General features: G+C 43.1%; 2 long non-coding RNA genes across 2 annotated transcripts; one reads left to right on the top strand and one right to left on the bottom strand.

Moving 5' to 3' along the window:
• Positions 1-27,224: 27,224 nt before the first annotated feature.
• Positions 27,225-47,089, bottom strand: LOC122460093. Its single transcript, XR_006281167.1, has 3 exons — positions 46,803-47,089; positions 38,760-38,833; positions 27,225-27,727 (listed from the first exon to the last, which is right to left on the bottom strand). It is a non-coding gene; the product is annotated as an uncharacterized LOC122460093 (long non-coding RNA).
• On the top strand, positions 43,993-55,706 carry LOC122460094. The gene is made up of 3 exons (XR_006281168.1): positions 43,993-44,172; positions 50,168-50,174; positions 55,679-55,706. It is a non-coding gene; the product is annotated as an uncharacterized LOC122460094 (long non-coding RNA).
• The last annotated feature ends 16,383 nt before the right edge of the window (positions 55,707-72,089 follow it).

Raw genomic sequence — 72,089 nt, forward strand, 5'->3', positions numbered from 1 at the left:
GGGCAAATAATGGAGGTTATTTTATTTTATTCAGAATTGCCAGCCAACCAAAAAAGTGTTTGTTTCAGATTGAACTGAAAACTAAACTTTTCAGTGAATCAAAAAGTGGGAGGGGGAAATGCAAGTTGGGTCAAAAAAATGTTTCATTTTGATTCAACTGTAAATTCTTCATTTTGATTTGAGGCACTTTTACAAAAACAAAGGATGAGACCTTGCACCTTTATAACTTTTAGCCCATTGGTACTCCAACAGGATGTAGGAAACTGGGGTTCAATTCTCCCCTTTGCCTGATGTGTTAAATGGATTTGAACTAAGAACATAAGAACGGTCAAATTGGGTCAGACCAAAGGTCCATCCCGCCCAGTATCCTGTCTTCTGACAGTGGCCAATGCCAGGTGACCCAGACATAATGAACAGAACCGGTAATTATCAAGTGATCCATACGCTGTCGCCCATTCCCAGCTTTTGGCAAACAGAGGCTAGGGACACCATCCCTGCCCATCCTGGCTAATAGCCATTGATGGACCTATCCTCCATCAATTTATCTAGTTCTTTTTTGAACCCTGTTATAGTCTTGACCTTTACAACATCCCCTGGTAATGACCTCTATAGGGTGATTGTGTGATAAAATACTTCATTTTGTTTGTTTTAAACCTGCTGTCTATTAATTACAAGCTGAAAAGTCCCAGTCTTATTAATCTCTCCTCATATGGCAGCTGTTCCATACTCCTAATCATTTTGTTGCCCTTTTCTGAACCTTTTCCAAGTCTAATATATCTTTTTTTGAGATGGGGTGACAACATCTGCATGCAGTATTCAAGATGTGGGAGTACCATGGATTTATAAAGAGGCAATATGATATTTTTTGTCTTATTGGCTATCCCTTTCTTAATGATTCCCAACATTCTATTAGCTTTTTTCACTGCCACTGCACATTGAGTGGATGTTTTCAGAGAACTGTCCATGACTCCAAGATCTCTTTCTTGAGTGGTAACAGCTAATTTAGACCCCTTCATTTTATCTGTATAGTTGGGATTATGTTTTCCAATGTGCATTACTTTGCATTTATCAACATTGGATTTCATCTGCCATTTTGTTGCCCAGTCACCCAGTTTTGAGAGATCCTTTGTAGCTCTTCGCAGTCTGCCAGGGATTTAGTTTAGTAAAACTATCTTGAGTAGTTTTGTATCATCTGCAAATTTTGCCACCTCACACTTTATCCCTTTTTCCAGATCATTTATGAATATGTTAAATAGGACTGGGCCCAGTACAGACCCCGGGAGGACACCACTATTTACCTCTCTCCATTCTGAAAACTGACCATTTATTCCTACCCTTTGTTTCCTATCTTTTAACCAGTTACCAATCCATGAGAGAACCTTACCTCTTATCCCATGACTGCTTATTTTGCTTAAGAGCCTTTCGTAAGGGACCTTGTCAAAGGCTTTCTGAAAATCTAAATACACTATATCCACTGGATCCCCCTTGTCCTCATGCTTGTTGACCCCCTTAAAGAATTCTAGTAGATTAGAGAGGCATGATTTCCTTTTACAAAAACCACATTGACTGTTCTCCAACAAATTATATTCATCTATGTGTCTGACAGTTTTGTTCTTTACTATAGTTTCAACCAGTTTGCCCAGTACTGAAATCAGGCTTACCAGTCTGTAATTGCCAGGGTCTCCTCTGGAGCTCTTTTTAAAAATTGGCTTCACAATAGCTATCCTCCAGTCATTTGCTACAGAAGCTGATTTAAATGATAGGTTACAGATGACATTTAGTAGTCCTGCAATTTCACATTTGAGTACCTTCAGAACTCTTGGGCGAACTGGGGTATCCTACAATGCAGGAGACACCATAGCCATGAGGGACAGCTTTGGGACCTGATCTGGGTCCTGCTCAGTCTCTTCCATCCCACTCTGTATAAATAAAAGTGCCATTGAACTTGGATCTTTTACTTCCTGGGTGAGTGCCCGAACCACCAATCTACAGAGTCATTAACATTCTTTTTCTTTGGATTACTTACTATTTACTATCACTCATAGTAATTCGGGCTACAGTGGTGTTCGAGAATCTCCCAGATATGAGAGAAACATACAGGAGGTGATTGAAGGACCATTTGGACTCTCTTTTCCTTTATGCTGAATATAACCAACACCAAAGCTTAGTGGTATCAAAGAAGAATGCTGTATTTAACATGACAGCTGTGTATACAGTTCAAGTGTGACTTTAAGCAAGCCCTCAGCAGGGCTGGGAACGCAGGAGCAGTACACATGATGCTACATCCTTTCAAAGCATAGAATCATAGGACTGGAAGGGACCTCAAAAGGTCATCTATTTCAGTCCCCTGCACTCATGTCTGGAGTGAGTATTATCTAGACCATCCCTGACAGGTGTTTGTCTAACCTGCTCTTAAAAATCTCTAATGATGGAGATTCCACAATCTCCCTAGACAATTCACTCCAGTACTTAACCACCCTGACAGGGAGTTTTTCCTAATGTCCAACTTCAACTGCCCTTGCTGCAATTTAAGCCCAAATTGCTTCTTGCCCTCTCCTCAAAGATCAAAGAGGACAATTTTTCTCCCTCCTCCTTGTAACAACCTTTTATGTGACTTGAAAACTGTTATGTCCCCTCTCAGTCTTCTCTTATCCAGACTAAACAAACCTATTTTTTCAATCTTCCCTTATAGGTCATGTTTTCTAGATCTTTAATCATTTGTGTTGCTCTTTTCTGAACTTTCTTCTATTTCTTGACACAATACTCTAGTTGAGGTCTAATCAGTACGGAGTAGAGCGGAAGAATTACTTCTTGTGTCTTGCTTACAACACTCCAGCTAATACATCCCAGAATGATGTTAGCTTTTTTTTTAAAAAAAATTTAACATTCTTACACTGTTGACTCATATTTAGCTTGTGATCCATTGTCACCCACAGATCCCCTTCTGCAGTACTCATTCCTAAGCAGTCATTTCCTATCTTGTAGGTGTGCAACTGATTGTTCCTTCCTAAGTGGAGTACTTTGCATTTATCCAGATTGAATTTCCTCCTATTTACTTCAGACCATTTTTCCAGTTTGTCCAGATCATTTTCAATTTTAATCCTATCCTCCAAAGCACTTGCATCCCCTCCTAGCCAGGTATCATCTGCAAACTTTGTAAGTGTACTCTCTATGCCATTATCTAAATCATTGATGAAGATATTGACCAGAACCAGACCCAGAACTGATCCCTATGGGACCCCACTAGATGTTCCCTTCCAGCTTGATTTATACCACATCTACTGCTTCCCCCCATCCACAAGGCCATTTTGTTACTCTGTAAGAATGTACTTTCCTTCAGAAGAGAGCTGGTAGGGATGGCGGGTGCAAAAAGGCCATAGCTCCACCCTCAGTCCTCTCCCCTGCTCCCTACCCCGTACCCTTTGGAGAGGCTATTGACACTGGAAGTGCTAGCTTGAAGCTGGTTTTGCTTTCCTGATGCACAAGACCCGTAAGTGGATTCATCCACTGCACAGGGCTGGAAGTGAGACTGGCCCTTATGTCTTCTCCCAACCCACAAGGAACCAAGCAAAATCTGACTTTTACTTGTCAAGAAAAGGTTGCAAAAATAATCTGTTTGTTGTCACTAATCAGTAGCTCATCAGCTGCAAAATTCTCAACCCTGTATTTTCTTCTGACTTAATGGAAGTGAAATAGCTTCTCCATTCTCTTTTGTAAAACAAATTCATATTTTTCTTGCACTGAAATATGCAAATCATTCAACAATTTGACTCGATTAGCAAAAGGAGTAAGAAGTTGCTGTAGATTCATTTCTGAATGGAAATAATAAATAGTTGTCTGTAGAGGGCAAAGGGTGTCTGTGTTCTACAGAATCTAATTTGCTAAGCTTTGCAAGTTAGACCAAGGAGACTGAATATATGTGAAGTTTTTACCAGCTTTCTGTTCTCTGCTTTTCCTTAAATGGATACGGGAAAAAGCTATTCAATTAAGATAAGGTATTGTATATTGTTCAGAAATATATTATGTCCTTTTAAAGGTACATTTCTGTATTCTCATCTCCTTTTTGAAGTCTTCTTTGCCTTTCTTTGAGGGGATGGTGGGGGGGTGGGAGGAGGAGAGAAGGCAAGACACTCTGGTTACCAGCTCTCATGTTTTCAGCTCAAAAAGATAATTTGTTATGCTAAATGTGTTTTAAAAACATAATATATTAAAATATTTTGTGTACTTCTACTGGCCCCTGGCTTCAACAATAAGACAAATATATCATTTTTCTACTGACGGTGTTAATCCTCTCCCTTTGCTTTGATAGCTAAATATACCACAACCATTTTGACCGAAGACAGAAAACAGAATACCTAGTACAATATAGTAGCACTACTATATTAAATAATGCATGGTTCATGAATAAAGACAGATCTGTCATTTGAATCACTCCTGTTTCTGATATCCTCACCCCCTCTGTGCAAATAATTCATTAATATATAGAAGAAAATATATTTATGAAAAGTCCCGTATTTTGCCCACCTGCAACTCCCCTGCAAGTAAGATATCACTGTGCGCCCCTGCCCATTATCATAGTATCTGACCACCACATACACATTAGTTACTGTCCTCATAACACCCTTTTGAGGGACAGAAGAATTATCTTCATTTTATGAGCAGAAGTACAGACAGAAGTCACTAGCTCAAGGTGACACATGAAGTCTGCGGTAGAGATGGCAATTAAACCCAGTTCTTGTGTGTTCTAGTCTAGAGCAAGACTCCAACCACAAGAACTGCAAAAGCACAAGAAGTTTGAGCTCTTTGCAATCTACAGTAATTCAGTGGCAATCTACTGATAAACTATAGCTATGATATGCACCAAACTGCACCACCTCTGGTGCTTTCAGCGTTAAGGTCTGTGCAGTGAATAGTGCAGTGATTGCACCCTTGCCATCATAACCGTCTAGTCCCAGGAAAAAAAAAGATATTATTTCTCTGTTCATGCAAAATCCAAGAAGGGGTTTAACAGGTAACATTACAGGTGGGAGTGAAATGAATTGTGTTTGTGGGTTGAAGTGCCTTACTATGACAATATCTCAGGCAGGGCCCAAGCCTGAAAAGCAGTCAGACATAACACAAGATCCACCTTTTTTTTCAAAAAGAAAAGGAGTACTTGTGGCACCTTAGAGACTAACAAATTTATTAGACTAATTATTAGTCTAATAAATTTGTTAGTCTCTAAGATGCCACAAGTACTCCTTTTCTTTTTGCGAATACAGACTAACACGGCTGCTACTCTGACACCTTTTTTTTTGAAAGCTTTCCCTCAAGGATAAGTCAGATAAATGGGGAAAAGAATACCGGGAGATTGTCCATCTCCAGTGCATCCCATCTGAGTCACTACACTAGTTCCATGGAATTCATGGTTTTTAAACACAATCCCTGTAAGTAAGAGAACTAACCTCAGTCAGTGCCACTAAATAGCAGAGTCTAGCTGTCCTATATGGACAACTTATGCTTTCATTTAATTGCCTACTTGCCACCTGGATATCACAGTGATAGCCAAATTAGAAAAATCAGTGTGATTAGCTAAATTCCTTTGCTCTGAACAGTACTTTTATTCTCTCAATGTAATGTCCATTAAGGTCACATAAGGGAGTAAAATACATTCCATAAAAGAAGCTTCAAGGGGAGCTTGATTCTGCAAGGTGCTGTGCCCATTGACTTCAGGAGTTGTACACCACCTTGTAGAATCAAACTCCAAGAAAACTTTAAGGTTTAAGGTTGTGCTGCACAAGTAAGCACTCAGACTCAGGAAATGCAAATGTTATTGTAAGGGGACTGTTGCCCCCTAACTAACATTCAGTGGGGGTGTTTTGGTTGGCTAGCGCCCAGTACTAAAAGGGGAAGGGTCTATGGGAAACCAGGACCCTGAGACTGATACTCCCCAGGAACAATGCGGACAGGCCAATGCTCCAGGTCAGCCCGAATGACAGGGTGCACAGGCTAATCAGAGAGTCAGGAGGCCAGGGAGGGCCCGTCCTCGGTGTGAGCTGGATTTGCCTGGGTCAGACAGAGTGCGGCCGAGCTAAGGAGAAAGCAGGGGCCCAAGCTGAGCTGGGGAGCAGAGCTGTGCCAGATCCCGAGGGACCAGAAAAGCAGCCCAGAGAGAGCAGACCCTGTCCTGGGAGCAGAGCTGCAGCCCCAAAGCCAGAATCACAGCCCAGAGAGAGCAGACTTGCCCTGGGAGAAGAGCTGCAGCAACCAGAGCCAGACGGGCCAGGAAAGCAGCCCAGGAAGCAGGTCAGTGCTGGGAGCAGAGTCACAGAAGCAGCCTGCAGCAACCAGAGCCAGAGGAGCCAAAGAAGCAGCCCAGCGAGCTGGAGGCAGAGCAGCAGCAGTGCAGAGACAGAGGGGTGCAGCTGGGGCTGGAGCAGTCTGGAACTGGGTGTGGTGAGCAGCTGAGGAGACTGAGGGGTTCCCTGGCCAGCGAGCCCAGCACAGGGAGATGCCTCAGCCAAGAGGCTCTGCAGGCCAGGCTTAGATCGTAACCCCAACAGGGCAAGGGCGACACTGGGAAGAAGGGTCCTGCCACTTAGAGCCTGAGAGCGTGTGGCCACCACCAGAGCAAGTGTCCAACCCACAGCATCCCTACTGCACAGCCAGGGCTGAGAAGAAGGCCTGGGACTTACAAGGAACAGTCTGTGAACTGCCCTGACATTCCAGAGACACTGTTTATGATGTTCCCTGCCACAGAGCGGGGTGATGTGTTTCCTTTAACCTTTCCCATTTTCCCTTATTCTTTTTAAAATTAATTGTTGATTAAATAACTTGCATTTGCTTTAATTTGTATGTAATGGTCAGTGGGTCAGAGAAGTGCACAGTGTAGAGAGAGTACCCCGGGGTGGGGACACCCTAGCCCCTGTCCTAGGTGACCACAGCAGGGTTGGGGGTCGAGCCCCCCAGGAATCCTGGGCCCAGCCTTGTTGGGGTTATGAGGACTCTTCCAGACAGGAGAGTGGAAGGGGAGTCCTCAAGGGCAGGGAGGCCACTGGGTAAAGAAAGTGGGAGCGAGGACTCAGATCCTTTCGCTAGCCCACTTCACCGGGGTAGTGCAGAAGCCAGGAAAGTTCCCCACAATAGTGGGACTATTCCCCCACTAATATAATGGTTGCATGCACAAACTTAACTCTGTCCCTTGTGCAGAGGAGAACCAGCCATGGGGGAGGGAATAATCTAAAAGACTTTAGTACTGTTTTTCTCTGGGTCAGGTCTCATTTCTTTTCAGCTTTCCTTTTCTTTGCCTTCCCTACCCATGAGCTGTAGTAAGGCCCAGATCTTCAATATGGAGTCTAAATAGCTGGGCTAAGCCTGGACAGTGCCCTGAGAAGAAATGATAGGGAAAAAATCCTCCCCACTAGTCTATATGGCAGCTGTGTAACCAACCTAAGGCTGGAAAAGCCACTGTGGTCATAACACACTCCCTGTATAGGGAGTGCATCAATGTATTAACTCCTGTTCTGTCCCGTTTACATTAGTAACTTACACAGAGCCCATCACCATGATACCTGAATTGCTGGGCAGCAGTGGATCCTCAAGCCCACATTTTCCATCCCCCACTTCTTTCAACACAGGAAAACAGCTCCAGCAGGGGTTATGCTGCTCCTGTAGAATCCCCAAAATGCTGCTCCCAATTGCACATTGGTAACACACCAGTTCTGCAGCTATGAAGCCCTCTGCACCCAGGGAGGGTTCATCAATAAACAACTCGTACCAAAATGGGAGGCAACGTTTACCCTGCTTACAATCAAAGGAGCAACACTCTCTTATACCAGGAGCTTTGCAAGAGTATTAGCAGATTACAATCCCTCCTTGCAGATAGCATTTGATTATAAGTACTATTACTGGTAAAATGTATTTTGGACAGTAAACATTAAGCCGGAAGTTGATGAAAGATCACCTTATGCAGTGAACAACCAGCACTAATTAAAAATTACCAGGTCCAGGGGCCACAGCCACTAATTATTCAGTTTGTTTATGTGTAGTCTCTAAAGATTCAATGTCATGCAAAAAAAAACCCCACACGCTATTTGAGTAAATTGGCTCAACAGTTCGTGTGGGCACCCTACAGATATATAGTTTACAACTGGTAATTTAAGCAATCTGCGTGGAAGAACTAATGAACAGAAACACATGGAACCTGTATAATTTTTAATCAGGTAGAGTAAGTCATTTTCCATGTTGCACAAACAGAAAAAGGTAATTTAAGAAACAATTAGATGGCACCCTGGGGTGAATAAAGCATGAAACTCAAATGAATAATGGCCAATATAACCTTTTTTAATTCCCATAATTGTGGGTGCATTATACAAAGTTAAGTAAAAGGACACATATAAATTAGGCCTTTCGCTATGATTAGCTGCTACAAGCAAATGTGATCATGACAGAGCAGACATTTGGCTCAGGAAATAAAGGGGCTGCAGATGACTTAATGCATCCAATATTAAACAATATTTTCTCAAGACTGCAGATACACTTTGTAAGTTGCATAACTTTTTAATTTCTACTTTGAGAAAATGTTCCTGCTCTCTGTGTTGTTCATCAGCCTTTCAGCATTCTGTAACAGAATGCTAACACAATAGCTGTCACTTAGGAAATAATCCTAGGCAATTTTCTACCGGATAATTCAACCTACCATGTTATCTTCTCCAGGGGAGTGAAATGGCAACATCACAGAAGCTTAAATGGTGGTTTTACCCAGTGGAAGATTATTTCAGTTGTGAAGCATCCCTCTGTAAAAGGTTAGAAATCCTACAGATACTTTGCATTCTGTCAACATCACAATATGGTGATAAAAGTAAAGTTTAAACAGCCTTTCCAATTATCAGATGGCACAAAAGATACTAGCATAAAGCTACCAAAGTCTGCTAACTTCTCTTCCTCTCAAAAGGAAGCTCAGAGGCTTAGTATTTGCTACTCTGTCTTACATACACTTATGACTATATGATTTTGCCATAAGGTTGAGTAGATTATATTTCATTCTTATCAATTATTCAGAAAAATCTGTACTTCAGAGCCTATTAAAAGCTCACACACACACACACAAAACCTTTTAGACATTTGTATTAAATTTTATTAAATCACTATTGTTCAGACAATTGGTCCTATTTTCAATGAGATAATGTAACACTTAATTAGAGTTTGTGCTTAATGAAAAAGATCCACATCCCTAGATACATGCAGTGACCAGTCAGTTACACATATGATTCAATCAATGACTTCTGTCAAGATAGCAAAGTTTATCAAAGTGAACAAGAGGGGAAAAAATACAGGAAAGTTGAAATGGTCAGGCAAATAAAACCACTAAAATCATCCATGGATTCAAACTCCCATGTTTAAATAAAAAAGTTGTTTATGCTAAAACCTGGCGGAGTTGGATTCTCATCTTGTGAAACAATTAACTTGGTTGACCGCTCTTAAAATAAACAAATATTTACATCGTTAAGTAACCCAGTTCACCATTTTAATTTGCTTCTGTACTGTGTTTTGTACCAGTTTAATTGTGGTTACATTCTGATACACAATGACTAAGCAACACTATGTTGTTGGTTTTTTTCATAGTATTGGAGGGGGCATTTTGTAAACAACACTGTTCATTCTTATTACAGAATTTCAAGTTTGATCTGTGTACTAGGGTTACCACCTTTGAAATGCAAAAAAAAAACCCAGCACGTCCTCCCAGGAGGCAACCCCACAACCCCAAACACAAGGCAACTGCACAATATTCCCCTGCCCATCCCCCACCCCTCCCAAAAAAACAGCCCGCGCACATATACAAGTACATATACTGCCAGCTCTGAAGGCAGAGTGGAAAGAAGTGACTGCCAGATGAGTGCCTAGCTCTGAAGGCAGCACTGTTCCGACAGCAGCCCAGAAGTAAGGGTGGCAATGTGAAAAGTGATAATTATCTGTATCATTTTTCACAGCAGACTTAGCACCCCATTTCCACCCTACTTCTGTGTTGCCACCCTGGGGCTGACAGCCAGGCCCTGACGCCTCCTGGTGCAGGATTGAGGGGGAAAGAGAGCCTGAGCCCGGGTGGCAGGGGTCCAGCTCCCCCTTTTATCCCCACCTCTTTGGTGTGCATGGCACTTTTTCATGAGCCCCAATCACTTGGGGCTGACAAACAAAGCTTTTTTTTTTAAAAAAAAGGCACACAGCTCACCCCTTCCTTGACACTTTCCCACACCTCCATTGGGAGGCCCACTCCCTAGTTTGAGAACTGTTGATCCAGAGAGAGAATGCATATAGATAAGATTGACAACATTGCAAGTCTCCTCATCTCACCTGAATCTCACCTCTCTCGCACACACACATTGGTGGAGAGACAGTTGCTTTATTTTTAACAGTTTTAATCTGTTATCACTTAAACTGTGGAAGTGGGAATACTGCAGCATTTTTAGCTGGACACAGAAACTTTTAACATTAGACACCCGAACATATTATGATAATAATGCAAATCTTTAGACCCACATAAAAAACCACAGAAAATTAAATGATATTTCTGGCAACTGGCAAATCCATTAAAAAATGGCCAAGCTGGTCAAATATCAGCCAGTAGATAACCCCACTGCATCCAAGTGTCTCACAACTTAATTAACTTCACCTTATAACACCTCTGAGAGATAATTATCCCTGTTTTAAGATGGGAGACTGAAGCAGAAAGTAAATGATTTACCCAACATCACAAAGGAAATCAGAAGCAGAACCAGGCAGTAGATACAGATCTCCTGAGTCCAAGTTCAGTACTTTAACCACAGGATGGCCAGGTGTACAGTTTTCGACCGAAAAGTCCAGTAGAAAAGGGGAACCTGATGATGTCCAGTCAGATCTACTGACCAGACACCCAAAGTCCAGTTACTGTGGGCAGGAGAAGTGGGGAGGTGCCAAGTCATCACCTGTGCCAGCCCCTATTCAGCCAAGGCCATCTCCTGCCTGCATTGGACAGTTGCAGCTCCCAGCCCTAGATCTGCAGACAAGTCCCTCCGACCCATGAGGAGAGGAAGAAAAGCAGTGAGCAACGGAGGGAGGAGGAAAGAGGAGTTAATGGGGGGCCTCACGGCAAAGGGGAAGGGCAGGAACGGGGCCTTGGGAGAAGGTGACTCTAGCGTCTATCCCACAGTTTTTAAAGGGGCAAATCAACAATAAGCAGGCTAGTCCTGGCCCAGAATAGTCAAAGTTTTCAGATAGCCTATTGGGAGGGGGTCCCTATAATATAGTATATTGGCTATTTAGCCCACAACTTGAGGGGACTCACTCCTGAATTAGAAGCCACCCTACTGCAAGAGCGCATAGAATGACTTGCCTACCACCACTGGAGCTGCATCTATTTTGCTGCCAAGTAGATTTTCCCTCTTATTAAATAGCCTTTATTGAGGGCTATAGTTGAAGTTAGCATGGAATTTTTCACTCCTAGTCAGGATTTTACAACCTAAATCCAAGCAATTTTAAAACTTACAGAGCCAAACTGATTTACACTGTATAAAAAAATCACTCCTACATCAACAGGAAGGAATTAGGTCAGGGCAGAATTTGGTCTACTATGTTCCTTGGATTGGTCAAGCTTCCATAGACCTACCAGTGTAAAGTGGTTACGCCTCACATCTGGCTGAATGACAGGAGCCATTAAATTAGCTTGAATAAAGATGAGCTAGAGCAGAGATGAGACTAATACAGATGTTTTTTTCTGGCCCTTGCCTGGAGACTGAAGTAGCTCATTTTTCACTGACATGCTCATAAAATGGCTACATTCCAGAATGTTTAAACTGTTGATTATAAATCTGAATAGATTTGTTTTTACAGAGGGGATACCATGATTTAAGAGGCCTGTATGGCTTAGAGAGACAAGGTGAGTGAGGTAATATCTTTTTTGGAGCAACTTCTGTTCGTGAATAAGAAAGGCTTTGGAACTACCCAGAGCTCTTCTTCAGGTCTGAATGTATGGATTGAATTCACACAGTAGTTTATCAATGCCTAGTTCAGAAATTCATCTGAAAAAGATAAACACTGTCACAATTACCTGAAAACATCCATTTTTATTTATTCCTAGCTGTTGGCACTCAAAACTGTAACCCATATTACAGCTCCATAGACCAGCTGGAGGAGTCAGAAACAGATTACAAACAAAGTTAAGGAAATCTTTCCAATCTGATGGCCCCTAACTTGCGTCAGGAGACTAGGCCCTAGGTGACACCCATGCCTAGTGGTCTGACCAGGAGTCAGGCCTAGTGGTCAGAGTCCAAATGCCAGAACCAAAGGTCAAGACAGAGTCAGAGCCAGGAATCAGAGTCAAGTGTCAGAACTGGATGACCTGAAGTCAGGGAAGGCAGGAACAAGGCCAGGAGAGGATGGGACAGGACTGGGGCAAGGGCAGAATCTAGGCTGGAACAAAGTAATCATATGAAGGTGGAGAGTCCACTGACATGCACTGAGCCACTGCTGAACCTCTCAAGCTGTTGGGCTTAAGAGGAGGGTCACCTGACTGCCTTAGCTAATCAGGTGGTTCTGCTGTGGCCCAGCTGAGCCCATTGGCCACCTGATGACTTGGCAGGCACAGCTGCAGGCCGTCATTTCTGACAACTTGTGCTTTTTTAACCATTTTATGATGAGTGCTGTGTAAAGATTACTATAGCCGCTCCCTTGAGGTGTGGCTCAAGCCTCTTCCCTGGTGCTTGCTGCTTAGAGTGGCTTCTCCCCTCCCCTCACCTGGGTTGGATCCTGGGTTCTTTTTTGTAATGCCTAGTCCCTTCACCCACGGTGACTCCCTCCTCACTGTGCTCAAGACCCAAAGGGTGTTGTCCCACGGGAAAATTGAATAATGCTATCACTGCTGACAAGGAATATAAAACCTAGTGCACAAGAAACAATAAAGTAAATCAACACATCGCCAGTAAAGAAATAACGCACCCAAAAATAACAATGTAACACAGGAGTTCTTTACTGGGAGCAGGAAATAGGATTTGGGGAAGGAAACAGATAAGGTTAACTGTTCAGTGCTAAAACATCAACAAATCAACCAATTCCCCACCCTCTCAATGCTCCCTAACCCCCCCCCCCCCCGATTGCCTTCTATGATGAGATAACTGGCTCTGTATATGGGGAAAGCAGTGGATGTAATATATCTTGACTTTAGCAAAGCTTTTGATACGGTTTCCCAAAGTATTCTTGCCAGCAAGTGAAAAAAATATGGATTCGATGAATGGACTATAAGGTGGATAGAAAGCTGGCTAGATCGTCAGGTAGTGATCAACAGCTTGATGTTTAGTTGGCAGCTGGTATCAAGCAGAGTGACCCAGGGGTCAGTCTTGGGGCCGGTTTTATTCACCATCTTCATTAATGATCTGAACGATGGGATGGATTGCACCCTCAGAAAGTTCGCAGATGACACTAAACTGGACAGAGAGGTAGATATGCTGAAGGATAGGAATAGGGTCCAGAGTGACCTAGATAAATTGGAGGATTGGGCCAAAATAAATCTCATGAGGTTCAACAAGGACAAGTGCAGAGTACTGCACTTAGGACAGAAGAATTCCATGTGCTGCTACAGGCTGGGGACCAACTGGCTAAGCCACAGTTCTGCAGAAAAAGACATGGGGTTTACAGTGGACAAGAAGCTGGATATGAGTCAACTGTTGTCAAGAAGGCTAACAGCCTTAGCAGGAGCATTGCCAGCAGATCAAGGGAAGTGATTATTCTCCTCTATTTGACACTGGTGCGGACACATCTGGAGTACTGCGTCCAGTTTTGGGCCCCCCCCCACTACAGAAAAGATGTGGACAAATTGGAGAGAGTCATGAGGAGGGCAACGAAAATGATTAGGGGGCTGGGGCATATGAATTATGAGGAGAGGTTGAGGGAACTGGACTTATTTAGTCTGCAGAAGAGAAGAGTAAGGGGGGATTTTATAGCAGCCTTCAACTACCTGAAGTGGGGGTTCCAAAGAGGTTGGAGCTAGGTGTTCTCAGTGGTGGCAGATGACAGAATAAGCAGCAATAGTCTCAAGTTGCAGTGGGGGAGGTCTAGGTTGGATATTAGGAAAAACTATTTCACTAGGAAGGTGATGAAGCACTAGAAGGGAGGTGGTGGAATCTCCATCTGTGATAAATGAAGTCTAGTGTGATACATGAAGGTTGGGGGGGTAGCTCCCTTTTATGGACACTCAGCCAGCCAGTTAGCTATAAAGTCCCTCTTGGTGGCTGTTCTCTGCTTGCTTTACCTGTAAAGGGTTAAAAAGTCTCCCTGGCTAGGTAAAAGAAAGGGAATGGGCACTTGACAGAAAGAGCCAGTGGGAGAGCTAGAACTTTTTAAAATTGGTGGGGAAAACTTCCCTTTGTCTGTTGTTGTTCTCCGGAGAGAGGGGACAGAAGAGGACAGGGCATATGTACCCAAATCATAATGGGAAGTACGTAACTATCCCCATTTTACAGATTGCTCAGCTCAGGCCCAGAAGTTAAGTGACTTGCCCAGAGTCAGGACTACAACCTAGAAACCCTGATAGCCAGTTGCCTGCTTTAGGCACTAAATGATGCTACCTCCAGAGGAGCGCTCAGTGTGACAGTTTATAAATAGCTCCTATGCATGGATCTGAAGAGATCAATTATTTTTTGTTTGATGTGTACGTGTTTCCACTTTGAAACTATGTCTTCCAAGTTATATCATCTCTTCACCTTCCAGACTTAAATGGGGTAAGGGAGTGGCCCCGGTATCCAACAAATTGTTGCCACAGAAAATAATATCAATGTAAATATTTTTGAAGCTTTCAGATTCTAAGGGACCATTGTGATCATCTAGTCTAAATGTCTGTGCAACACAGGAAGACCTACTGCCTGTGAAAGAACTTGAACCCTCTTCTATGGCCTGGTCTACACTATGAGTTTATTTTGGATTTAGCAGTGTTAAATCCAATTAACTCTGCACCCGTCCACACAACGAAGCCATTTTTTTTTACATAAACGGCTCTTAAAACAGATTTCTGTACTCCTCCCCAACGAGGGGGTTAGTGCTGAAATCGACATAGCCATTTTGAATTAGGGTTAGTGTGGACACAATCCGAAGATATTGGCCTCTGGGAGCTATCCCACAGTGCACCATTGTGACTGCTCTGGACAGCACTCTCAACTCGGATGCGCTGGCCAAATGTACAGGAAAAGCCCCACGAACTTTTGAATCTCATTTCCTGTTTGGCCAGGCGAGCTCATCAGCACAAGTGACCATGCAGTCCCAGAATCGAAAAAGAGCTCCAGCATGGACTGAACGGGAGGTACTGGATCTGATTGCTGTATGGGGAGAGGAATCCATGCTATCAGAACTACGTTCCAAAAGATGAAATGCCAAAATATTTCAAAAAATCTCCGAGGCCATGAGGGATAGAGGCTACAGCCTACAGTATGTGAATAGTGTTGTTCACTGTGAAAGAGTATAGCCATTGTTCTGTAAAATGTATCTTTTAAAATACTTCACTCCCTTTTTTTCCTCCAGCAGCTGCAAATGTTTCAAGCCTCCCTCCTCCGTCTCAAAGGCTATCTAAAATAAGGCAGTGAAAAAAAACACACGTGCGATGACATCATGCAGTCATCCGGCACTGACAGAGCTCAGCAGAATGTGTGGAGGGACACAATAGCAGAGTACATGAAAGTGGCCAACGAACGTGAGGAGAGGTGGCGCAGGAAGATCAGAGGAGGCATGAGGCAATGCTGGGGCTACTGCGGGATGCTCCGGCATCTGGTGGAGGTTCATGAATGGCAGCAGGATCACAGACTGCCCTGCAGCCCCTGTTTAACCTCCCTCCATCCTCCCCAAATTCCATAGCCTCCTCACCCAAATGCCTAAGAACATGGGTGAGGGGAGGCTCCGGGCACCCAACCACTCCACCGCATGGACAGCCCAAGTAACAGAAGGCTGTCATTCAAGAAGTTTTTAAGTGGCCTTTTCCTTCCCTCTTACCCTCCTCCCACACCCCACCCGGGCTACCTTGTGATTTATCTCCCTATGTTTATAATATTTAATAAAGAATACATGTTTTTTAAACGATAGTGACTTTATTTCCTTTGTAAGCAAGCTGTGATCGAAGGGGGGAGGGCAGCTGGCTTACAGGGAATTTAGAGGCAACCAAGGGGGCAGGTTTTCATCAAGGAGAAACAAACAGAAGTGTCACACAGTACCCTGGCCAATCATGAAACTGGTTTTCAAAGCTTCTCTGATGCGCAGCACTTCCTGCTGTGCTCTTCTAACCGCCCTGGTGTCTAGCTGCGCGTATTCAGCGGCCAGGCAATTTGCATTAACCTCCCACCCCGCCATAAACTCTCCCCCTTACTCTCAAAGAGATTGAGGAGCACACAGCAAGCAGCAATAACAATGAGAATATTGATTTCGCTGAGGTCTGAGCGAGTCAATAAGCTGCGCCAGTGACCCTTTAAACATCCAAATGCACACTCTACCACCATTCTGCACTTGCTCAGCCTATAGTTGAGCAGCTCCTTACTACTGTCCAAGGTGCCTGTGTAAGGCTTCATGAGCCAGGGCATTAAGGAGTAGGCTGGGTTCCCAAGGATAACTATAGGCATTTCAACATCCCCAACAGTTATTTTCTGGTCTGGGAAGTAAATCCCTTCCTGCAGCCATTTAAACAGACCAGAGTTCCTGAAGACGCGAGCGTCATGAACCTTTCCCAACCATCCCATGTTGATGTTGGTGAAACGTCCCTTGTGATCCACCTTTGCTTGCAGCACCATTGAAAAGTATCCCTTGCGGTTTATATACTGGCTGCCCTAGTGGTCCGGTCCCAAGATAGGGATATGGGTTCAGTCGATCATCCCACCACCGTTAGGGAATCCCATTGCAGCAAAGCTATCTAGTATGACCTGCACATTTACCAGTAGTTCCCATGAGACAATGTACCATAGTGTATAGAAAGAATTCTAGGATTACTCCCTTCTTTCTCACATATTAATGATAGGGAACCATGCAATAAAAATCCAACATGCATGTTTCAACAGCACTGTCTAATAGCAGATAGTTTATTTGGGATGAAAACTGTGCCTTTAATGGTACAAATATTTCTTATTTAGAAGATTATTTTTTTCTGGGAAAATAAACAAAAGTTCCTGGAAATCCTGCACTGAACAGAATATAACAATACATTGATATATTTGGGATCAATAGAAAAATTTTAAACATTATCCTCTGTAAAATTAAACTCAAACTGCAGCACAAATCAGTGCAACCCTTCTCTCAAGGTACAGCCCTCTGGGCCAATAGCTATCTAATCTATCTATATTGGTTATTTCTAAGGTGCCTATCACATTGGTATTGAAGCATTAAATTTTACTAAGAATCTAAATTCCTAATGCAATGCCTTTCAAACACTCCACAAAACTGATCTGAATATTCACCTATTGTGACCAACACGAGACTGTTTACTCAAAAGGGTACAAGTAAAGAATTTAAATAAAGGTCATATTCAGTATGTGGATATACAGTAGAACTCATACAGTCAAGGAGAGGGAGGAGTTACTTCTTTTTCATTACAGCCAGTAGAAAGATAATCAAAATAAATAAAAGTATAAGTATTTTTTCTTATAATGGCATCAAGATCTTATTCTGCTTGTGCGTCCTCAGGGTGGAATACATCCAGGTTTCTGCCCACCTGTTGTCAATTTATCATAAGCAAAATCTTTGTTCCATCAGGGATCTAAAAGTGAAAATCTGCCCTCTAAATTTCACTCTTACAGAGTACACAAAACACATATTTTGTGCCCAGTCCTTATCATTGAACTTTTAAACTCTGAAGAAGTATCTTTTTTTAAAAAAATCAGGACTGGAGAATAGTCTAGGAAATATGCTTTCAAAAAGGAACTGTTTTTCAGGATAACCAAGAGCTTTTAACCAAGAGCTTCCCCAAAGTGATGAGAACTGTAACCTCCAAGCTGCTACAATGCAAAATGTCTTTGATAGTATCACAGAGCCCATCTCTAAATTATGCCTGGCTACAAAATAATCTAGGGTTGCCAATCTCTATCTGATCCAAAATTCCCATGAGCCAAAAATTTTGGATTTGGGGAGTTTGTAGTCAGCCATGCACCAAAGCTGCTGTATGATGGGCCACAGAACAAACTGGCCTCCAGCCAGTCCCAGGGAAAAATAGCAAAACAAGCATGGTGGGCACCATAGGAAGTGTACAAATATATAGGAAGTCAATACAGATTAACAAGAGTTTTGCTCACTCTTTCTCAAGAATCCACAGATAATTTCTACAACACTGAGACATGATAAAACAATTTAGAATGGTCAATACTTGAAAAGAAAAATAAATGTTTACGTCAAACTGAGCACTATCATTACTCAACATTAGGGGCTAACCTCAGCCTTCTAACAAACACACATCAAAATTATAGCTATTCCACAGCTCAAGCATAGCAATGTGGATGCATTTTCCAGGCAGTAGTAATAGTTCACAAGTGGTTTTATAAAACAGACACAATATATTAATTAATACAGAGAAGTCAGCTACTTATATGCACCAAGCATTATAGCTTTAATAGTAGTTTGATAGTATTTCTCAATTACTCAGAGCTGTGTTCTGTTTGAGGAAATTAGAATGACTCCAGTGATATGCTTCAGTGACAAGATGTATGGTCAGCAAAAAAACCTTTTAAAAAGAAATAAAAATGTGTATAATAGGCATAGAAATGAAAATCCATCCATTATCCACTGATTCTATCTCCAAAAGGGACTATAAATAGCATCTAATAGAAGTCCAAGAACAGTGCCCTCTGGCACAGCATTTCTGAATCAGTGAAAACAGCTGAGTTAGGACCAGAAACCAGCTGAACTCTATATGTGAGATTAGAATCAAACTAACTTAATACTTAAACAGAATGTCTGGCACCAGGTCTTAAGTGAAAGAACAGGATAGAATGATAAATGATATCATAGAGATGACAAATAAGTTTAAAACAAATAGAAAAGTAAGACAGTCATTGCATTAGCTGCTTTTAGTAGTATATCACTGGCAGACCTTCTAAAGGTTCAGACCATACTGTAGCAGTGATTTGGTTTGAATCGTGACTACTATTTCCTAAAAGAAAAGGAGTACTTGTGCCACCTTAGAGACTAACAAATTTATTTGAGCATAAGCTTTCGTGAGCTACAGCTCACTTCATTGGATGCATTTTGATGAAGTGAGCTGTAGCTCACGAAAGCTTATGCTCAAATAAATTTGTTAGCCTCTAAGGTGCCACAAGTACGCCTTTTCATTTTGCGAATACAGACTAACACGACTGCTACTCTGAAATCTACTATTTCCTAGTTACACGATGATCTGTAAGAACTATATGCTATGAAGGAACCACATTTCCCAAAACTTTTGGCAAATAACAGCAGCTTGCTTATTATGTGAGCCTGAAATTTAATTGGCTACATTTCAGGTAAAATTAAAGTTTTTTTAGAAGACTAAATGTTTTTACTGTTTCTTATTTTTCAGAAATAAAGTGATTAACAAAATTCAGTCAGACAATAATTTACACATCCTGTTATAAAATATGCATTTTGAAATATTATTATAGTAGTAGTAGTAGAGCCACACATACATGACTCTGCTGAAATTAGGGCTTTGCTGTACTAAGCACTGTAAAAATCATATAGCATCTGACCCTAAGAGCTAACAAAATAAGGGAGAATTGTAAGAGACTCCATGAAGTCCACTCAGGACTTTACTATTGCTGTTGATTTTACATGGAAGGTATTCTGATAATAAGGTGATGGGTAGCAGTATAAATAAGTAAGCTAGACAAAGGCTAGAAGGGGAAACAGGTGTACAAAGGTAAAGTGACTTGCCCAACATCACACAGCAAGTTAACGATCAATTCAGTAAGAGAACCAGCATCTCCCAATTTCCAGTGCAATTCCCTAGTCACTAGACTAGTCTGCTCAGGATCACTGATAGCTACTAGAATGGGAATGACTATGCAAATGAGATTAAGTAAGGTTATTATGAAAGTGACTAAATCAAAGCCTGCGTTAGGCCTCTAGATGTTTTCAGAAGCTCGTGCAGACTCAGAGTAAACTGAGTGCTCAGACAATTAATAAACACTGTTGTGCCATCTCTCATGATAAACCTGATTCCTGTATAAGCACACGAAAGCTTATGCTCAAATAAATTTGTTAGTCTCTAAGGTGCCACAAGTACTCAATTACTCCTGTTCTTTTTGCGGATACAGACTAACACGGCTGCTACTCTGAAACCTGATTTCTGTGTGATTATTAAACCATTCCTTCCCTACTTTGGTTGATGGCTACTTAGAATTTGAGCCTGCAATGGTTACTCAAATATACATAAACCCATGGAAGTTTGGACTTATTAAGGATTGCAGGACTATCTCTTATGGAAATGTCCTATAGGATTTAACATGAAATCATAACCTTTCTATTGGGTTTGGATCCTCCTATAGAATTAAATAGAAAATTATAGTTCTGCCAGCGAATTACTACTGGGTGGTTTTAAAAAAAAACTCTACAGAATGCATCTAGTCCTCCATTAAAATCTACAGGTTTGTAGAGTAACTTTATAGAACTTTATTGGTTCATCCTTATTAAATTTATAGGACTTTTCTAAGTTGTTAAAAAAAACCTTGGAGCCCTTAGGTTCTGCTCTTGGCAACTCTCCAAACTCCATCTGTTTTAGGGCTACATTCTGGCTTTTCTTGTGCAAGAATGCTTGGAGTAAAGGGGATTCAGTAGCTTCTTTCTCTCCCCCCTCCCCTTATGGAAAAGTTCTATAGAATTTAAGAGAGATGAAGCCAAAAAGACTCTTTAGAAAAAATTATGGAATGATATATAATTATATAATGATATATAATATAATAGCTTTTTTGATCCATTCTGTAGAAATCTGTAGTGGCGATATAATTATCTGTTCAAATCTATAGGAAGTTTCCAAAAAACCTGTAAGGAAGGTTATCACTTTCCATTAAATACTATAGGATATTCTGTAAGGGATCCCCCAGAGCACCCACACAAGAACATGGCAAAGTGTTGGCACTAGGATTCTCTGAGCGAAGAGGAGAGATGGTTAGCGCATTCCACAGCAGGTACTAGCCTCTTCTCCCCCAACCTGTCTGCTATCATCTGGAAGCAGGCATTAGAGGAGTCTTTACCTCAGCAGGTAACTAGGACTCTATAAACTCGACACTGGAATTGAAGGGGTTAGGGAGTAACTCTGGGCCCAGGCGACCCCACCCAGCTGCACCTGCACAGCATGCTCCAGATGGAGGTGGAGCTTCAGAGGGATCCAGGCAGCTCAGAAGGGGCCTGACAAGGCAAGAAGAAGGATCTGCCCTGAAAGCTGCTGAAGAAGGTGTTTCAGAAACCTTCGCCTGGAGAGGAAGAGCCTGCCTGCTGAGCCCAGAGGGGCTGAAGGGGCAGTTGGTACCTTTTCTCTTTACTACTTCATGACAGACTGGAAAACTTTGACAAGACAGTGAGTGGTAGGAAGCGGCCCCAGGAGGCAGCCTTAAGGAACTTCTGGGTGCTGGACACTTAGTAGCCCTTACAGCACCCTGGGCCAGAGTCCAGTGGAGTAGGAGGGCTCAGGCTCCTGTACCAATCCCTCTCATTAGGGAGGACACAAAAACCTTCACCTTCTGGACTCTTCCCTGGAGGGAAGGAAGGGAAGGATAAATATCTTTTGAAGACCCTGCTGGGATCAGCTGAACCCCATATCTTTTTAGAAACCCCATCACACCAGTGAGAGATAAACTGAGTGGTATCCTGATGAGAGAGTCAAGTCAACCCCCCAATAAAAGACAGACTGGAACTAGGCATGAAGGTGGCCCAGGGGAAAGCATAGAGACACTACCAACAAGGGACTAACCACCTACCCACTGGGTAATACCAGCAGCAAACGTGGCCATTCACATGGACATCATGTAGTGCTCTCTCTCCTCCCGCACTTCTGAAAGCAATGTGCCCTTCATAGTCAGCATGCCTCATAGCACCTCTGCTTGGCTGTTACAGCTCTAAAATGCTTCTAGAGGAGCAAGAGGAAGATTTGACCTGTGGGCTTCAGTGTGTCCATGCAACTGCTAGTCTCTTTCAAATTACCCAAATACTAACAAACGCAGTTTCTTTTCTCTCTCCTTCAAGCTAAGGCTTTGATTCCTGTGCACTGCTTGAGACCAGTTTCTCATAGGAGACACAGTTTGGCACAGCAGTGCAGTACAAAAGGCATCATGATAGATTCTCCATGACGTAAATTAGAGTGTTGCAGTCCAATCACATCCCCATCAAGGTCCTCAAATGAAACCTCCTACTGAGATAGGAACTATTGGATTTCCATCTGTGTGTATCTTGTTGTCAGTGGCTATTGTTTAAGTAACATTGGTTTGTGTTACTTTTTTTTATTCAATACATGCTGGTGCCTGGTTAAAAGGAAAGAAAATTGTAGTATTAAAAGAGTAGTTTTTTCACAGAGTCATGTGATGTAAACTGCTAATTCAAAACCCAAAATATTGTTAAAGTGTCTTTATTTAATAGCAGGCGATTGAAAGCTGTAATTTTCAAGCTGTAGTTGCAGATGGCAATGTTTTTCTCTTTTCAGCAGTATAGTACAGTATTTACTGCAGAGATCTGCAGACAATGAAATACCAACTGTGAAAGAAATGCTCATGAGTAATACAAACTATTAGGTTCCCACAGACGTCCAGCTTGCGAGCTACCTGCCAGTAATTCACAGAATGTAAATACTCAGTGAGATATTAAAAACAGGTATCCAGTCACAGAGAATGGCTCTCTTAGACATTTTTAGCACTTTTGATTACCAAGTATACTCCCAGTCCAAAACAACAGCATTTGTTTTCTTTCTTTATTTTTAAACCTTTTGGATTCATTTCCCAATTCACATCTGGAAGCCCTGGTCTGCATTTTAAAATTGACAGGCACATTAACTGGAAAAATTGTGTATGATCGGTCACATCTAGCATGCTACTTTTCATACATGACTAAATGCCAAGTCTGTAGATTATCTTCAGTTTGTTAAACTGAATTTCTCTCTGGCTTTTATTTCATCTTGTTAAACAACTCATTAATGTTTATTTTGCAGAAAAAAAACAATTAGTTAACATTGTTTATTTAACAGCATTATATAAAACATTTAAATACTGTATTCTGTAGTGCCATCTAGGGGATTTAAAACAGAGAGTAAAGAGCTGATCGGATAAAGAAACAATAAACATAAAGAAATCAGTTATGAGTCCCAGGGCAATTTCTTATACATGTCCTATAGTGTTTGGGATAATATTTTGTATTACAGTAGGGATATTTGAACAAGGTCACAGATGGTGGTGTATCTGTAGAATGCATAAATAGGAAAAGATGTATTGTGCTATGCTCATGCTTTATGGTGCAATACTTCACAAATGCAACCTTGAAAAAATAGTTTTCCCAGTAAAATCAATATCAGGCACTAAAACTGGATTTAGAAAAAAATTTCCAACTTCAGTTCAGTTACCATGAAATGTACAGGATGTGTGTATACTAAAGGCATGATTAGACAGTTCTTTGATAAAATTACAGCAAATTGGAAATAATCCCAAAGAGATACTGACACTTATTGCAAATCTCAGCACTATTCAAATTTTTTAGTTAAAGCTTCCTGAACTAGATGCCATTACACAGTAATTTCCAATGCATCATTGAGTAAATCAGCAGAATGAATGTATTTCATATCGTGTTGAGAGTTAACATGATTTATAATCTTTTTAATCATATTTGTATTGTGTTCTTAAACAAGCCAATTATAACATTTTCTTTCCTATAGGCTCTCTGTGCCAGATACACAAGTTCACACATTAGCTGTGTCATTCTTCAAAAGGAGTACAGTGAATCTAGAGCCAAAGCACTGTCATGTGCAGGTGTATGCACACACCCAGAACACACAACAATATACTTCCAAAACTCTGGAATCTTTCCATATAGTGCATAGTAAAAACTAGTTCATAAACATCACATATAAAGAGAGAGAGAGGGCAAGTCTGTGCCAGGTCCCCAGCTGGTGTCAATCACTAGAGCTATGATAATTTACACCAGCTGAGGACCTGGCACATACTGACATCATCATTCAACAGCAGATTACTCTCTGTGAGTTACAAAGAGGCACGGGGCCCAGTTTCTTAGTGGGATGTCAAAATGGCACTTGGGTAGATCAAACAGTTACTTGGGTTCTTTTAAAAAAAAATTTCTTTTCAGAAATGCCTAAGTGATTTAAGAACACAAACCCAATTGATTTCGGTGATCTCACCCTAGATTTGCCTAGGGGTTTCTGCTTTTCATGCTTTTGTTCGAACTTTGGAAACCTTGTCAGACACTAACCTGGTTTGTAACCTTTCTCAATCTCCATGACAGCTCTTTTATGGTGAGGTAACCAAAATGATATAGTACTCCATGGGCCTGATCCCGAGTCCCTTTTTCAGGCATAACTTTCATTGACACCACCGCAGGATCAGCTGCATCTGAACTCCCATCTGAAGTTACATCTTTGTCTCATGTAATATAATTACAAAGTCCTCTCTATCATACAACTAAATATTACCCTTATACTGTATAAATCCCACCAACTGCACTGTGATGTGGCTGCCAGTCCTAAGCCCAGATAAATTGAGAGCAAGGCTAACTACCTAGCCTTGTTAAACAACCCACTGGTTAAAGCAAGGGTAGCCAACCTGTGGCTCCGGAGCCACATGCAGCTCTTCAGAAGTTAATATGAGGCTCCTTGTATAAGCACCGACTCCGGGGCTGGAGCTACAGGCACCAACTTTCCAATGTGTCGGGGGGTGCTCACTGCTCAACCCCTGGCTCTGCCACAGGTCCTACCCCCCTCCACCTCTTCCCACCCCTCCCAAGCTTTCCGTGCCGTCACTCCTCCCCACTCTCTCCCAGAGCCTCCTGCATGCCTCGAAACAGCTTATTGGGAGGTGAGGGGAGGGAGGGAGAGGTGCTGATCGGCGGGGCTGCCAGTGGGTGGGAGCTGATGGGGGGCTGCTGACGCATTACAGTGGCTCTTTGACAATGTATATTGGTAAATTCTGGCTCCTTCTCAGGCTCAGGTTGGCCACCCCTGGGTTAAATTAACAGAAGCAGGCTACTGTTCAGAGAGAACTGCTGAGTCCTCTCACTGCATGAAGGCTCTTGGTGAAAGCCAGTCTCTGGAAAGCAGGACCCCAAAAAGTGTGATTCTGGCAACAAGAAAACATTTCAAAGGTGGTTATTGGAACATGAGAACAATTTCAAATAGATCATGAGGGAAATGGAAAATTATAGACTCAAAATCTTGGGCATCAGGGAGAGCAGACTGTCAGGTGCACATAAGAAGCATTTCAAGCAGGAGAGGAAACATCTCCTTTGTTCAGATCACAGTGACAAAATATACTCCGAGGGAGTAGCACTCATTATGACAGATTCTTAGGAAAAATCATTCATCAACTGGAAATTAATCAGTCAACGAATCATACACCCCAGATTCCAAACCAGATTCTTAAAGAAGTCAATGATACAGTGTATGCTCTGACAGGAATATAGCGATGAGAATAAAAATGAATTCTACAATTATCTCCAGAGTGTGGTTGACAGCATACCAGAACATGACTTACTCCTTGTGATGGGCAAAATTAACACTAAAGTAGGATATGACAACCAAGGAATGGAAAGAGCAATGGAGAAACATAGGTTCAAAATCATCCACCAAAATGGTGAAAGACTCATTGAATTGTATGAGGGGGTGTCTGATCTAGTTCTTGCAAACACTGTGTTCCCTCACAAAGGCACAAAGACAAAGAAACATGGGATTTTCCAGATGGCAAAATGAAAAAACAGATTGATTAGATCTGGATTAGCTCAAGATTCAGGTCATCCTCCCCAGATGTAAAGGCATATCAAGCAACAGACGTCAGCTGTGCCCACAATCTTTGCATTGCCAAACTGAAATTAAAACTGAGAAAGATCAATTTTAATCAGAAAATGGTAAAGAAAATCAGCGATACAAAACTGAAATCCAAAGAGTACTGTGAGAAATCCCACCTTCAATTAAAGAACAATTTTGAAGTACTGCCAGAGGCAGGGGAAGGTGAGACACAGACTAGACCTGAGGAAAAATGGGCAATGCTCAGAGACAATGTAATTCAGGCTGCAGCAGTCAGAGTTGGATATCAGCATAGACAGAGCAATAAATGGAAAAGCCAAGAGACAAGGCATCTCACTGAGGAAAGAAAAGTACTGAAAGGAAAAAACTCCTGAAAGCTAAGACCAAGGATTGGAAAAAAGCAAAGGATGAGTACAAGAAATCAGACAAAGCAGTGGAAAGCAATGCAAGGAAAGATAAATGGAGATCTGCTGAAGGCCTAGCAGCTGATGCTGCTTGTGTGGTAGGAAATCACAGGGCCATTTACCAAGTGACCGTGTGAAAATTTCAAAACACGAAATGGGCCGATAAAAAGCAAAGATGGGAAAATGCTTACAACAGAAAAACAGATGGGCAGAGCATTTCAAAGACATCCTCAACAGCTCCAGCCCCACTTCAGAGCCAGATTTTGATTAAACAGGCAAACCTGATCAGTTTTATATTAACATAGGTCCAATAGAGATGTCAGAAATAGCAGCTGCAATCAAGAAGCTGAAAAATAACAAAGCTGCAGGATATGATCAACATACAGCTGAAATGCTAAAAGCGCTCGATACCATCACCCTAAGGAAACTGACAGTGCTGTTCAATGAAGTTTAGAAAAAAGAGACACCCCTCCCCACTCCCCACCAATGGAGGGTCCCCCGAAGAGAGGCAAGCTGGGAAATGCCGAGTTTGTGAGTTCCACCAGAGAATAGGAATGAGAAAGGCACTGAGCTGCTGGATGATGTCAGGAGAGCAGTAGCTTTGCACATGCCCAGGAGCAGACATTTAGGCACCTTTAAGTCTTTACCAGTGGAAACTTTGGCACCTAGGGACTTCATGTGCCTACAGGGTTAGGTAGCAGCTGTGAGGTGGTTTTGTGAATGGCAGTAGTGCCTATATGTTGGACTTGGGCACTAAAGCCACCTAAATCCTCCTTGAGAATCTGGCCCCCGTGTATTTAACACTCTTCCCACCCCTCATATGTTATGTTTCATGGCATACCAACAGAGAAGTTTGATAACAAATACAAAATACTCTGCTGGAAGGTGGCAATGTAAAACTACTTTATTTCTTCAAATTCAGAACAATAGCATACAAGTACAGAAACAGAGAGAGAGAAAAAGCAGGTTGCTCCCCCAGGCACAACTCACACCACTTTACTCTAGACTGGCTGGCTGGCTGCAAACTGACTACTGCCCACTTCCCTGCAGAGCCCCATAGCTTGAAACCAGGACCAGGGGAAAAAATATTAAAATTTAAAGTGACAGCTTACAATTGTAACACAGTTTTAAATACACCACAGTACACAATGCATACAATAATCAGATGTATCAGAACTCTTGGTAAAGTGTGAAAAGGACTCTTCTCTTGTCCTTGCTGGCAACATCATGCCTCAGTCTCCGCAGGAAGATGTGATGTAGGCTCCTACTTCTGCTTGAAGTCTCCCTGAGTCAGGAGCAGGAGCGTCAGCATCACCTTTTGTAACCTTCTACAGGTCTTGCTGGGAGCTCCGGCTGCTCTCCCCCAGGATTCCTGTAAATCAGGGAACATAAGGGCAGCAGTTTAGTTAGAACAAAGGGATGACAATCAGGAGTCCTGAGTGCTAGTCCCAATTCTGTCACTTTTAGTGTGGGATATTAGATGAGACATTTAACTACTCTACATCTCAGTTTCCCCATCTGCAAAAGGAGGATACCAACACCCACCTTTGTGAAGTGCACTGAGCATCCCACATGGTTATAATAATATAACCGCCCAAAAGAAACAAAAGTTTGAAGCAAAGCATGAAAACCCGACTCAGTCATGGTCACTTTTATCTCCTATTGTTTACTTTCTCAAAGAACACTAACAGGCTGGGGAAGTGTGGCTTTCCCTCATGAAAGTTCTGCTGGTTTGACCCTGTCAGGCTTTACTGTAACTGTCGTACCAATTCCATCCTTAATTAGGCTCTTAATTAGTTTCCCTGGAACCAAGGTGAGTCTCACTGCTCTGTAATTCCCCTGATCTCACATGACTTATTTTAAAATATAGATGGCATGTTATATGAACACATTATCTTTAAGGATAATTGCTGTTTTAAAGAATATATTGCACTTCCTTGTCAATGTCAATACTGTTTCAAACTTTATTTAACTCAAAGTTTTCAAAACTATCCAGGCCTGGTGCACTTAGGAAATCTCAAACATACTGGACATGGAAATGAGTCTAGAGATCCTGCACTGGAATACAGACTCTGGCAAGAACCCAAGAGGGATGAAATAGTCACAGGGAGCAGAGGAAGTTCTAGTGGTAACCCAGATGGGACCCAGCATTTGAGAAGAAAGGAGCACAAGGAAACAAGAGGATCTGGGATTGCTTAGGCTGTGGTTGCTACTCATAGGGTTCCTGGACTGGAACCCAGAGTAGTGGGCAGTCCTGAGTTCCCCTACTGACCACTGGGTCAGAAGACTGCCTGAAACAGTTGGTCCAGTGGATTTTGTTACCCCAGAACAGGATCGCTAAAGTGACATTGCCAGAAGGCTAAGTCACAAAGAGGGAGTAAAACTGAGTCCACAGACATGGTAAAAGAGAGACACTATGGATCACGCAACCAAAGGAGGGGATGAATTAGGCCAGACAAGAGGCAATCTCCAGATAAGCCATGGGGAGGCACCCCAGTAGCAAGTAGAAAACCCTGTGACTAGGGTAGAACTACTTTCTACTTGCACAAAACTGAACATCTTTGCCCCACCCCCGCCCTGCCCCTCCTCTAAGGCCCCACCCCTGCCCCCACTCACTCCATCCCCCTTTCCTCTGTCACTCACTCTCTCCACCCTCACTCACTTGCTCTTTTTCACCGGGCTGGGACAGGGGTCCTAGATGGGTGAGGGATCTGGCAGGGGATGCGGGCTCTGGGGTGGGGCCAGAAATGAGGAGTTCATGGAGCAGGCTCTCAAGGAAACCATTTTGAAGCACTTGGAGGAGAGGAAGGTGATTAGAAACAGTCAACGTGGATTCACCAAGGGCAAGTCATGCCTGACCAACCTAGTTGCCTTCTATGATGAGATAACTGGCTCTGTGGATATGGGGAACACAGTGGACGTGATATATCGTGACTTTAGCAAAGCTTTTGATACGGTCTTCCGCAGTATTCTTCCCAGCAAGTTAAAAAAGTATGGACTGGATGAATGGACTATAAGGTGGATAGAAAGCTGGCTAGATTGTTGGGCTCAATGGGTAGTGATCAACAGCTCAATGTCTAGTAGGCAGCTGGTATCAAGCAGAGTGACCCAAGGGTCAGTCCTGCGGCCGGTTTTGTTCAACATCTTTATTAATCATCTGGATGATGGGATGGATTGCACCCTCAGCAAGTTCGCAGATGACATTAAGCTAGGGGGAAGAGGTAGATAAGCTGGAGGGTAGCAATAGGGTCCAGAGTGACCTAGACTAATTGGAGAATTGGGCCAAAAGAAATCTAATGAGGTTCAACAAGGACAAGTGCAGAGTCCTGCACTTAGGACGCAAGAATCCCATGCATTGCTACAGACTGGGGACCGAATGGGTAAGCAGCAGTTCTGCAGAAAAGGACCTGGGGATTATAGTGGATGAGAAGATGGATATGAATGAGCAGTGTGCCAACGGCATATTGGACTGGGTTAGTAGGAGCACTTCCAGCAGATCGAGGGACGTGATTCTTCCCCTCTATTCAGCACTGGTGAGGCCACATCTGGACTACTCTATCCAGTTTTGGGCTCCCCACTACAGAAAGGATGTGGAAAAATTGGAGGGAATCCAGCGGAGGGCAATGAAAATGATCAGGGAGCTGGGGCACATGACATATAAGGAGAGGCTGAGGAAACTGGGCATATATATTCTGCAGAAGAGAAAAGTAAGGGGGAATTTGATAGAGCCTTCAACTACCTGAAGGGGGGTTCCAAAGAGGATGGAGCTAGGCTGTTCTCAGTGATGGCAAATGACAGAACAAGGAGTAATGTTGCAGTTGCAGTGGGGGGGCCCTAGTTTGGATATTAGGAAACACTATTTCACTAGGAGGGTGGTGAAGCACTGGAATGGGTTACCTAAGGAGGTGGTGGAATCTCCATCCTTAGAGGTTTTTAAAGCCCGGCTTGACAAAGCCCTGGCTGGGATGATTTAGTTGGGGTTGGTCCTGCTTTAAACAGGCGGTTGGACTAGATGACCTTGATGACTAGATGAGGTCTCTTCCAACCCTAATCTTCTATGATTATATATGGGAAGGGGGTCCGGGATGAGGCAGTGGGTTGGGATGCGGGAAGGGGTGAGGGCTCTGGCTGGGGCAAGGGATGAGGGATTTAGGGTGCAGAAGGGGGATCCAGGCTGGGGAGTGGAGCCGAGGGGTTCAGAGTATGGGAGGGAGCTCCAGAACAAGGCAGGGGATTGGGGTGTGGGAGGGGGCATGGGATCGGGCTGGGGTTGTGGGTTCTGGGGTGGGGCCAGAAATGAAGAGTTCAGGATGAGAGAGGGGGCTCCGGGCTGGGGGTTGGGTGCAGAAGGAATGAGGGCTTTGGTGTGGGTCAGGGATAAAGGATTTGGGGTGCAGCAAGGGCTCTGGGCTGGGGCTGAGGGATTCAGAGTGTGGGAGGGGGCTCTGGGGGTTCTGTGAGGGCTCTGGTTGGGGGTGCAGACTCTGGGATGGGGGTTTCCTGCTTGGTGTGCGGGCTCTGGGGTGGGGCTGTGGATGACAGTTTCAGGGTGCAGGAGGGTGCTCCAGGCTGGGATTGAGGGGTTCAGCGGGCAGGAGAGGATTCAGGGCTGGGGCAAGAGGTTGGGGCACAGGCTCTGGGCAGTACTTACCTCAGGCAGCTCTCGGAAGCAGCAGCAGTCCCCCCTCTGGCTCCTATGTGGAGGTTCAGCTAGGTGGCTCTATGCGCTGCCCCGTGCACAAGTGCCACCCCTGTATCTACCATTGGCCGCAGTTCACAGCCAACAGGAGCTGCAGAGCCAGCGCTTGGGGTGGGTGCAGCATGCGGAGCCCCCTGGCTGCCCCTACATGTAGAAGTCAGAGGGAGGACATGCTGCTGCTTCCAGGAGCCGCAGGGAGCCTGCCTTAGCCCCACTGCACCACTGACTAGGCATTTCAGTAAAAAAACGGACACCTGGCAATCCTACCTGTGACACTAGCCCATATCCTAGCAGCCAAACCTATCTCTTTCTCCTACTCACACTCAAAACCTCTGTTATGTTTTCCCTGTTTCCATGTGCCCCCTGATGTCCTGTGTGGGAGCTGTACTGCGCCCCCACTCACCTATCAGTGGCCTGCATCCACTCTTCCTGCCATGGGGTCTGAGTCATCTGACAGGTGTCTGGTCTTAGATGGATCCAGCTCTATGGGTGAGGTAGACGTTCTCCTAGAATCCCACTTCAGGGCTGGTAGGGCTCCAAACTGCTTGTTAGCTGTGTTTGCCTGGGATTTTCTAAGAAGCAAAAGGGAATCAGCCACCAAGTGGTTTTGGTTTTAAGTTAGCACTGGATGTGGTCTTGTCTATCATTGTGAAGGATGCCATTTTGCAGAGCACACTGCTCCACCCTGCCACTGTGACTTTGCACGCACCATGCATGTGAGATCACACTGGCAGGGACAGGCACTGGAAATACCAGAATGTCTGTTGTTCGTGGCCACCTCAACCTAGTGAGATTTTCAAAAATGCCTAGAGGTTAGATCCACAAAGGGATTTATGCACTTAACTGCCACTTTTAGGTACCTAAATACAAAATTTAGATCCCCAAAACCTCTGCTTAGCTGCCACCTAACCTGTAGGTGTCTAAAATCCCCTGTTGTTTATTTTTCCACTGATAAGGTCCCTCAAGCACCTAAAACTCTGCAAGTGGGCATGAATACAGAGGGGTCAGTGCCAATGCTGAGGCACCTAAGTCCCCGCAGATTCCCCCTTTCTCCCCCGTACCTGATCAGATAGGCAAGCTCAGAGGCCACCTGATAGATCAGGCCCTGTACAAAAAAGCAGGAGTGGCACCTACACGCCTTATAATGTTTAAAGTTGGGAACTCTCATCTTCCCTCAGCCTGATTCAGAAAGTAATTCAAACCAATGCCTCCTACCTCCTAGGAGAGTGCTCTAACCACAGGCCTCTGCAGTATTCTGCTGTGGGGCTCTGTCTCTCCTGTTGAAGCTGTTCCTCTTTGTATAAAATACGTAGTCATTGGAGCAGGCACTGGAACTTGAGTCCCTGGTGATTCCCGTGACTACTGGGCTATAAAGTCAATCCGTTGGACACAATGAATATTTAATTATTTACAGAGAGTGGAAGGACTTCAACTGGAAAGAGAGATAAATTCCTTGAGGGGCAGGGTGTAGGACCCACTCTTCTCCTCAGCATTCCCTACAGGCTAGCTGAGACAGCTCCCTGCTCAGCATGAGAGTCAGTGCTTTTGAAAAATCTCACTAGGCACCTATCTGCATCTTTAGGTACCTAAACACTGTTAGAAATCTGGCCCAAACTGCCTTAGGCTCATTTGAAAATCCCGCTTGGATTTAGTTATGAATGAAAAGAACGAACTATGTGAATTTTAAGCTGAGGAAAAAAAATAAGCCATGTGAAGTATCAGCAAATTAACTACAAATATGGGCTTAACATTCTTTAAGAGATAGGACACATCAGGAAGCTTATAAACCAAGATAACAATTATTGTCAATATAATTCTTCCAACCTGATTTTTACGGCTTTATTTTAAATCATTTAATGTTTTTGATCAGACCACAGTATTTTTCCTCATGCCTTTCACCAACTAACATAAGAAATATAATTGTTCCTCAATTTTATAAGGTTTGCATTTCATCCTAACATTAGAGAATTAATCATGCGGGAAACTAAAGTGCAGTGATTAGAATGGATCACATTAAATAAGAAATAACTGAAAATATATATATATATATATGTATATACATATGTATATATATATTTTAAACAAAGATAAGCAATCAAGACTTCATGTGAAGCTGTTACTAGCCAACTAATTTATTTCTATCAAACTGAATGAATAACCCCTTTAATAATATTCATAAATCCCTAACTGAGAAGCATGCAGTGAAAATGTAATAATAATATTTTGTAGTTACACAGCATTTTTCATCAAAGGCTCTCAAAGTACTTTCACAAACATTTAATTGCATAAAACCTCAGAACCCCTCTGTGATATTTATTATAAATATTCAATGACAGGTAAAGAGAGGTTAAAATTTTTTTTTAAGCCAAGAAAGATGATGGCAGATTTGTGTAATACACTTTGTTTTCTCTGCTCCATAAGTAGGCAAACAGCCAATTTACACAAATAACAACCAGCATATGTATATGTTGATTTGAGGTGCAATCCAGATGGTGATTATCACTGTGTGTCCTGTTACCCTGGGTGCCTTAAAATACTCTGTGTCTGGACACTCCCAGACAGCATACAAGCATGCACGGAATGTCTGTGAAACACAGCCCTGGTTCAATACCTCTGATTCCAGCAACCTGCTTGTTACACCACAGCTACAGTCTGGTCTCCACCAGGCTTGGATACAACTAGCCAAGTGACCCCACTGCAACCCAAGTCCTGAATTTCCCCAGGACCATCTGCCCTGAAGTGTCTGGTCCTTTCCTGGAACACTCAGATATAATAAGGTTTGTTTGCTCCTTTAAAGAGACAATACCCAGGAGCTAGCCACATTAACTGGACTTAACGCTTACTTCAATTAAAACATTACTGGTTTGGTTCAGGTGAAAATAAAACAAGTTTATTGACAAGAAGACATAGATTAAGTGATGACAAGTAAAAAAATAGAGATAGAGATGACTACAAGCAAATAAAAGTGAAAACATAAGTCGAAGTCTACATTTTAATCTAGCAAGGCACAGTCTTTGTTTAAGATGGTTTTGATCACCAATTATTCTTAGTTCAGCATGGCTGATTGTCTCTGTCAGGACCTTCCACAGAAGTATGAGATCCTGGTTTTCCTTGTTGTCTTAGGTGAAAGATAACTTTGGCATTCACTGCCCTTCTCTTTAAAGTGCAGTAAACCCTTAAAAAGCCTCTCTCTTAAAGTACACTGACCCTACTGAAAGAAGCAGGCTTCCTAGGACTGCAGTCTCCACTCCTCGTTGATAGTTGACTCATTATTTCCTCCCCTTGTTAGCTTGATGGTTTTGTTTACCTTTTTCGTAGATGTACCTTCATTATCTCTGTCAGACAACCAGGCTGGTTAGACAAGCAAATGCACAATTCTTTATGACCCAGATATGCTGACTCCCCAACCACATTGAGAGCTTTGATAGTTCCGTTTACCACATATGAAAATTACAATTACATTGTCACTGATCACCCTGTTTCATTTGTATTCAAGACCTGGGCAGACCCATTTCTACTTTGTTCATATACAGACTTGAAAACATAATATCAGAAGACATCCATAACTCCACATGTAGCATTGTCACCTATACTCCACAATGATATTATTGACCAATGTGTTGGTTTTCAAATGATATCTCACAAGGTACAGTTTCATACAAATACCATTGCAATAGTGTGTAGATACAGGGGTGCTTACACGCAGCACATTTACCTCCAACCTACCTTAGAAATATGCATCCCCAAACTCATGTCTACAGTCCTAAAATTCCATACCACTGTTAATAATCTTTTGCAATCAGAAATCATTCTGGTGACACTCATCATATAAGCCTCTCTCCAATTTACAGTAGCATCAGCTAGGCAGAATTAAGACAAAAGCTGCATTTCTCTAAAGATATCTCTACAGAATTGACTGACTTATTTCTTACCTTCAGTTCATATATTTTTCTGTTGCAGCAAGAAACTACTTACAAATTTATGGTACAGCAACAGCCTCAGCTAATGTTTTCATCTCTTAATACACTGCATAGCAACACTAATGAGACAATTTGAAACACAGCTGTAAAAGTGCTACTGTGGATGAAACATATTGAATGAGAAATGGTGCAAAGAATCTTGTGTTGAGCAGATAGTTTGGGACACTTGGAGCTAGATCCACAAAGGAATTTAGGTGCCCAACTGCCACTTTAGACACATAAATCTAAAATTTGAGTCTTCAAAACCCCCACTTAGCGGCTGCCTAAACCTGTAGATGTCTAAGTTTCCATGAGTAAGGTCAACTACGTGCCTGAATTTTTGACAGAGGTCATGTGTAAAGCTACTTAAGTCCTGATACGGCCTCGCAGCTTGGCACTTAAGCCCCAACAGGATCCTCAAACTGGGCATTCCCCTGCCCATTCTTGCCTGCTGGTCCTGATCTGATAGGCATTCGCAGAGGCTGTTTACCAGATCAGGCCACACAAAACAAAGCAGAAGAGGAAGAACCCTCCCTTATACCAGTGCTTGGAGCATTCTCAATGGATGTAGGAGATCCCAGTTTAAATCCCCAGTCTGCCTGTTTTGGCACAGGGATGTGAATGCAGATTTTCTGTCACCCCGGTTCTTGTTCTCTTTCTGCCCCAATGGATATTTAAATATTTCAGATGAGTGTCAGGCACTTTCAACACAAGACCTGGGTTCCCCAGGCAGGGTTGGGATTTGAACTCAGGTTTCCCAGGACCCCAGTGAGTGATCTAACCCCTGAACTATTACCAGTATGGCAGTTACTGCCTCCATTTTTTGTGATAAAGGGCTGACCTGACTTAGGCACCTAACTCCAGGAAAGGGTTGAAGTCTGTGGATCCCAAGGAGAGGTAGGCACCTCCCTCTAGCCCATGTTTAGATGCTTAACATACTGGCTTGCTTAGGCAACTGCCTGTTCTACTGGATTTTGTGAATCCCATTCGTAGGTATCTAGCTGTCCCCATGTGTTGGAAAGGAAGCCTGGGTGCCTAACTTGGAATTGTGGATTCCAGAAGGCGGCAGAGTGCCTAAAGGTGAGGTGTTGCGCTGCTAAGCCTTTGTCCTATTTGTGGATCTAGCCCATGCTTTTCTCATTACAATGTAAGTCAGATAGGCAGAGTGGCCATTATTACTATAGGTCAAGGGACTAGAGAAACTATCAATGAATTAAAGAGACCAGGCATGTGGTATGCAGAAAAGTTGTTTGCTTAGCTGACCAGTGCTTAAATGGAACAATGCTTATGTTTTCTTCCCACAAGAATAGGTATATCTGGACTCCCTTTCTCATCAGCTAATCAAGCTACACATTTAACTCTGTATATCTCCTTATAGGTCAGTCCCTGTAGTGCCCAATCAATTTTGTTCTTCTTCTCCACAGTTCCTTCACTTACTCAATATCTCTGGTATATGGCATGCAACTGAACTCAATGGACTGACCCATGGATCCAGCCAAGTCACTCTTGGCACAGGAGGGAAACATGACTGTAAGCTTTGGGGCAAATGGGAGCTGGTTACACTGGCCATAACTTAGAGCAGCCTAAAAGATGTTCTAACTCACAATGGTCCTAGTGCCCCATAGGAACTGTTCCACTGGAGTAGGCTGTCTGGAACACAGAACACCTTTCCACCTCTAGCCTGTCCCCTACGCTAAGATGTACTCTGTGTACCAAAATGGCAAATCTTATTGTGTTATTTGTTTATTCTAACACTTTATTAAACAAAATAAATTAATTGGGTTAAAGTCTCTAGTCCCATAATTGTAGAGAATGCTCTAGTGAACTGTAGTCAGAGAATTTTGCCCACTGAGCGGTGGTCTTCACTATGGGGAGGTCAACGCTGCTGCAATCAATGCAGTAGGGATCAATTTAGCGGGTCTAGTGAAGGCCCGAGAAAAGTAAGGGAAGTTGACTGGAGAACGTCTCCCATCAATGCAACGCAGTGAAGACACCGGGGTAAATCGACCTAAGCTAAGTCAACTCCAGCTATGTTATTCAAGTAACTGGAATAGCATAACATAGGTTGATTTACCCCACTAGTGAAGACAAGTCCTGAGCCTCCCATGTTTGTCACTAGAGCTGGAGGAGAGTTTTTTGGCCCAAACTTTTTTTTAAAAAAGTGTTTTGTTGACTTGTTTCAGTAAAACTAAATTTTGTTTTGAAATTTTTGAAATGAAATGTTTTTTGTTTTTTTGACACTTCATCAAAAATTTAGAAAAAAAAACTGGTTTTAGTTCAAGCTGAAAAGTGAACTAAAAATATCTTTTGTTCATATACCTCTACTTGTGCATTTTTGTCTTTTCTGTTGTTTCAATTTTTTTATTCTCTGTGATATTTTTCCCCTGCAGCCCTATGTCTTTTTCCATATCTATTTGCCCTGAGTCAAATTTCCCCTTCTCTCTCAATTTTCATTATTCTTTTTGCCCTTCCTCCCTTTCTTTGCCTGTGTTGGTCACTCTCATTTCTCCAAATTCTTTCATTCACTTCTTCCTTATCTTAGTCATCCTCCATTTCTCTCTCATTCTCTTGTCTCCTCAATGTGCTTCTTTAACTCCATTCTTTTCCCTTTTTCCCCTCTATTGTGTCCTTCGTATTCAATTCACGCACTTCACCCTCTGCCATACTCTCTCAAGGGTTGTGGGCAGCCAGACGTAGTGGTCAGAGCCAGAGTTCAGACTCAGGAGTTGAGAGTCAGCTGGGTCAGGATACTGCGAGATCAGAAGCAGGAGGCAAACTGGAGATCCGAACCTCAAATCAGATGTGAGAACCTCAAATCAGACGCCAGTAACTCAAGCCAGGGAAGCAGGAAGTACAAGGCACACAGTCCAGAACAGGGAGCCCAGTTGTTCAGTCAGCTTCCTATTCCTGTTGCTGGATTTAGTAGGGACTGTAGGCCTATTGGCTTCTCTGGGACTTCACCAATAGGACGTCAGGGGCGGAACCTCAAACTGAGGCTGGGCTTCCTTGGTCAGCGGATGTCAGCAGGCTGCCACGTTGAGGATTGAAGTATTGCTGCTGCGGACCTGGATTCAAGGCCCATGGGTCATGACATCCTCACTGGTCACTCATTCATTTTTCACCCTCTGCCCTGCCATCTTTTGTCCTCAGTCACCATATCCCAATGCCCTGGTGACTTTCTGCAGTGAATGAAGGCAGAATAGGTGGGTCCCTCATGGAGCAAGAGAACCTCTATAAGTGTGCTTCTTTGCCCTGTCCCAACTTAGGGCCAAGATGTACACAGATCCATGGATCTAGCTTAATTCTGCCCCTGCTTGTGACACACAAACACTGTCTCTGTAAGTCTTATTGTAGATGCTCAGATATTACAGTGAAGGGTGGCAGATAAATTATACATTCAGGTTTCAAATCTGTTTGACTAGTTTGGTCCAGAATCATGCATCATGTTAATTGCCAGACCTCATGGAATGAGATGATGTGGCTTTGTTTTCATAGGAAATAAGATTCCCCTTTGCTCTTGTCTGCAAAGGTAACAATGCTCTTAACAAGGGCGCAACACAGGTGGCATGAAAAAGTATCACACAGCTCATTATGTTCACCTTGAAGTTAAGGCATATCAATAGTATCCCAAAATAGGTGGGTCCTGTTTCTAGGGTCACTTTTCCAGTCAAATAATAGGAGCTAAGGAGTGAATTAATCAACTTAGGAAGTTCACTGCGTGTCTGACACCCGTGAAGATTACTTACCTAATGCTTCATCTAGGATAGGTAAATTCCATTATGATTATTTTGCACCACTGAGGAAAGCTGCAGCAATGGCCCTTAGGGAAGGTAAAAAATAAAAAGCAGAAGTGTAATACATATTCTAGAGAAGCCATTAGTTTAGATGTCTAAAAACTGAACAACTTTTAAGTACATTGATTGTATTATTGATGTTTCTATAAACCTGAAAGGGAAACTAATTATGGGGTCAATTCTGCAAAGTGCTCAACACTTCACAGGATCAGACCCTGAATATATAGTGGTAAAATATATAATGCTAGAGGTACTACATAGAGTTTATGAACTGAATGAGTTAAGGGTCTGTGTGTTCCATGAAATATCTGCACATACGCCAAAAAATCTTTTAGCAGTTCACAGCTCTAGTGGGTTCATCAATTTGCACACGTTGTAGGCATACTGCAGACTAATTACAGCTATTTAATTATTTGTTTTATAATGCTGTAGATATACATGGCTCTATAAGGAAAGCTATGGCAAAAAGTTTCAAAGATCTTACCATCTAAAGGCATAAATCAATACAGTACAGAACATTATAAAGCAGACCACAGAGAAGAGTGTGATCTGTGCAGCATACTGCATACAATGAGCTGGAGGATACAGACAGGCAGGAGAGAAGAAAACAAATGTGAGGAAAATTGTAGAAGTAAAGAAAAACTGAAAGGGGAAAAGAAAAAAATTGGAGAGGTATGACAGGTTTCAGCTGGTCCACCGAGCCGCTGGGGGGGCAGTGGGGAGCTACCGCCTCACTGGCAGGCCTTGATCGCACCTTTTTGTCACTAGGGAATTAGCAGAGGGAGGTGTGCCGGCAAGAGTCCGTGGCACGCCCCTCAGGCAGGGGGAGCGCCGGCAAGAGTCAGTGGCGTTGTCGGGATTCTGCTACCCGTGGCGGGTTGGCTGGGGTAGGGGAACGCAGGCCCACCCAACTCCACTGTGTTCCAGCCCAGGGCCCTGACAGCGGTGGGAGGAGAGGGTCCCGCCACTGGGTCAGCGGGGAGCCATCCGCAACACGCTGACCAAATAGACCCACCGCACTGTGCAGTTCTGCTCGCCCCTGGGCTACTTCCTACCCGGTCTCTTGAGTGGGTCCTTCTGGTCCCTCCAACTCATCAGAGTATTGAGGTGCTGGCAGCTCCAGCTCCCCCTCCGCGTCAGGCTCACATTGGCCTGAGTTACTGCCTGGCTCCTCCAGTTCCTCCGGGTACTCTGCAGCTGGCAGTCCTGGTAGCCCCAGTCCTTCCTCCAGGTCAGGTTTCTCCTGGTCCAGGGCCTCCCCGGCTCGGCAGCAGGGTCTGAAGGGAACAACCAGCAGCCTGTGTCTGTCTCCCCTCCCCGGTGCTGCTCTGACTAGGCTAAGGGTCCCGCCCTTTGTGCTTCCCGTTCCACCCTTCCCCTTCCAGGGGTTGGAGTAAGCTTGGTCTGCTCCCCCCCACCCCCACACACACTCAGGCTGAGAGAGTGGCTCTTTATCCTCTGGTTCAGAGGGAAGCCACCCTGGCTCCCTACAAGGGGGTAAAAAACGAATGTGTGTTTACTATATGAGTGGAGTTATGCATAATTAGATCCCGAAGCAAAGTGTCCGTGACTAGTGTACTTCATTATATTTCTGCTTCTTCCTCCTATTATGTAATAATCCAGTTGTCACAAAAAAACAACAGACACACACCTAGAGTTAGCCCATGTATGTTACCAAGTTTTAGAGAAAATAGTTATAGACTAATAAGATAATTTGCTTTCATACACTGTCTCAGGTCAAATGTGGATCTTAAAATCCTTATCTGAAAACTGTTATGTGGTGAAGAATGTGCTCTGGACTCCTAAGGCCAAATTCTGCATTCTGTTACTCATTGTTTCTGAGATACAAAGGTATGAGGGGGAACCAACTACAACAATTTATATGATTATTTATTTTGCATTGCCAAATCAAAAGCCAGCAAACACTGGACAACCAATTAATTGTTAGAGCCACCTGAATAATCCCCAGTGGCTAAACAACCCTGCAACTGTAGCACTTTCTTCTGTGTGTGAGCTATCTGCAAATGCTTTGATTTTCATCCTTGATATTTTTAATTGTGCAATATCTAGTGCTTCAAATTTCATTCTATTTGTAGTGTGTGATTAGTCATCTAGGTCACATTGTGTTGTTTCTGTTCTCTGACTGGAGCTTTTCAACCAGGAGACAATTGAACTTTGAACAATGAATAACAAATACATTGTTCCTATATGAATGCTGCTGTTCTACTCCAAATACAAATATTCATACAAAAAATAGCCGTTCCCCAAATATTTGTGCAACCAAAAACCTGTTAGTGGAAATGTTCATCAATAACTATTTAAGAGGGACATGGATATGGTCAAACCAACCAGTGCTTGAAATTCAAACACTTGGAGTTCATGAACACCTTCTTGGGAGTATTTGAAGCACTCTCAATATGTTCTATTTTCAGAGATTGCATCACATAATGCATAGCAATAGTTCACAAAGGAAGGGAGGTCCTAACCCTGTAACACTGAAATCAACTGGAGTTTGCTATTGTCTTCAATGGGAGGAGGGTCAGATTCCAAATGAAGTAAGCCATGTTGGCGTGTGATTAATCTTGGTGACAGCACTGACAAATATATTTGTCCTCAGTCAGGATATACCACATCTGCTGCTTCCCCCTATCCACAAGGCTTGTTACCCTGTCAAAGAAAGCTATCAGGTTGATTTGATATGATTTGTTTTTGACAAATCCATGCTGACTGTTACTTATCACCTTATTATCTTCTAAATGGAGCAAATAATTAAGCAATCGATTTGCAAACATTATCTTTCCAGGTATAGAAGTTAAACTGACTGGTCTATAATTCCCTGGGTTGTCCTTATTTCCCTTTTTATAGATGGGCACTATATTTGCTCTTTTCTGGTCTTCTGGAATCTCTCCCATCTTCCATGACTTCTCAAAGATAATCACTAATGACTCAGATATCTCCTCAGTCAGCTCCTTGAGTATTCTGGGTTGCATTTCATCAGCTCCTGGTGACTCGAGGACATCTAATTTGTCCAAGTAATTTTTAACTTGTTCTTTCCCTATTTTAGCCTCTTCTGTTCCTACCTCATTTTCACTGGCATTCACCATGTTTGACATCCAATCACCACCAATCTTCTTGGTGAAAACCGAAACAAAGAAGTCTGCCATTTCCACATTTTCTGTTATTATTTCCCCTCCCCCTCATTGAGTAATGGGCCTGCCCTGTCCTTGGTCTTCCTCTTGCTTCTAATGTATTTGTAGAATGTTTTCTTGTTACCCTTTATTTCTCTGGCTAGTATGATCTCATTTTGTGCCTTGGCCTTTCTAATTTTGTCCCCACATACTTGTGTTATATGTTTATATTCATCCTTTGTAATTTGACCTAGTTTCCACCTTTTCTAGGACTCTTTTTTGATTTTTAGATCATTGAAGATCTCCTGATTAAGCCAAGTGGTCTCTTGCCATACTTCCTCTCTTTCCTATGCCGTGGGATAGTTTCCTTTTGTGTCCTTAATAACGTCTCTTTGAAAAACTGCCAGCTATCTTCTATTGTTTTTCCCCTTAGACTTGCTTCCCATAGGATCTTACTTACCAGCTCCCTGAGTTTGTTAAAGTCTGCCTTCTTGAAATCCATTGTCTTTATTTTGCTGTTCTCCCTCCTACCATTCCCTAGAATCATGAACACTATCATTTTATTATCACTTTCACCCAAGCTGCCTTCCACTTTCAAATTCTCAACCAGTTCCTCCCTATTTGTCAAAATCAAATTTAGAACAGCCTCTCCCCTGGTAGCTTTCTCCACCTTCTGAAATAAAAAATTGTCTCCAATACATTACAAGGACTTATTAGATAATCTGTGCCCTGCTGTGTTATTTTCCCAACAGACGTTTGGGTAGTTGAAGTGCCCCATCACCACCAAGTTCTGTGCTTTGGATGATTTTGTTAGTTGTTTAAAACAAGCCTCGTCTACCTCTTCTTCCTGGTTAGGTGGTCTGTAGTAGACCCCTACCATGACATCACCCTTGTATTTTTACCCCTTTTATCCTTACCAAGAGACTTTCAACAAGTCTGTCTCCTATTTCCATCTCAATCTCAGTCCAAGTGTATACATTTTTAAAATATAAAGCAACACCTCCTCCCTTTTTTCCCCCGACTGTCCTTCCTGAGCATGATCACAGATTGCCTTAACACATTTTGGCTTCTCTTCAATCAGCTTCCTGGATTGTTCCTAGCTGTACCTGCCCCTCCCTTTCCTTCCATACATCAAACGTGTCTCCCAAGTCATCTCCCTAACTCTTTCTACAATTCTTTCCCCTGCAGAGAGCTTCTGTGCAACAGCTCTCTCCAAACCCCTGTCATCGTGTTCTGACTCACTCTAGCTTCAGACAAGTTTCATGCTTGACCCCCCATAGCAATGCACTCCTTGCGAACCCACCCACTCCTTCTGGTTCTCAGCGTAAGTCAGATCAAGAGGCAGTGGAACATAGACAAAGCATGAAGGGACCCCATGCCAGCAACCAGTAAGGGTGTCCAGCAGAACAAAGGCAGAGGTAGATCAAGACTCATTCCAGGCAAGTATCAATCTACATTGTGTGACAAAGTTCCTCCTCTGCCTTGGTGGGTACTGCACTTTTTGCTCACCTCAGAGGTTCATGGCAGCCCTTAGTTTGGCCGCTTCTGCTAGATGCTCAAACCTGCCATTCACTCAGCTAACCTCATCACTGGGCAGCACGGGGGAAATGGAGAACAATCTCCGCAGTCTCTGTTGTCCCACTTAGTGGGTCAGGGACAGGCCAGATCCCTTTCCAATTTAGACCTTCCATTCTGGTGTTTCTCACAGACCAGGTCAACTCCTCCTGTATCCGATCATGAGTTGGGGGGATGCGGGGAACCCGGGCCCACCCTCTACACCAAGTTCCAGCCCAGGGCCCTGTGGGTAGCAGCTGTCTACAATGTTCCCTGTATCAGCTGTGTGATAGCTACAACTCCCTGGGCTACTGCCCCATGGGCTTCCCCCAGCACCTTCTTTATTCTCACTGCAGGATCTTCCTCCTAAAGCCTGATCACGCTTGAATTCTTCAGTAGCATGCCTTCTCACTCTCTGTTCCTTGCACACACTCCTACTAACTGATGGAAGGTCCTTTTTAAACCAGGTGTTCAGATTAGCCTGCCTGCCATAATTGATTCTAGAAAGTTCTTAATTGGCTCCAGGTGTCTTGATTAGCTTGCCTGTCTTAATTGGTTCTAGCAGGTTCCTGATTGCTCTAGGGCAGCCCCTGCTCTGGTCACCCAGGGAACAGACAACTGTTTATCCAGTGGACAGTATATTTGCCTTCTACCAGACTCCTGTACCCCACTGGTCTGGGTCTGTCACAATTGCTACCCAACAGCTAACCCCCCTTCTCTGATCCCTTAGATCATGCCCCTAACCTGTCCTTTAAAAATAATTTAAAAAAAAAAAAAAAGCTGGTTTCTTGGGTTGAGCATCTGGAAAGCAGACAGTCTCTGAGCAAAGATTTGCCAGTGCAAAACTAACAAAGGTAATAAGAAAATGCAAAGTAATGCACATTGAAAAACTTAATCCCAACTATACATATAAAATGATGGGGCCTAAATTAGCAGTTATCACTCAAGTAAGACATCTTGGAGTCATCGTGTATAGTTCTCTGACAACATCAACTCAACGTGCAGCAGCAGTCAAAAAAGCTAACAGAATGTTGGGGATCATTAGGGAAAGCTTAGATAATAAGATGAAAATATCATATTGCCTCTATATAAATCTATGGTCTCCCCACATCTTGAATACTGCACATAGATCTGGTCTCCCCATCTCAAAAAAAGATATATTTGAATTGGAAAAGGTACAGAAAAGGGCAACAAAAATGATTAGGGGTATGGAACAGCTTCTGTGTGAGAAGAGATTAATAAGACTGGGACTTTTCATCTTGGAAAAGGGATGACTAAGGGGGGAACATGATAGAGGCCTATAAAATCATGACTGGTGTAGGGAAAGTAAATAAGGAAGTGTTATTTACTCCTCATAACACAAGAACTAGGGGTCACCAAATGAAATTAATAGGCAGCAGCAAACAAAAGGAAGTATTTCTTCACACAACATACAGTCAACCTGTGGAACTCTTTGCCAGAGAATGTTGTGAAGGCAAAGACTATAACAGAGTTCAAAATAGAACTAGATAAGTTCATGGAGGATAGGTCTATCAATGGCTATTAGCCAGGATAGGCAGGGATGCAAAACCATGCTCTGAAGTGTCCATAGCCTCTGTTTGCCAGAAGCTGGGAATGGGCAACAGGGGGTAGATCACTTGATGATTCTGCTCATTCCCTCTGAAGTACCTGGCATTGGTCACTGTCAGAAGACAGGATAAATGGACCATTGGTCTGACCTAGTATGACCATTCTTTTGTTCTTATGTAAGAAAGGGATTGCATTTTTAACCTTCCTAACAATGGAGAGTAATAAATTCAAATTAAAAAATTACATTAACTGATAAGGCATCTCCTTTTAAAACCTACAGATTAGCATACACAAAACCAACCGAAAAAAACACTTCCCAATATTCCCCTAGGATGGAGAAATGTTAGAAATATGATTTTTGGATTTGTCCAAAATAGTCTTTTTTTTTTAGTTTTACTCAGAAATAGTAGAGAAAAAGCACACAAAACAAAAAAAGGAAAGCAATATGTCTTTATTTTATAGTCCCCAAGCAGAGACTGCAATATGCTTGGATTGGAAACCGCAGTAAGTGTAGTTAAAAGATGTATGTCTTAGTTTTTAATAAGGTCCACTTTATTTGTCAATGCACACATTCCTGCAGGATGTGAGAGAGAAACACCATAATTTGCTCTCTGGAAACTGCAAACATGGCTCTAGGTGAATATTAATACAGTTCAGTCCTGTGAATGAGGTAATTATTTGCTCCCCAAAGAACTCATCTCCCAGCCCTTCGGAGTTTTTCATTCATGTGGTGCAAAGTAAGAATTCTAGTCCACAGGCATACTGTGCTAACAGAGTCTCACAAAACAGACATTGGTCCTTCTTCTTATAGGCCCCTATTCAGCAAAGTACCTAATCATGCATGTAACACTAAGCATTTTACAGGTTTGATTGAAATTATTCAGTTCATTCCCCCTGTGCAAACTCATGGACTACAAAAGGGCTGCCCAGGTCAGTAAAAGGAGAATCTGGGCCTAGAGTTTAGGTCAAGTGGAGAGGAAGGATATATGGATTCTCTTGCTGTATCTTACTCACTGTGGGCCTGATCCAGCTGCCATAAAGGTCCGTGGCAAGGTTCTCATTGACTATGTTACTGGTTTAAAACTCTGGGCTGATAATATGGTGCTGTAACATTGAGCACTTGCTGTTGCATCTCATCTTGTTGTGTACATACAATTAAATGGAACTTCAACTATTACTCTATAATACTCTATTATATTATTACTAAATTATTATAAATTATTATTATTACTCTATAATACTCTATTATATTATTACTAAATAATTACTATTATTATTAAATATTACTCTATGCTTTTATACTACTACAAGATCAAATCAGGCCCTTAATATAATTTGTAATGGTTTAAATCCTTGGTTGTTTAGGAAAGTGTGCATTATATTTTCCATACAAAGCTGATTTAAGTTTTAATTAAAGGAATTTGGGCCAGTGATTATTAGTTGTACTATAACAGTGCCTACCTACAGGGCCCCATTGAGACCTGGGCCCTATTGTACTTACACATAGTAAGAAACTATTCCTATCCTGAAGTGCTTGCAATCTAAATAAACAAGAAAACAGTTGGGAAAAGAAAGTATTATCAATTTTACATATGTGAGGCACAGAGATTGTGGCTTGCTCAATTTTACACAAGGTGGCTGTATCCCAACCAGAAACTAAAACAGATCGCCAGAGTCCTAAGCTAGTGCTTAAAAAAAGTAGTTTACAAATACATGTAAAAACCACAAGACCATCTTTCCTTACCCTCAAACCTTCTTCTTCCTCCTCCTGGGCCTCACATTCCTGTTCTCACAGCTAGCCAGTAGTATCCATAGCTGGAGACCTGGATGTCATGTGGGTTTAACTGAAAAAAAGGACTTGATTAGAATAAGGAGAAGCATCCTTTCTCTAACATTATTCTGTCTTTTCCTTGCTACTTCGCCGCATAGAATTTATGCCTAGAACCTTCCCCAGCCTTTCCTATCTGGCTTCCTGTTATCAATTTCAAGATATAATACACACATCCTCATCTCTTCCTTCCTTTTTCCTGAGTAAACAATCTCTCACAAAGAGAAAAGGAGTACTTATGGCACCTTAGAGACTAACAAATTTATTTGAGCATAAGCTTTCGTGAGCTACAGCTCACTTCATCGGATGCAAGCAAGTAGCTCACAAAAGCTTATGCTCAAATAAATTTGTTAGTCTCTAGGGTGCCACAAGTACTCCTTTTCTTTTTGCAAATACAGACTAACACAGCTGCTATTCTGAAATCTCTCACAGGAATTAAAATTTAGTAACCATTGTATGCCATGTTGTTGTAGCTGTGTTGGACCCAGGATACTAGAGATACAAGATGGGTGAGCTAATATCTTTTATTGGTCCAACTTCTGTTGTCTCACCTACAGAAGTTGGTCCAATAAAAGATACTACCTCACCCACTTTCTCTCTCTATTTAACAACCCAATATTTATTTGGACAACTCACTAGCTTCACTGTCCCTCTGCCTTGAGGTTAATTCACTTGGATTATTAGGACTTTTCCCAACATGATCCTCTCTGTTCATTAGCTGTGATGTGATTCCTACTAAAGCCATGCAGAAATTCAGTATATTGTTGATCAGTGGCAACCATGGAGGAGAACAGTCATGTCAAGTGACAGCAATTGGTGTTGTCCAATATTTTTCTTCCCTGAGTTTCCTAAAGACTGGTCGCCAATTTTAAGCTTGGGTAAATTTCAAGCTTTTACAGTTTGAGGGTTAAAGAATAAAGTCACATGTACACTTATTTCAGTCACAGGTTTCTGCTTGCTTATGGAGAGATGGTACAGGTGAGCAGTCACCTTGAATATGAATATCCAAACAAACAACTTCACAAGAGTACTTTCCCTGCATGAGAAAAATGCTGCATCTGCGGTCTCACAATTCTCCACAGTTTCATGCCAATTAAAAGTGAAATAGTTATTAAACAAGGCTTGGGTTAGAGGGGTTTTCAACTTACTGAAGTGTTATTCACCACCTACATTATTAAAATGAGAAGGAAATAGTATGTATTAATAAACACCTCTTCGGAGGCTTTTAATATCTCATAAATATGTTACATTCTTGTCACTTGGAAGGTTTAATCATCTACTCTCACTTTCTATTCCACAACTGTAACTTTTTTGTGCTGGCTTTTCCTCTTCTAGGCAGAGGCTGCAGCAGTAGTTATGGAAATTAGCTCTGAGTCCCCACCAGTACACATTTTAAAATAGCATTATCACTGCAGCTTTGTGGCGTATCAGTTACTGTCAGTGTTTGAATATGTTCCTGTAAACAATCTCTTGTTAATCTTCTGAATGCAGAATCTATAAAATCCTGTAGCAAAAAGGGAATATGAAAAAATTTCTGTGATCACAATTCCCTGAAGATATATATTTCTGGAGGACTTTAAACAATACCCTATACCTATTGAAGCTAACTGTGCTGGGTCTCCGGGAATACAACTTTTCATGTTTATTATTGCTATATATGTACTTTACCTAGTTACCATTTTTTTTATCAGTTTCTATTTTCTAGTCTCACATATCAGTGTGTGGCAATTTAGAAGTAACTAGCTACATAAACAGCTCCTGTGCAGAATGGCTTCTGAACAAAAAGATGAACCTGTTTTCCTCACATGCTATGTAAATTTAGAACTGTTGCGTGTTTGTCTCCATTAGCAAACCTAGAAGAATGCCCAAAGAACATTTGCTGCCTGAATGATAGAAGGCAAAACTCTGCCATTGACAGGGACTTCAGTGATGAAGGATCAAGCCCTTAGTAACCGACTGAGAAATCCCTTTTCCAGGTAACCCATTTGAAATATTATTGTAAATATTTCTCAGATGTATTCCAATTGTTCTATTGATGGTAGAATAAAACATAGTAATTAGTGATATTTGCAGAGCACCATAAAATACCGTATTTCTCAGAAAAAGAAACAAAGGGCTTGTCTACATAAAAAATTAGATAGTGGTAAGCTGGGTTGTGAATCTACCCACAAGCCTGATGAGGTCTAAGGCCATGTCTACACTGCAAATTTATGTTGACGCAACTTACATCAGCATAAGCTTCCGCAGTTAGTACATTGCTTGTGCATGTACATACTTGGCTCCTTGTGAGCAATGCCCGTACTCACCAGGCATGCTTGTATTGATGCACAGAGTAGGGCACCATGTCTAGGTATTCCCTTGTACAACTTGCCACCACTCAGCATGCTGTCTTTTGGGAAGTTTTGACAATTCATGATGGAGCCGAAATGAATCACGTGGGGTGACTGGGAATATGGGTCAACTTTCCAGTTTGCAACTTCTCCATCCCTTCATGTTATCTGTATCCCATTAATTTTCACAACTTATTTTCAAAATCCCAACAAACCCATGCCACCTTCCTCGCTGTCCACCATCTCTGGCAGAAGCATGGAGTCTGCACATCTCTGCACTATTGTCATGATCACTGAAAGCAGAGGGTGCCCTATTCTGTAGTATTTGCAGAGCCATAAGAAGCAGCAAACCAGTGGGGAACATGATGATTTCTTGGAGAACAGATTGCTGTGGGACATAGCCAGAACCAATTCAAGGTTGTTGGTGGAGTTCATGGAGCAGCTGCAGAGGGTGGAGCACTGCTTCTAGGCCCAAGAACTGAACACTGACAGCTGGGATCACATTGTAATGCAGGTTTGGGATGATGAGCAGGGGCTGCAGAACTTTCAGATGTGCAAGGCCACATTCCTGAGTCAATGTGCAGAGCTCCCCCCAGCCCTCCAACACAGGGATATCAAAATGAGAGGTGCACTGACAGTGAAGAAGCGAGTGGCAACTGCACTGCGGAAATTTGCAATGCCAGATTGCTACCTGTTAGTCAGAAATAAATTTGGAGTTGGGAAATCCACCATGGGGGCCATTAATTGCTATGCAGACAGGGCTGGATTTCCAATTAGGCACAATAGGCATGTGCATAGGGTGCCAGCATCCTGGGGGCACTTGACCTCTCTAAAACTCTGTGCAACACAAAGGTCAGTTGTAGGCAAGGTGGGGCGCAAGGTATAAATCCGGCCCTGTTTGCAGGACTGTGACTCTCGACAATGTGCAGGACATAGTGGAAGGATTTGCAGCAATAGGGTTCCCAAACTGTAGTGAAGCAATAGATGGCACACATATCCTTATTTTGGCATCAGACCACCTTGCCACAGAGTACGTTAACAGAAGCTCTACTTTTCTATGGTTATACAAGCACTGATGGATTGCACTGGGGATGCTTCACTGACATCAAAGTGGGTGGTTAGGGAAGGTGCATGACGCTCACATCTTTAAAAACACAGGACTTTTCAGAAAGCTGCAAGCAGGGACTTTCTTTCCCTCTTGATGGATTACCATTGGGAATGTTAAAATGCCAGTAGTGATCCTGGACAACCCAGCCTTCTTGTTGCTCCCCTGGCCATACACCAATCATCTCGATAGCCCCAAGGAATGGATTCAACTCCTGGCTCAGCAGGTACAGAATGACAGTTGAATGTGCTTTTGGTAGATCGAAGGGTCACTGGCATTGTTTACTCACAAGATTGGATCTCAGTGAAAAAAAATCCCAATGATTACAGCTGTCTGCTGTGTCTTGCATAATATCTGTAATGCAAAGGGAAAAAGTGGAGCAGCTGTCTAAACTATCAGACACAAGGGCTATTAGAAAAGCTCAAAGCAAAGCTATATAGCTTGGGGAGGCTTTGAAAGACCATTTTAACAGGAAGTCACAGTAAAGTGTTTGTTGTAATGTGCTCTTCCTTCCCTTCCTTTTCTGTGGCCTCTGAGGAATGGTGTGGTGATTGCTGTGCATAGTGTCAACACATCTATTTGTGTCTTAGCCTATCAGTTGTGTCACATTGTCAGCAACAAGAAATAGGTCACTTTCAGACCTGTTAAGCACTTGGTAGCAGATGTTGCAAACTAATAAAGCTGAATTATGTTTTAAATGATAGAAATTTATTTTGCAAAAGAACTTGGTTGGGGGAAAAGAAGCCATAATATTTAAAAATAAATATATTTAAAACTTTAATAAATTAAGAGAACCAAACTTATGAAAAGGAAAGAACATTCATGTCCATTTCAGCTCCACATAGACCAGCTGTGGCTTTCATGTGAAGCTGTGATTGTCTAATATCCTCCTGGGTTGGAATGTAAAAATAGTTCAGCAACCCCTGATGCCATGTGGAATGCTAGGGGGTGGGGGAGAAGGGGTCCGATATTGAAGGGGCTGCAGAGGGAGGCAAGCCTAGAATTGTTGAACCTGTAGGTCCACCAGAATCTGCAGCATCTGTTTGCTGCCTGAGAAGACCCATTATGTCCTGGTGCATCTCCCTTCCCTTTACCTGCTGGGACTCCTGGACCTTACTCCTCTCCACTCTTTCTTCTCTAGGAGGTTTGCAATTTGCTGTCTGCTCTCACAATCTGATACAGCATTGGCTTGTCATCCCGAGTCCTCTTCTTTCTCCTCCTCATCTGACTCAGGTGTTCTGCAGGTGTGGAGCAGGATGGTAGCCGCAATTTTAGCAGCTACAGACAAAATACACAGAAATCTATTCACTATGGAAAGTGAAACTTAAGTTGCAGCACTCACTCCCCTTGCTCCCCTAAAGATTTTAGGACTACATTATCACATCTGCTTGGGATTGCTTGGGCACGGCCCTAGTCATGGTGAGTACAGCCTGCAGGGCATTAGGGAAATGAGGAGGGAATTGCTCAGTTGCTTGAATCTAGTTGTATAGGGCAATGGCACTGAATATTGGCACTGTTTTCCATGGATGGTGGTGATTTTAGCTGAAATCTCACTCCTGAGGGCAACAAAGGCAGAGAGAGCACAGTTGCTGCTGGCATCCTGAAGCTGCTCAGGTCCACATGCTGCTAGCCTGAGTACTGCAATGGTGCCTGCTGAAGTTATCGCTGAGTGCCATAGCAGTGTCCTACCACAGAGGAAGAAATAAGGCAGTCCTCCCTAGAAACTTTCAGCAGAAGATTGCAGAGTACCTCTATAAAACTTTCATTGAGATCTCTCAGGAGGAGACAAGGGACATCCCTGTGTACATAAACTACTCCACATGCCCCTCCCAACTTTACAGGGGAGTGCAAAGCAGATAGGAATTCAACCTGTCGGTTGTAGCACTACCTCTTCTAGCATGAGTAAATTAATGAAGAGTCAGAAGCTGTGCCCTGCTATTTTGGGGGTGCCATCCCTGTAATGGCAAATGCATTGCACAACTTACCCAAGGTTCCTTCCCCTTCATCGGGCTCACCCATGCTCAACGGCAGGAACTGGCTGGACTGTGGTGGAGTCAAAAATAGCCCTGGCTCCCTGCAGCTGGATCCCCAGTTGTCTGTTCCCCATCCTCCTCCTCTTCACTATTCATGGCAGGTGTTTGTGACTCAGGCTCCTCAAAGGTATACACGGTGGGGTGGGGGTGGCAGTCGGGTCTCTGCCAAGTACAGCATACAGCTCATTGTAAAAGTGGCAAGTCTGTGGTTCAGCACCCAATTGATTGTTTGCCTCCCTGCCCTTCTGCTATGCCTGCTACAACTCCTTGGCTTTCATGATGCTGGTCCCTGTAGTACCTCTTCTCCTGCATCCCTTGAGCAATCTGCTCGTCAATGCTGATGTGTCTACAGCTGGCTCAGAGCTATACCTGCACAGCCTCTTCTCCCCACAGGCCCAGGAGATCCAATATCTCCTGTCTGCTCCAGACAGGAACGCATCTGGAGAGTGTAGCCAGCATGGTCAGCTGGCCAGTTGCACTCAACAATGGAGAGCTGCTAGGTGTACTCGCCAAGCTGGGCAACTAGGAAAAGGCATTTCAAAAATTTGTGGGCTTTAAAGGGGAAGTGGGGCTTCTGGTTAACATGATCCTGGGGCAGTGGAGGTCATAATGGTGACCAGAGTAGTCAGCTAGGGCATTGTGAGACAGCTGCTGAAGGACTGTTAAAGTTGGCATAAGTAACGCAGTGTCTAAACTCATGCTGCATCAATCTCAGTACATCAACAATACTGCTTGGGGAGGTGATGTTACAATGTCGGTGTACTTACATCAGCAGGAGACAAATTTAAGTGTAGACACATGCATGACTAGGTCAGTGCAAGGGGGCATATGTCAACATAGTGTTGTAGCATAGACCAGTCCTAACTGCCCGTGTGCACCCTTCTATCATGCGTTAACAGTCTGTTAGAGCACTTTGCTCGAGTCCACTTTGAAACAGTCTTTGGCTAGCTCAAAGTGCATTAACAGTTCATTAATGTCAGCAGGATGCACACACACACACATAATGACAGGTTACAGAGTAGCAGCCATGTTAGTCTGTATTCGCAAAAAGAAAAGGAGTACTTGTGGCACCTTAGAGACTAACAAATTTATTAGAGCATAAGCTTTCGTGAGCTATAGCTCACTTCATCGGATGCATTTGGTGGAAAAAACAGAGGGGAGATTGATATACACACACAGAGAACATGAAACAATGGGTTTATCATACACACTGTAAGGAGAGTGATCACTTAAGATAAGCCATCACCAGCAGCGGGGGGGGGGGGGGGGGAAGGAGGAAAACCTTTCATGGTGACAAGCAAGGTAGGCTATTTCCAGCAGTTAACAAGAATATCTGAAGAACAGTGGGGGGTGGGGTGGGGTGGGGTGGGGTGGGGGGGGAGAAATACCATAGGGAAATAGTTTTACTTTGTGTAATGACTCATCCATTCCCAGTCTCTATTCAAGCCTAAGTTAATTGTATCCAGTTTGCAAATTAATTCCAATTCAGCAGTCTCTCGTTGGAGTCTGTTTCTGAAGCTTTTTTGTTGAAGGATAGCCATTCTTAGGTCTGTAATCGAGTGACCAGAGAGATTGAAGAGTTCTCCAACTGGTTTTTGAATGTTATAATTCTTGACGTCTGATTTGTGTCCATTCATTCTTTTACGTAGAGACTGTCCAGTTTGACCAATGTACATGGCAGAGGGGCATTGCTGGCACATGATGGCATATATCACATTGGTAGGTGCGCAGGTGAACGAGCCTCTGATAGTGTGGCTGATGTGATTAGGCCCTATGATGGTGTCCCCTGAATAGATATGTGGACAGAGTTGGCAACGGGCTTTGTTGCAAGGATAGGTTCCTGGGTTGGTGGTTCTGTTGTGTGGTGTGTGGTTGCTGGTGAGTATTTGCTTCAAATTGGGGGGCTGTCTGTAAGCAAGGATTGGCCTGTCTCCCAAGATCTGTGAGAGTGATGGGTCGTCCTTCAGGATAGGTTGTAGATCCTTGATGATGCGTTGGAGAGGTTTTAGTTGGGGACTGAAGGTGATGGCTAGTGGCGTTCTGTTATTTTCTTTGTTGGGCCTGTCCTGTACTAGGTGACTTCTGGGTACTCTTCTGGCTCTGTCAATCTGTTTCTTCACTTCAGCAGGTGGGTATTGTAGTTGTAGGAATGTATGATAGAGATCTTGTAGGTGTTTGTCTCTGTCTGAGGGGTTGGAGCAAATGCGGTTATATCGTAGAGCTTGGCTGTAGATAATAGATTGTGTGGTATGATCTGGATGAAAGCTAGAGGCATGTAGGTAGGAATAGCGGTCAGTAGGTTTCCGATATAGGGTGGTGTTTATGGTGACCATCGCTTATTAGCACCGTAGTGTCCAGGAAGTGGATCTCTTGTGTGGACTGGTCCAGGCTGAGGTTGATGGTGGGATGGAAATTGTTGAAATCCTGGTGGAATTCCTCAAGGGCTTCTTTTCCATGGGTCCAGATGATGAAGATGTCATCAATGTAGTGCAAGTAGAGTAGGGGCATTGGTGACGAGAGCTGAGGAAGCGTTGTTCTAAGTCAGCCATAAAAATGTTGGCATACTGTGGGGCCATGCGGGTACCCATGGCAATGCTGCTGATTTGAAGGTATACATTGTCCCCAAATGTGAAATAGTTATGGGTGAGGACAAAGTCACAAAGTTCAGCTACTAGGTTAGCCGTGACATTATCGGGGATACTGTTCCTGACAGCTTGTAGCCCATGTTTGTGTGGAATGTTGGTGTAGAGGGCTTCTACATCCATAGTGGCTAGGATGGTGTTTTTAAGAAGATCACCAATGGACTGTAGTTTCCTCAGGAAGTCAGTGGTGTCTCAAAGATAGCTGGAAGTGCTGGTAACGTAGGGCCTGAGGAGGGAGTCTACATAGCCAGACAATCCTGCTGTCAGGGTGCCAATGCCTGAGATGATGGGGCGTCCAGGATTTCCAGTTTTATGGATCTTGGGTAGCAGATAGAATACTCCAGGTCGGGGTTCTAGGGGTGTGTCTGTGCGGATTTGTTCTTGTGCTTTTTCAGGGAGTTTCTTGAGCAAATGCTATAGTTTCTTTTGGTAACTCTCAGTGGGATCAGAGGGCTTGTAGAAAGTGGTGTTGGAGAGCTGCCTAGTAGCCTCTTGTTCATACTCCGACCTATTCATGATGACGACAGCACCTCCTTTGTCAGCCTTTTTGATTATGATGTCAGAGTTGTTTCTGAGACTGTGGATGGCATTGTGTTCTGCATGGCTGAGGTTATGGGGCAAGCGATGCTGCTTTTCCACAATTTCAGCTCATGCACGTCGGCGGAAGCACTCTATGTAGAAGTCCAGACTGCTGTTTCAACCTTCAGGAGGAGTCAGGTGCTGTCGTCATCATGAATAGGTCGGAGTATGAACAAGAGGCTACTAGGCAGCTCTCCAACACCACTTTCTACCCTCTGATCCCACTGAGAGTTACCAAAAGAAACTACAGCATTTGCTCAAGAAACTCCCTGAAAAGGCACAAGAACAAATCCGCACAGACACACCCCTAGAACCCCGACCTGGGGTATTCTATCTGCTACCCAAGATCCATAAAACTGGAAATCCTGGACGCCCCATCATCTCAGGCATTGGCACCCTGACAGCAGGATTGTCTGGCTATGTAGACTCCCTCCTCAGGCCCTACGTTACCAGCACTCCCAGCTATCTTCGAGACACCACTGACTTCCTGAGGAAACTACAGTCCATTGGTGATCTTCTTAAAAACACCATCCTAGCCACTATGGATGTAGAAGTCCTCTACACCAACATTCCACACAAACATGGGCTTCAAGCCGTCAGGAACAGTATCCCCGATAATGTCACGGCTAACCTAGTAGCTGAACTTTGTGACTTTGTCCTCACCCATAACTATTTCACATTTGGGGACAATGTATACCTTCAAGTCAGCGGCACTGCGATGGGTACCCGCATGGCCCCACAGTATGCCAACATTTTTATTGCTGACTTAGAACAACGCTTCCTCAGCTCTCGTCTCCTAATGCCCCTACTCTACTTGCGCTACATTGATGACATCTTCATCATCTGAACCCATGGAAAAGAAGCCCTTGAGGAATTCCACCAGGATTTCAACAATTTCCATCCCACCATCAACCTCAGCCTGGACCAGTCCACACAAGAGATCCACTTCCTGGACACTACGGTGCTAATAAGCGATGGTCACATAAACACCACCCTATATCGGAAACCTACTGACCGCTATTCCTACCTACATGCCTCTAGCTTTCATCCAGATCATACCACACGATCTATTGTCTACAGCCAAGCTCTACGATATAACCGCATTTGCTCCAACCCCTCAGACAGAGACAAACACCTACAAGATCTCTATCATGCATTTCTACAACTACAATACCCACCTGCTGAAGTGAAGAAACAGATTGACAGAGCCAGAAGAGTACCCAGAAGTCACCTACTACAGGACAGGCTCAACCAAGAAAATAACAGAACGCCACTAGCCATCACCTTCAGCCCCCCACTAAAACCTCTCCAACGCATCATCAAGGATCTACAACCTATCCTGAAGGATGACCCATCACTCTCAAAGATCTTGGGAGACAGGCCAGTCCTTGCTTACAGACAGCCCCCCAATCTGAAGCAAATACTCACCAGCAAACACACACCACACAACAGAACCACCAACCCAGGAACCTATCCTTGCAACAAAGCCCGTTGCCAACTCTGTCCACATATCTATTCAGGGGACACCATCATAGGGCCTAATCACATCAGCCACACTATCAGAGGCTCGTTCACCTGCGCATCTACCAATGTGATATATGCCATCATGTGCCAGCAATGCCCCTCTGCCATGTACATTGGCCAAACTGGACAGTCTCTACGTAAAAGAATGAATGGACACAAATCAGACGTCAAGAATTATAACATTCAAAAACCTGTTGGAGAACACTTCAATCTCTCTGGTCACTCGATTACAGACCTAAGAGTGGCTATCCTTCAAAAAAAAGCTTCAAAAACAGACTCCAACGAGAGACTGCTGAATTGGAATTAATTTGCAAACTGGATACAATTAACTTAGGCTTGAATAGAGACTGGGAATGGATGAGTCATTACACAAAGTAAAACTGTTTCCCCGTGTTATTTCTCCACCCCACCCCACCCCACCCCCCACTGTTCCTCAGATATTCTTGTTAACTGCTGGAATTAGCCTACCTTGCTTGTCACCAAGAAAGGTTTTCCTCCTCCCCCCCACCTCCCCGCTGCTGGTGATGGCTTATCTTAAGTGATCACTCTCCTTACAGTGTGTATGATAAACCCATTGTTTCATGTTCTCTGTGTGTGTATATCAATCTCCCCTCTGTTTTTTCCACCAAATGCATCCGATGAAGTGAGCTGTAGCTCACGAAAGCTTATGCTCTAATAAATTTGTTAGTCTCTAAGGTGCCACAAGTACTCCTTTTCTTTTTGTGAATACAGACTAACACGGCTGCTACTCTGAAACCTATACTAGCTGGCGTTTCCTAGCTGCAGAAGATTTCATGTCCAGATATATCACATTGCTGTAGTCCTGCCAAGAGTGACAAAGGCATGAATAACTAAGATCATTCCATCACCCACCAAGATGGGCCAGAGTCTTGTTGTGAAATGGAGATGGCAGAAAGCATTATTCATAAATGCTGCTATGTGAACACGTTACATCAGTGAGTAATCTAGCTCCTGCCACAAAACAATGGCCAGCAGAGGGTAGATGCATAGTTATCTTTTCAACCCTCATCCAAAGAAGGCTTCACCATCTGAAAGGAAGGTGCAGCACATGTACTCTCCTTGAGATGCAATCTGTTCCCCAGCTTCCCCTGGGGCCATATGGTTTGTCCCAGCAAAGGACTGTGTGCCTAAATAGCAGTTAGTTAAACAGCTAAATAAAATATTACTATAGGCTAAAAAAAAAAATCAAGTCAAGGCTGAGCCATTTTCCCCTCACACTCAAAGTTCAAATGTTCCTGTGCAAATGTATTCTTTTTGTTAAATAATATCAGCATATTTCATTCTGTAGACTTTTTGGAGTGTGGCCTCTTATAGTTAGCTCATTAGTGAACAGCTCATGTAATCAATAAGTTGCCAACTGTGAGACTAAGAGTTTCTTATCCACAGCTTTGCATGTTCCACTGTTCTCAGAAATATTGATGAAACAGCATCCTGCTTTACTTAAAACAGTATCTCTCTTTTTGCTCTGTTTTAGCTTGTGTATCACAATAATTGGAATTTTCTTGACATTGCAACTACCCCCATCTATGCCTAAAGTATTTTTTCCACTCAGCCGGTGTATTACAGCTTTACCTATCAGCTACATATAGTTATTCAAGAGACATTCTTCTTTTTTTTCCCCAAAAACGTACCAAGTTTTGAGGTGTTTTGCACTTCCATAGGATTCATTATGAGATATCCTATAGTATGTATAAAGTATTACTATGGACCAAATCCCCTCACAGGTGCTTTTAGACACATTTGCACCTTCCAGATTCTGAGTAGCCCAGGAGCCACTCTGGCTCCAGCACAGTGCTGGGGCTGTTCTAACTCATGGCAGCTTTAAAGAGCTGTCAATAAGCTGCTCTGCTCTCCATCACTGACTAAACCACCAACAGCAACTGAGATGGGGGAGGCACAGCCACTTGCATGCCAATCTTACCCTGTCCCCTGTTCCTCAGGGGTCATTTCTGCAAGAGTAAAGAGGCTATAACTGGACGTTGGGTCTGGTTCTATACATTTCTGTATGCGTTTGATGAGTGTCTGAATTTTGCATACCTAGAAGATGGCATTAAACCAAATTTTAATGTAGGTTTATTTTGAATAAAATGTATGCTGCTTTAAATTCCTTACTTTTACCCCCAACCCCCCCCCCCCCCCCCCCCCACACACACACACAGTCTTCTTTTTTTTGGTAAGCCGGTAACCAGTTTTTTTTAATTGCTTCCTTTATACATTTGAACTTCAAGATTTCTAAATTACACTCCCACTCTTTCCAAACAATCTGAACATAGGTAGTGCGTAATGGAGGCTGGTGGGAAGCTAGGCCTCCCCAAACCTCGTGCCACTGGGGAGGAAGCAATGGTGGATTTGGGGGCCCCATAAAAATCTCCCCCCACCACAATCCCAGGGCACAGAGCTTTTCCGGTCTCAGGGCTGCAGCAGGGGGAGGAGGGATAAGGAGCGAGTGAGGGGAGGCAGGGCCTCAGTGGGGAAGAGGCAGAGTGGGGGTGGAACGGAGGTGGGGCCGTTGGCAAAACGAGGGTGGGGCTGTGGGGGAAGAGGTGGAATGGGATGGGGCCATGAGTGGGGCCACGGGCGGAAGGGGAGGAATGGGGGAGCTCTGGTAAGGGCTGAGAGCTCTGCTGCAGTCCCAGCTGACACTGAGAGCTTGACCCCAGCCAGGGATGAGCTCTCAGTTCCCCTCTCCGCCCAGTGGCCCAGACCAAGCTCCCAGCCTTCCCCCTGCCCCAGCCAAGGCCATGGCGGGGCTGAGAGCAGTGAGTCGGGGCATGGCCTCAGCCGGAAGAGGTGGGGCCTTGGCCAGAAGAGGCGGGGCAAGGGGCTAGCCTCCCCCAGGGGAAGCTTCACCCGGTGCCCATGATCTCAAATCATTTCTATAAACCACAGATACATGAATCAATAGTGCACCTGGTTAAAGATTCCAAAGACTCAAGGTTTAAACTATACGAGTGTATAAGAGGGATTTGGCCTGTTGAAATAATTTAGATGTAATAAATGGGTCCAAAGAGCCAAAGGTGTTAATGTGATCCAGTCACTGTCTAAACAAGCTCTAAACAAGTTCCAGGGTTTGATATAGAGAGACCTGTCAGCCTGCTTAATACCATGGCAAACACTGCATTCAAAATCCTTTTAGCCTTTTATTAAAGATATACCAAAGAAGGAAAAACAGCTAAAGCATTTGAAATGTTAAGTACTAAATAAAGCTTTCATATTAACAACATCCTTTGTTTTCTTTCCCTTTAGCTGGAGAGAGTTTTTTAGAAGGAAAAATCCCTTTGTTTGACGGTCTTTTATGTGGTATTAAAAATGATAATAACTGTCCTTCTGGGAGAAAGAGAAGACATTAGTGGAGATGGGCTGGAGCTGTCATTGCCGTAGCTGTTGCACTTTTGTCTCTGGTATTGACTTTCACTTTCAATCTCACTGCTAAAAACCATAGACACAGCACAACTGAGATGCATCAGGCTGTTTAGGGTATTGCTTTTAGCTGCCCCTTTCTGGTCACAGCTTTACAGCAGTGTTGCAAAATATATAATCTTGGACACCTAAATCAGACTCTTATAAGACAGCAGTAAAAAGAAGAGGCATAGAAAAGAAATAAGGTGGGGAAGGAAAAAGACACATAGCAGGAAATTGCCATGTTTGTCACAATGGTGTCACTCAATTGTATGAAGTATTTAAGGTTGCATGTAGGTTTCCACTCAAACCTCCTGTTTCAGTCACTCATAATTTTCCAGTTTTCACCTATGGGATTTTCCAGCCTTGGGGTGAAATTCTGACTCCACTGAAGACAATAGATGCTTTTTCCATTACCTTCAGCTGAACCAGGATTCTTGGTCTCTTCCTGAAGCTGAATTGATTTGGAAATCTTAAGCAAATTCAGTTCAGTGGCTTTTGAGTAGGACGACAGTGGAAAACAAAGCACACATTCCCCATTATAAAATAAATTCTTGAGATATGTATTTGAACAGGTTTATGACTAAAACAGCTGGTAGAGGAAAGTTGAAATTTCACAGCTAAAATAGTCTTAACTATAATAGTCTTTCAGTATTCTGGTGAAATTTGTTTTGATCAGATAGTTATACCCTTTGAAAATCACATGTACAGCACAGTTTATACACAGTTTTCTTGGGAAAAGAATATAGCTATGGAAGATTGGGCTGTTCATGCAAATGAAGCTAACTTAGCTGCACACTTTGCTCACTATGCAACCTTAGCCAGAACAAGTAGAAAATCTAGTTCCTCTCTTAAAGACCCAACACAGGAGAGGAGCTCCACAGGATCCACAGGAAAGGAGCTTTGCTATTGTTTAATTCCCTAAGGTCTGCAATAGGGGCAGAAGAACATACAGAGGAGTATGAGAGAGAAGACAACAGGAATATGGAAGTGGAGGAAGTCAAAGAAAGGGATATGTGGGGGAATGAGAGCTAGGGAGCCATTGACAGCTAATTCAGGTTGCATGGAAAACTTTGTGCCCTCCTACACATTCACATGTCTTAAAGGAAAGTTGCAACGCACCCAGCATGAACTGTTGTTAAAGACTTTGTGTGTGCTGCAATTAGAGGATAGCCTTGCACCATTTATACCTCTCTACCAAAAGCTGATGCTCTGCAGCACCTAAGCTTTCACTGCTTAAGGTGAACAACTTTCTGGTGCTGTCTAGCTGAAAAGTTCTATATTATGGAAACTCAGTTCTATCTTTATCTTTCAAAACACTCTTGGAAACTCCCCTTTAAGAAAGTACATTAGGAGAATGCTAGAGATGCATATATATTCATTCCAAGGCCAAGAAATAACAGCGTTAAATTTGCATGCATAACCTTAACTCCGGCCCCTTCCCATATGTATTATAACATGGTTTTACATGATTACTTACTACTTACCAAATACAATATAACACCATACAAATTTTGTTACAACCTTAGATACAAATGCATAGCATTTTCATCTATGAAAGTCACTTATATGAAAAAATGTACATAATACACGGTCTACAACTAGTGCCGATAGAAACAACAAGGAGTCCGGTGGCACCTTAAAGACTAACAGATTTATTTGGGCATAAGCTTTCGTGGGTAAAAAACCACTTCTTCAGATGCATGGAGTGAAAATTACAGATACAGGCATAAATATACTGGCACATGAAGAGAAATATGTGCCAGTATATTTATGCCAGTAGGTGATACGGTAATACAAAACAATAATAATCATATTAAAAGTATTACAGACTAGATAGACCTATGGTTTGATTCAGTATGGCAATGTCATGTTGCTAGTTTAGTGAAACTTGCATGAACCTGACAGATGCACAAAGTACAACACAGTGGGTTGTATTTACTTCTCTGTAAGTGCAGTGCAGTTATACCAAGAATGATTTTGGCCCAGAATATCCAACAGTTCTGATTCAGTGACTGCCATGAAAAAAGCTGGACACTCTAAAAGGTGCCAGGGAGATTGTTTTCTAAGAGTGAAATCCTGGCCGCATTGAAGTCAATGATTATTTTGCTATTGTTATCAATGGAGTCAGGATTTCACTGCAAGTGTTTAAAATTATAAAGAAAGAAAAGACATATATATAAGAAAAGAGTGAGGTGAACTTTCAGAGTTTTGTAAAAGATTTTTTTTTCTCTACCTAGATGTCTTGGTGATGCAAATCACTGCTGTTGCACCTTTTCTCTTGGGTGATTAATTAAGTCATCCTGATACTCTTCTGACATGCACACATTGAAAACCTCCAAGAAAATGCAGAGAGGTTTTTAAAATGTCATTTTGCATCCAGATTGAGGGATTGTGCAGGATTTTTGAGAAGGAGGCTTGGCAGATCCATCATTCTTTAATTCATAGTTTTCACTACTAAGAAAGTGCTGTGAAGGATAGAGGGAAAATCACTCTATAAACTGTGAATCAGGGTGGCATCTTTATGAGTGAAAACCTGCTATTTTCCCTTTTACACACAAAAGAAAAGACCAGTTGAAGTTATCCCTGTATACTCCCTTTGCTACTTGCAAAGACATTAAACGATTATAAGATAGCAGTGAGGTCAGCAGTCTGGTATTTTCAAGTTCTTTCCTGCCTGTGCTCAAATACTTACCCTAGTCAATAAACCAAAATGTAAAGAACAAACTGCAGCTTGAATGGTTTTCGATGTCAGAGCTGATTAAAACTCAGTATGAGCTCATAGGACATGAACATTTCTTACTGGTAGAATAGGTGTCCATCTTCATGTTTTAATACAAAAGCCAATGGGAAGAGACAAATGGGTTACAACAGATCACTGCATGAATTAGAAAGAATCAGTAGGAGTTCTGAAGTCATCACATAGGACATGAGTAATGTCCTTTACCAAAAAGTTAGAAACTAGTTCCACAAAACTGAGCCAAACTGTGGCATTTACAGCATGTAGATTTATTTTAATTCTTCAGCTGTATATGCACCTTTCTGATGTTTTCTAACATTTCTTTAGATTTTTTCCCCAGTGATTTTTTTTTCCTACTCAAGTCTCTTTTTTAAATTTGTTTGGGCTCCCAGGTTTGCTATTTTGAGACTTCCCTTCAAACCTGAACACTGTAAATATTTGTTTTGCTCTTTTTCCTAATATAATCACAGATAAGAGCTCTTCCCCCTTCTCCCCCCCCCCCCCACACTTCCCTCATAACACAAACCCTTTTCCCTGCACCAACAGCTTGTGTGATCCTGGAGCAGCTTGTTCCTTTAAAAAATAGGTTACTAAAGACTAGAATGCTTAATGTAAAGTGACTCACCTGTTGTACCAAAAGTACATTAAGATGTTCAAATTGTGAAGAAAATATCTATCTATATCATTTAAAATACATTTGGAGGAGTCCTCATTGGGAGGTATTGTGTGCTGCAGTAATACTCTATGTAATAATAATGTGATCATTTTTCCCGCATTTTAGGAAGCGCATTTCTCACACCTTTCATTAAGCAAATTACTACAACATGATACTTACCACTCCAGAATATAATCCTTCTTCCCTTCCTTTGTGTTCTCAATTGTCTTCTCTTTATCATTTCAGGCCCTGTATTCAACTTTTTTGTTCCTTTTCCTCTTAAGAATTGCCCTACTGAGTCAGAACAATGGTCCATCTAGCTCAGTATCCTGTCTCCAACAGTGGCCAGTAGCAGATCTTCAGGGGAAGTGTACAGAATAGGGCAGTAGGAGTGATCCACTCCTTTCTTCCCCTCCTGGCTTCTAGCAGTCAGAAGTTTATGGTTGCCTGAAGCAAGGTGTTGGATCCCTGGCCATCTTGGCTAATAGCCATTGATGGACCTATCCTCCATGCACTTTTCTAGTTCTTTTTTCAAGCCATTTATATTCTTGGCCATCACAACATCCCATAGCAATGAGTTCCACAGGTTAATTGTGCCTACCCTCCCCCCTCTCTCTTCCTAGTGTGTTTTTACATTTACTTTCCCTGCTCTTCTTTTTGCATCCACAGATCCTTTCTTTGACTTTGTTTGCAAATTGCTCTTTTGTAGCATTAGCTGTCCTTAATTCACAGTAAGTCACTAGAAAGAATGAGGGAGTTACTTCCTGACAGGCAGATCACAGTAAAGGAGTGGAGGATGCATCACTAAATGCAGTGGGGTGCCATTTAAGAATATATAATAAAATACCTATCAATCCATCATATAGCTCAATGCTAGAAATTTCTCTCTGTAAGTCTGGAATAAAGCAATTCTCTTTTCTTGTTCCTCAGATTCATTTTGGACATATTAGGTCATATTCTACTGACAGTTACCAACTCCATTAACTTCAGTGGAGTTACTCTGCATTAATTACGCTGTAACAGAACAGAATCTGGCCAGCTGGATTTGTGCAGTCACCTATCATTGTGAGAAGGGGCCCCGCACAAATAGTTTGAAGATGTGAGCTATTTGCAGTCAAGACCACAGTAGAACCTGTAAACAACACTGCAGAAAAATGAAGAAGAATGAAGGGGTGGCTGGATCACCAGTATAGTCATATTTTTGTCTTTTCCAGAGTAGTTATGGCATCTTAGATTTATTCTGAAGGTACAATTGGGCCTAAGTCTTTCTCTCATATCACATCCAGCAGCTCCTGAAGAAGTCAGTGGAGACTATAGAGAGACTTGACAACAGAGGAGGAATACTGAGAATTGATACTATGAGATTATTTAGGTAATGAAAAGGAGCAAATTTGAAGAGGTACTGGAGAAAGGGAGAGATGGAATTACTGTATGGCCAATTAAGTCAGGAAGGGAATAGGAATGATTACATATATTATGCAAATCATGATATCAAGTGGAAACCTTGTTAATAATGAGTGAAGACTGGAGTATATAGAGTACCGGGAAGGGATTATTTCAGTGTATTATTAGACATTGTTAGAAGGTTCTTGTCTGATTCTGGGGCATCGCAGTAAATGCATAAATTGATAAGAAGCCATTTTCTTCAAGTATTTTATTGCATTTAAAAATATGTCTTTAAATTCAATGTTATCAGGAGATGGAAGTTGAATAACTACAGGGAATTTACTTGAAATTTGCATAAATATACACATTTCGTGCCTATAATCAAGATAATTGAGCAGAAATGTTCAACTAACCCACTGTAATTCTGTACAGCATTCCAGTAACTATTCAGAAAGTCAATCTTAGAAAACTAGTCTAGATATATTTTATTCAAGCACTTGAATGGAATACAAAAATTACTACCTGAGCCTGCAATATATTTCGTATTAACTGAGCGTGAATGGCTTGACTCAGATAAAAAGTAAACCAAGCTTTAGTCCAAAAAGTGAGAACACACATACTTGCAATAGTGTTATGGGAACAGAAATTTATTTTTCAGTATTGCATGCCTGTTCACTCTTTGCTTCAAGCCAGAGAAGTCTAGTAGCAAGTCTAGAAGCAAAAGTGCTGAAGAAAGCCTACTGTCTTAGGGGCCAGATGGCTTTTTCTTTGACTTCAACAGTGCTCCAAGCAAGTGCAGCATTTCTGCTGTGCACCATTAATTGCAGGATCAGGACCCGCACCCTGCAAGTGACTGCAGTGTGGCCCTATGAAGGCACAAGGGCATGCCTGTGTAGAGGCAGTTACAGAGCTGGTGTCTGCTTTTAGACGACACAACTAAGTAGGTAATAAAATGATAAGGAAGGAACAATGGAGGAAGATGGGAGGACAGCAGCAGGATTACATGATTAGGGAAAAAGAAAAGGAGTACTTGTGGCACCTTAGAGACTAACAAATTTATTAGAGCATAAGCTTTCGTGAGCTACAGCTCACTTCATCGGATGTATTTGGTGGAAAATACAGAGGGGAGATTTATATACACACACAGAGAACATGAAACAATGGGTTTTATCATACGCACTGTAAGGAGAGTGATCACTTAAGATGAACCATCACCAGCAGCGGGGGGGGGGGAAGGAGGAAAACCTTTCATGGCGACAAGCAAGGTAGGCTATTTCCAGCAGTTAACAAGAATATCTGAGGAACAGTGGGGGGGGGGGGAGAAATAACATGGGGAAATAGTTTTACTTTGTGTAATGACTCATCCACTCCCAGTCTCTATTCAAGCCTAAGTTAATTGTATCCAGTTTGCAAATTAATTGCAATTCAGCAGTCTCTCATTGGAGTCTGTTTTTGAAGCTTTTTGTTGAAGGATAGCCACTCTTAAGTCTGTAATCGAGTGACCAGAGAGATTGAAGTGTTCTCCAACTGGTTTCTGAATGTTATAATTCTTGACATCTGATTTGTGTCCATTCATTCTTTTACGTAGAGACTGTCCAGTTTGGCCAATGTACATGGCAGAGGGGCATTGCTGGCACATGATGGCATATATCACATTGGTAGGTGCGCAGGTGAACGAGCCTCTGATAGTGTGGCTGATGTGATTAGGCCCTATGATGGTGTCCCCCGAATAGATATTTGGACAGAGTTGGCAACGGGCTTTGTTGCAAGGATAGGTTCCTGGGTTAGGGGTTCTGTTGTGTGGTGTGTGTGGTTGCTGGTGAGTATTTGCTTCAGATTGGGGGGCTGTCTGTAAGCAAGGACTGGCCTGTCTCCCAAGATCTGCGAGAGTGATGGGTCGTCCTTCAGGATAGGTTGTAGATCCTTGATGATGCGTTGGAGAGGTTTTAGTTGGGGGCTGAAGGTGATGGCTAGTGGCGTTCTGTTATTTTCTTTGTTGGGCCTGTCCTGTAGTAGGTGACTTCTGGCTCTGTCAATCTGTTTCTTCACTTCAGCAGGTGGGTATTATAATTGTAGGAATGCATGATAGAGATCTTGTAGGTGTTTGTCTCTGTCTGAGGGGTTGGAGCAAAAGATCCACACAAGAGATCCACTTCCTGGACACTACGGTGCTAATAAGCGATGGTCACATAAACACCACCCTATATCGGAAACCTACTGACCGCTATTCCTACGTACATGCCTCTAGCTTTCATCCAGATCATACTGCACAATCCATTGTCTACAGCCAAGCTCTAAGATATAACCGCATTTGCTCCAACCCCTCAGACAGAGATCCTCGGGCCTAATCACATCAGCCACACTATCAGAGGCTCGTTCACCTGCGCATCTACCAATGTGATATATGCCATCATGTGCCAGCAATGCCCCTCTGCCATGTACATTGGTCAAACTGGACAGTCTCTACGTAAAAGAATGAATGGACACAAATCAGATGTCAAGAATTATAACATTCAAAAACCAGTTGGAGAACACTTCAATCTCTCTGGTCACTCGATTACAGACCTAAGAGTGGCTATCCTTCAACAAAAAAGCTTCAAAAACAGACTCCAACGAGAGACTGCTGAATTGGAATTAATTTGCAAACTGGATACAATTAACTTAGGCTTGAATAGAGACTGGGAATGGATGAGTCATTACACAAAGTAAAACTATTTCCTCATATTATTTGTCCCCCCCACCCCACCCCCCACTGTTCCTCAGATATTCTTGTTAACTGCTGGAAATAGCCTACCTTGCTTGTCACCATGAAAGGTTTTCCTCCTTCCCCCCCCCCCCCGCTGCTGGTGATGGCTTATCTTAAGTGATCACTCTCCTTACAGTGTGTATGATAAACCCATTTTTTCATGTTCTCTGTGTGTGTATATCAATCTCCCCTCTGTATTTTCCACCAAATGCATCCGATGAAGTGAGCTGTAGCTCATGAAATCTTATGCTCTAATAAATTTGTTAGTCTCTAAGGTGCCACAAGTACTCCTTTTCTTCTTGCGAATACAGACTAACACGGCTGCTACTCTGAAACCTATGATTAGGGAAAAACTCATTTCCCAAGTCGTCCATGGAAAGACTCAAACGGAGCTGGATCAGGTCTGTCCCAAGGTGACACTGGCCCTTCAGGAGTGAGCAGAGCCAGTGCACCTGTGATTCATCAGCTCACTCCAGTTGGGTTTGGGTAGGGGCACCTGGGTTATAGATAAGGGTGCCTGAGGACAGACAGTGAGCCAGTCAGGAAAAGGGGCAGGTGAGAGTTGCCTGGGAGAATGGTACTGGAGGAGATCTCTGGGGAAAGCAGCAGTAAGCAGAAAGCTCTTCACAGGCTGGAAAGAGGGAAGAATCATTAGGAAGCCAGTGGAGTGGCTGGCTGGCTGGCTTACCTGAGCAAATGCTGGGAGGCCGAAAAGGTTGGAAGGCTAGGAGCCAGCAGAAGGGCTAGCCTGCTGACCTTACTGAGCCAGAGAAGGCTGGAGAGGGCTGAACACTTAGAGCAGGGAAGGGAGATGCCTACTGACTATCAGAACCAGAGAGCTTAAGCTGGAAGGCCAGAGAGGGCTGAAAGCATGAAGGGAGTGAGGCATGGTGAGGGACACTGGAGCTTTACTGGACAGCTGGGGCATGGTGAGAGATTCCCAAGCTGTATTTGACGCATACTTCCCAACTTTTCCAGTGGCTAAACCAGGCCAAGTTCTGCTCCCGGGGGGGTGGGAGGTCCTGGAGGGAAGGCATTGCAGAGAGAGCTGGCTCTTCACTCACCCCGCAGTGGCAGCTCCTCGCCTGTGGAGGAGACTGGACTTAGCTCACCCCTCCAAGCAGTTCAACCTGGCACATGGGGTCACAGCATCTCTCAAGTTAGGCCTGGCCCCCATGACATAGGAAGATGCCCAAGGCAGGGGCCACCCTGTGATAAGGTACTTTGCACTAAAGTGGGGGGGGGGCATGTGATGTACATTTTTTTAAAAGTTATCAGTTTTTAAAGGTCAGAATGTTAAGATGAACAAATTTCAGAATGAAAGTAGATCTTGAGATGGGATTAACCATAAAAGATATATCTACGGTACGTAGTCATGAATATTTATAGAAAAGTGTTTCGTAGACATGGATGCCTAATAAATGCAGCCACAAATAGCCAAATGCTGCTACAGATACAGACAAGCAGGTTACAAAAGCAAATGATGTAGTGCTTCAATGCAAAATACCTCCATATATTTTAAAATAAATAGTAAATGTTATTATATTAGATGAAGAGAGAGCATAGAGAATCAATACTTAACATAATGAAAGGCATGGCTAATCTTTCAACAACAAACTGCCTTCCTCATGGACAAAAATAGCCATTACCCTGAGGAGGGGAGAAAACTAATTTATACTAAAACTTCAGGTCATTAAAAGGAAATAAAGAACCACACAATCATTAAAACCAAACCATGTCAATCATGCAAATAATGACTACAAATAGAGCAACTTCCAAATACATCAGTAAGAAGCTCTGGGGTTTAAAAAAAAAAAAAAGACCCCCTAGAACAGAGGCGGGCAAACTTTTTGGCCTGAGGGCCACATCGGGTTTCCAAAATTGTATGGAGAGCCAGTTAGGGGAGGCTGTCTCTCCCCAAACAACCAGGCGTGGCCCAGCCCCCGCCTCCTATCCGACCCCCCCTGCTTCTCGCTCCCTGACAGCTCCACCGGGACTCCTGCCCTATCCAACCCCCCCATTCCCTGTCCCATCCACCACCCCCTGTTCCCCACCCTCTGACCACGCCAACCTCTATCCACACCCCCACCCCTGACCACCACCCCGAACTCCCCTGCCCTCTATCCAACCCCCCCCCGCCCCCCTACCGTGCTGTCTGGAGCACCGGTGGCTGGCGGGGCTACAGCCGCGCCGCCCAGAGCACCGGGTCAGGCCGTGGCTCTGCAACTGTGGCGGTGGCGCAGTGAGCTGAGGCTGGGGAAGAGGGAGAACGGTGGGGGAGGTGCCGGGGACTAGTTTCCCTGGCCAGGAGCTCAGGGGCCGGGCAGGAGGCTCCCAATGGCTGGATGTGGCCTGCGGGCTGTAGTTTGCCCATCTCTGCCCTAGAGACAATTTTTGAATAAAATACACAATCAATTACCTTAAAACTTAATTATTGATCATCAAAATTAAACAGATAAAAATTGCAAGTGATAAATAGTAACTGAGGGCTCTAAATTGAACAGCAAAATTAATCAATGGGAGGAAGAGTAGGGGAGACATAAAAAAAAAAAGAATCAGATTTTCTAAAAAAGTCACAGCAATCAAAAGCGCCCAGTTAGTCACCTAAGCCCTGGTCTACACTATGGGGTTAGGTCGAATTTAGCCGCATTAGGTTGATTTTAAAATGAATGCGTCTACACTACCAACCCTGTTCTATCGACCTAAGGGGCTCTTAAAATTGGCTTCTCCCAGTGAGGGGAGTAGTGCTAAAATCGACCTTGCTGGGTTGAATTTGGGGTAGTGCAGACGCAATTCGACGGTATTGGCCTCCAAGAGCTATCCCAGAGTGTTTCAGTGTGACCACTCTGGACAGCACTTTGAACTCCGATGCATTAGCCAGGTACACAGGAAAAGCCCCGGGAAATTTTGAAAAAAGAAAAGGAGTACTTGTGGCAACTTGGAGACTAACAAATTTATTTGAGCATAAGCTTTCATGAGCTACAGCTCACTTCATCGGATGCATTCAGTGGAAAATACAGTGGGGAGATTTATATACACACACAGAGAACATGAAACAATGGGTTTTATCATACACACTGTAAGGAGAGTGATCACTTAAGATGAGCTATTACCAGCAGGAGGTGGGGGAAGGGAGGAAGAAAACCTTTAGTGGTGATAATCAAGGTGGCCATTTCCAGCAGTTGACAAGAATGTCTGAGGAACAGTGGGGGACGTGGGGGGGAATAACATGGGGAAATAGTTTTATTTTGTGTAATGACCCATCCACTCCCAGTCTCTATTCAAGCCTAAGTTAATTGTATCCAGTTTGCAAATTAATTCCAATTCAGCAGTCTCTTGTTGGAGTCTGTTTTTGAAGTTTTTTTGTTGAAGGATAGCCATTCTCAGGTCTGTAATCGTGTGACAGGAGAGATTGAAGTGTTCTCCGACTGGTTTTTGAATGTTATAATTCTCGACGTCTGATGGACATAAATTTTGAATTTCATTTCCTGTTTGGTCAGCGTGACGAGCTCAGCAGCTCAGGTGACCATGCAGTCCCCCCAGAATCACAAACGAGCTCCAGCATGGACCGAAAGGGAGACACTGGATCTGATTGCTGTCTGGGGAGAAGAATCTGTGCAGGCCGAACTCCGATCAAAAAGAAGAAATGCTTATATATATGCCAAAATCGCACAGGGCATGTTGGAGAGAGACTACAACAGGGACACACAGCAGTGCCGCGTGAAAGTTAAGGAGCTCAGGCAAGCCTACCAAAAGACAAAGGAGGCAAACGGTCGCTCCAGGTCAGAGCCCCATACATTCCGCTTCTATGATCAGCTGCATGGCATTCTAGGGTGGGACCCTATCACTACCCCACCACTGTCCGTGGACACCTGCAAGGCGAGAGTCTCACACAACAGGGAGGAGGATTTTGTGGATGAGGAAGAGGAGGAGGAGGAGGAGAATGTGCAGCAGGCAAGCGTTGAATCCATTCTCCCCGGCAGCCAGGACCTTTTTATCACCCTGGAGCCAATACTTCCCAAGGCAGAATTCCCGACCCTGAA

The sequence above is a fragment of the Dermochelys coriacea genome, chromosome 4 (assembly GCF_009764565.3).
Source record: "Dermochelys coriacea isolate rDerCor1 chromosome 4, rDerCor1.pri.v4, whole genome shotgun sequence".
In the NCBI taxonomy this organism is placed as follows: Eukaryota; Metazoa; Chordata; order Testudines; family Dermochelyidae; genus Dermochelys; species Dermochelys coriacea.